This window comes from Lutjanus erythropterus, chromosome 14, assembly GCF_056507025.1.
Source record: "Lutjanus erythropterus isolate fLutEry1 chromosome 14, fLutEry1.hap2, whole genome shotgun sequence".
In the NCBI taxonomy this organism is placed as follows: Eukaryota; Metazoa; Chordata; class Actinopteri; order Lutjaniformes; family Lutjanidae; genus Lutjanus; species Lutjanus erythropterus.
The window spans coordinates 28,159,018-28,231,106 of NC_139330.1; the positions used below are offsets into that span (position 1 = coordinate 28,159,018).

General features: G+C 39.0%; 1 protein-coding gene across 1 annotated transcript; it reads right to left on the reverse strand.

Annotated features, from left to right (window-relative positions):
* Positions 1–4,207: 4,207 nt before the first annotated feature.
* Positions 4,208–45,119, reverse strand: cdh5 (cadherin 5). Its single transcript, XM_084735642.1, has 15 exons — positions 44,269–45,119; positions 32,780–33,013; positions 31,753–32,032; positions 30,160–30,276; positions 29,806–29,973; positions 29,517–29,698; positions 27,200–27,313; positions 25,863–26,005; positions 25,635–25,768; positions 24,158–24,267; positions 22,183–22,285; positions 14,925–15,055; positions 14,608–14,722; positions 7,677–7,809; positions 4,208–6,218 (listed from the first exon to the last, which is right to left on the reverse strand). The coding sequence occupies exons 2-15, from the start codon at positions 33,011–33,013 to the stop codon at positions 5,834–5,836; spliced, it is 2,349 nt and encodes a 782-aa protein (XP_084591768.1). The 5' UTR covers positions 44,269–45,119; the 3' UTR covers positions 4,208–5,833.
* Between the last annotated feature and the right edge of the window lie 26,970 nt (positions 45,120–72,089).

A 72,089-nucleotide genomic window follows, 5' to 3' on the forward strand; every position in this document is an offset into this window, starting at 1 on the left:
AGAAATGGCTTGAAATTAAAAGGTTTTATATGTTGGGTTGTTTCACTGCAAAACAAAATATCCAAGTCATTATGTTGCCAGCACATACAGAAAAAAGAAAAGTATTCACATGCATCTAAACCCATACTTCAAGTTTCGGAAGTGTGTAATGATGAATGTATTCTATTCTATTTCTTTTAGAAATGTATATATGTTGCCTATGTTTTGTTTTTTTTACATACAGTTTTGGAACAGAACAAAACAAGCTGAAAATACTGCTAAAATTATTGGAAAACCATCTGTCTGTTCCAGATTTTCTTACCATAAGTACACACACACTTATTGCTGTTATGAAAGTAGATAATGGAGCAGCTCTATCTGCTACAGGCTGCTGATTTCGACAACACAAGTTTTTTGTTCACATACCCATAAGCTGTAATCAATGATGATGGAAATAATACACAAAGAAATTCCTTGAGAGTCACAGGTCTGAAATGACAGGTCAAAAACATATTTCCTTCAGTCTACAGTGAATTTTAGCTCATTTTACAAGCTGAATCTCTATTCTTTGACCCAAACAAATATGTAGATGTGCCCAGTTAACACAAAATGGTTGCAGGAATGTAGTTGCAACATTCTGTGACATCTGACATTCCTGCAACATTGTTGCAAACTACCAAGTGAAATTCCAGAAGGTCATGGCTGGCATATTATTTTAAACGTTTCTGGTATGTTGTCCCGATGTTCCCGATGTTTGGATATGTTACGACAAAGTTTATATCACCAGTACATCACATGCACTGTCCCTATTAAGACACTGTTAAGTGTAATGTTGGAGTAATGTCGCTGCCACGTAACGTTAAAAGTGTAATAATGCAGGAACGTCACTGCGATGTAACATTTTAAATGTAATGTTTCAGTAATGTTGCTGCAATGTGACATCACTGTAACATAATGTTTTGCCACATAAGGTTTTCAGTTGGCAGCTTAAAGTTTTTAGTGTAATGTTGCTGTAATGTCACTGCAACGTAACACCACTGCAATGTAACATTTAAAGTGTAATGTTGCAGTACAGTTGCAACGTAACGTTTTGCAACATTAGCGCAATGTTGCAGTAATGCTGCTGCTCATAAGATTTTAAGTGTAATACTGCAGGAATGTTGCTACAATGTAATGTTTTAGTCGCTGCAACATAACGTTTTAAGTATAACATTGCTGTAATGTCACTACAACGTAACATTTTAAGTCTAATGGTGCAGTACCTTCACTGCAAAGTAACATTTTAAGTGTAATGTTGCAGTAACATCAGTGCAACACAATATTTTAAGTGTAAAGTTTAATGTAAAGTTTTAATGTTGCAGAAATGTTTATCATAACTGAATGAACGTCACTATCACAACATTGCAACGTTATTTTGTAGGGTGGTTTATAAAGCCTGTTATGATCAGATTTTGGAAACTTCAATAAATTAAGAATAATGATAACATAACAGGCTAAAACTCGTTGATATTTTAAAATATAAATATTCTTTTTCTGTCACTTAAAGCCAACAAATTGAGGACTTTTATGTTAAATGGTGGGTTAGCCGTATTGATTTCTGAATGTTGTGTCCATTGTTGCTCCATAAAGGATGTTAACACCACTTGCATGCATGATGTGTCTCAGCATGACTTCTCACACATCTTTGCTCTCAAGTGTTTCTTCTCAGCTGGAAAACTCATCACTGTCTCCACATTGTTCTCTTCATCTTTCTTTCTTGTTAACCTCCAACCTCATCCCATGTTTCTCCTTGCCTCATTCCCTTTTCCTCTCCGAGATTGTTTCCCAGGCCGGGCTAACAGGAAGTGAGCACAATGTGTCGGCTTACGAGAGAGATAACACAGACAGGAAGAGGCGGGTGCACCCAAATCACCCAGATGGACAGGAAGTCAGCTGCACTGTTTGGTTTACTTGATTAGAGGACGGAGGGACAGTCGGTGTGGTTCGGGATATGGGGAGATGATGGAGGAGAATGAGAGAAAGACTGAGAGTGAGTTGGAGGAACCCGACTTCTCTAAGTATATATATGAGCCCAACAGGAAAGCATTGAGAGGGCTTCCAGCTATTGTATCCACCGTTTATCAAATGACATTCCACGCAAGCCAGAGCTTTAAAGAAACGAGTTCAAGTCCAAACAAAGCAGAATAAACAGGGGAGTAAATAAACTTTGTTCTCTAAACTAGAATGAATTACATTTAAAGAAAAAAGCAACTGTCCTAAAGACACGTGACTCTCTCTTTCACTGGGTGGAAAGGGGCACAATGTCTTTAAATAATTCATTGACAGCTCAACTATTTTTAAAAAAAGGGCGCTACTTTCCAATTAATCAAACTGCTAAACTTTTAAGTTATCAGTCCTGACAATGAGTGACCTTTCTGCTGATATGAACCTTTATAAACAAGATTTTCTAAAGGCTTTCAGAAGCCTTGATTTATCTCCAAAACCTTAATTCATACAATGAGCCAAAATGCCTGTAGTTATTGTTTAAATGCTACTAAGTCATTGAAATATAGTGCTTGGCCAGAGAGCCAGCGGTCAAACAATCCACGGGTGCAGCTGTTCCTGATTACTTAGACCCTAGCATTCAAAAATGAATACTGAAGTCCAAATAGTGAATTGTAGCAATAGACGGTATATTCAATAGGTCAAATTGAAGCAAGTTGTTTCCCTCCTCCTCGCCAGCCTCGAAGCTCAGGTTGCAAGACGAGTGCAACATTATATTTTGACAATAACTGTCTCCACTGTAATATTACTCAATTTAACTGTTGTAAACATCTACGGCTTCTACAATTTCTTGCGACTCATAAACAGACTTAACATTCAGCATTAATTTGAACTCTACACATGAAATGGGCAAACAAAGACAGACTTTCTGGACCAGCAAGTAAAGTGCAAAAAGATAGCATGTCTTCTAAAGGGAGGATGCGCTGTACACCAACCAAGACAGTCTTTCATTTAAATGGGCACTAGTGACCTGGCAACCCGAATCAATTACGGAATATGAGGGAAAACCCACAACAGAACTAAAAAGGTAAGTCAGTTAATCCATAAATTTATAAGTCAGTTTCTAAAAGCTCATTAAAGACTGAGGACAATCTTGTTTTGCTGCTAAAACTGCATTTTAGAGAGTTTAAATAAATCTTTCATTGTTGAACCAATCCAAAGGACGCCCCGTTATATAGGGGTGATGACATTATGTGCTTACAACTGAGGAGAATGGGAGGAGAGCATTGTTTCTTGAAAAATATAAGGTGCTTAGGTTTGTTAGCCCCCATTCTCAAGTTCAACTCATCTCAAATTACTTAAATGTGAGTTTGGCTACTTTCTTCAGTTATCATTGTAAAATGAAAATCTCTGGGTTTTGCGTTTTTGGTCACACAAATCAAGCAGCACTTTGTAAATTGTCATGGGGCCTTTCACATTTACTGACATTTCCTAGATTAAATGATTAATAACAAGTAGTATTCATATATTAATAAAAAGTGTAACGACTAACAAATCAATAAACTAGTCTTTGTAAGTTTGCCTCATTGTCAGATGGAAACTACAATGAAACATCAGTGCAGTGCTTTTTGTTTCCTTTAATAGTCTAAAAGTAAAAATTTTGGACCAGAGAGTTTTTTTGACCTGACAGTAGCCAAAAAGGATGAGAGGTTAAAGTTATTCAAGCCACCTCAGAGCCATCACAACAAGCCAACAAGCTGCTTGTGCCACTCCGCGTTTCCTGAGTTGTCTGGATGACTTTTGTTCTAGTAGGCCTCTGAGAGTTGGGCTTTCATCTCAACAATAAGTGTGATGATGGGTCCTGTCAAATAAACCCTGGGAACACACTGTAATTCTGTCTGAGCAGCAGCGGTGCCATTTCCTCTCTGTCTGCCTGTCTATTGTCTTTCCTCTCCTCAGAGCAGAAGATAACTGAAAATGGACAAAATGACTCCTCACTAATTTTAGATGATTGGTTTCAGAAAAAAGATTTTTTAAGGTTTCTATCTTGAAAAACCTGCAACAGTGCTAACTAAATGTTAGGAACTTTTGATGCACCTTATCTGAACTTTTACTTAACTCTGTTTATGTTATATCAGGAATTGCTGCAAGATTACATGCAGGGAAATGCACTAAATCTGTTACTATATGCAATAAGAAGCAAGTATAAAAACACAAAATAACCCACTGGACATCACAGACTGACTGTTTTCCATAATTTATCTTTCCTTAAAGATAGTCATCTTTAGCATTTCAGATAAAGCAAACATAATTAGCATCTTGCTGTGATCAAACGATTCAGCTGAAGTATTAATCTTGAAGACTTTAATTTAAATAAATGTCGGTTAAGTCACCATGAATCACCAAATGAGGTAACACAATGGTGATTGATGAAAGCCCTTGCATATGCAGTATTCTGAACTGGGTGTCCTGGAAAAAGCGTACGCAGCACACAGCTGGTGTGCATACAGAGTTTTCTATCCCCCAGCAGTACTAGTTGGTCCACCAGCAAAGGTAGGCGGAGCCAACACAACAGACTCGCTCTCTAACTGACATGTGTTTGAAGCAGTGTACTGTTTCTGCGGGTCCCTGCTAGCCTTGTAATTAAATAGTGGCTATAACCAAACAAAAAAAAAGAAAAGATCCAAAAACACACCTGCATGTGCAATTACCATTTGTCGCCATAGGTGTCGCCAAAGAAAGCGAAATGGAGATTGTTAGTTTAAAACTCTTGTGGCTGCTCAAGGATTTTCATCTCAAACAAGAAACCGTTCAAGTGATCATGTTTACAAATCAAATCGCCAACTTTTGATCAAAAATAAAATCACCTTGTCTTTGCCATGTTTCTGGCCCTTTCACCAAAAAAAAATATCAAAGTTAGAAGAGATTACAGGCCACCAACAGAACGAAAGACAGAAAAAGTATGTCAAAAATCATAAATCAATGATGAGCTGCTTTGACATGCACCATTTTTCATCTCCATGGAGACAGAATTCCAACATTAGTTAAATAAGCTCATATCCAGGTGATGAGTTGATGTAAGACTATGTGTGTTTTCTAAATATTGTTTTTCTGGTAAATTTAGTCTTTTTGTCCATGTTTAGTTGTACACTGAAAGGACTAATGAGACAGGACACATTTACCTGAAACAGAGTCAGTGGGATGCAAAATGGTGCTGCAAAAAAGAAGATGAGACATGAATACATAAAGAATTGACTGACTGAGTAACACATCTGGCCAGCAGTGAGCTGATTAATCCATCAATTATCCAAGATAAACTCTGACTGGCTACAACCCGAAGTGGAGTTTCATCTGATTGACTTCCAGATCTTCTCATGGTGTGAATCTCACGCTGTCACCAACAATCAATCTTCTTGCAAATCTGTGAAGCAGTTACTTTCTACTTTCTCCTGTGGCGACGTGTCCTGATGTTACTTTAAAAATCTTTCCAACATAAATGAAGAGATCCAAAAGCAAAAACTCCTTGATTCAACTTGACAGCACATCCTGGAGTTTGATGAAGCTCTTATTTACTGATAGTGGTAGTGAACAGACTGGGGAGGCTTGACAGACTAATGGATTTACTGAATTACACTTGGTAACAAAAGTTTGTTGTAACACTGGAAACAAGAGTGCCCTGATTCTGTTTTCAGAAGCTAGAGAAGTCTTTGGAGAACACGGTTGTCTGCTAGATTGAAGATTCTGGCCAGCATCAAAGCCTGCTTCTATGTGTGTGTGAATGTGTGTATCTACTGCACACATATGGCTGTTTTCAAAGTGTGTCTGTGTGTGTTTTGGCATCATATATGCTAACTAATGCAGACGGTCTCCATCAGTATTGATGGTAGTACTCAGGTCCATCCACTCCGTACAGCTCGGCCAGGGTCCTGAACCTCGGCCCCCAGTCGCTGAGGAAGTCGTAATCCAAGTTCGAACCGGTGGAGGAGCTCTCCAGAGAGCTGAGGCTCCCGGCCAAAGACTCGGGTCCCTCGTAGCCGTAGATGTGGAGAGTGTCGTACGGGAAGCCGTCCCTGTCGTGATCGGCCTCTTCTTTCTTCACCTCGATCATCACGGCCATGTCGCCCTTACACGCGGTGGGTTGGGAGTGGTGAGGGGCTTTCTGGACCATGGCGTAGAGAGAGGGGTGGGGGTGGTGGTCCGGGTGACGGAGCAGGGAGCCGTCATGGCAAGCGGAAGAGAGGATTGAGACATCGTAGCTATAAAAGAGAGGAATACTGTATGTTAGCAGCTTACTAACAGCTTGTTAAAGGGACATTTCACAATGATTTTGGTTGGAGAGATTTGGAGATATCGGCCACAGAGATGTGTGCTTTCTCCCCAGAATAGTGGGTGTAAACAGCACTCAGCTTGTAGGGCTCAAAGCACCAAAAACAAACAAACAAAAAAAAAACAAAACAGTATCTCTTTACAAAAATCATGACCCAGTTGACAGACCTTGTTGTGAGCAGAGCAAAATAGTTCCGGTAGGTTCTACTGCAGAAAGAAAGTAGTTCCTCTGTTTGTCTAAACATCTCTACAGCCGATATCTCTAAAGCTCTGCAGCTCACAACAAAACCATTTAGATGGATAAATAGCAGGTCAGAGGAAAATGATGCAGTAAGATTATATGTTTTTAAAACATAAAAGTCATCCAAAACCCCCTGAATCTAACATATAATTAATTGTATGAGAACGGAAATGTCAATAATAATTTCTGCTGCTTGTCTCATCAGTTTCTGCCTCTACCTCCTACAATTTCCATATGTCCACTACTTTACCCAAACCATCATGTCTTTTTATAGCATATAGTGTAGTGCAGTCAATATGGAGAGGATTATGTCTGGTTTTAATGCTATTTAAATATGGATAAGATTAGATTCAGATTAGATTAAACTTTAATGATTTCTTTTGGTTAAACTGGGTCAGTAAATTGACGGATACAGCAAAGAAAATAAATATTGCAAATAGAAGAAGTTGATGGACTATGATTTTTTATTAAGTATTAAAAGTGCATATATAAAGTAATATAAGTAGAACATCAATTCAAATATTTCATTGAAAGATATAGCAGAGTAATAGTGCCCTGAACAGGGAAAAAAGTCCCACTCCCTCTATGTGTGCATTTTAGCACATGCATCCTCCACGCTGCCCGCTGCCCTTCTTTTTTAACATGGTGGCCTGGTGAGCAATTTTCTAATTTAAACAGAACACTAAAGTATGTTTCTGAAAACATTTTAGGTAAAAAAAAAAGGCAATATTGACCTTTTATGTTCCATCACTGGAAATTAAGTTAGAAATTATAGTTGATTGTTTTGTTTCAACTGATATTAGACCTATAGGGCAGATGTCAATACCAATACCAGGGAGTAAAAAAAATCTGATATCGATATTTTGCCAATATTCTTTAAGTTTTCATGTAGGTGTATATCAGACAGCATACGTATATGTCGACGCTGATATAGACCAATATAGTTGTAATATCAGGCTGATAATATCGGTCAGTGGATATATCAGTCAGGCTATAGTTTCAATAGTTAAAAATCTTCTGAATCTTCTGAATTTCTCAGTATTTTCTGAGTTGCAAACAAAAAAATAGAATGGCAAATGTACCATGTCAGCACATTTCATTATATTCCACTTTTCTGAATAAAAGTGTGTTTTTTTCATCGACATACCCATTAGTGTCCATCTCTCCTCCTCCCTCCTCATCATAAGTGACCAGCTGCTCGTGAATCTCCCCGCTGTTCTTCATACTGGCCAGAGAATCCTTCTGGTAGCGTTTCCTCATCACAAACAGGATCACAATGACTGAAAAGCACAGCAGAGGAAAATTTGTGTCATTTTGTGCAGGTGTTTTGCTGCACATGAATCCTTTTTGATGGCAGCGTATTAACACAAGTTAAGACAATGTTGAAATGATTTGATGATTTTAAACAAAAGGGGTAGAGGTTAATAAAAGTCCACAGAGAGCCAGTTCCAATGAATAGAAATTCACTTCACATTTGCACCACTGTGATTTGACCTTGTAAGATTAAAGCCATCAAAAAGCATTCTAAGAAATCACCATCTGAGAAGCAGAAGTAGAAAATAAATATATGCATTCAGGCTATATATACCCATCTGCTGAATGCCTCATCTGTCAAAGAAATTACATAGTTGTTAGTAAAAATTGAAGACATCCACAGACACACATAAACCAACAGATTGCCCTGCCATCTTTCCTGCTGGACCAACACTTCCATGAATTTAAAAACATGAGAGAAAAATTAGGCCAGAAAAAAACACAACAGAATAAAAACGGGGACAGGAAACAAGTGAGGAAAAGTGGAACGCTAATGAGGGATTGAGACTAGCAAACAAAGCAAGGATGAGTGGAGAAAATGAGGAGTGCTTAGTTTGAGGTGTCTGAGGCGTTTGCCTTGAGCATGAAAACCTCAAATGAATCTACTCAGCCAGAAACAAACAGATAGAAACAAAGAGAGGGGAGAACAAGAAACAGGAAGAAAGACTCAGTAAATACTGAGCAGGAAGTGGAAATGAGTATGAGAAAACAACATGAGAAAGAAAGGAAGGAAAGTTGGACCTGGCACATGACGAAGAAATAAACAATTAAGAAAGAGGGAGAAGGGGGTGAGGAGGGGAGGGGAATCAGAGGACAGGAAGTAAAAGAGTTAAGACAAGAATGTACGGATGAGGGTCTTAAAAAATACAACCACCACAAAATGCTCAAAACCGACATCTATGTGAATGTGTCAAACTCTAGCAGCTGTAGAAGTTATGACTTGTCCATAAGGACTCAGGAACAAAGATGGAGGTGGCATGCCACAGAGGAAGAAGGTTGTGGTAGTTGAATGGGTCAACAGAGACCTTTGTTTGCTTCCTACACAGTCAACACTCGTTTCTACCCAAAACAAGGTCATTCTCTAACCCTAATCAAGTTAGTTTGTGCCTAAACCTAGATAAACCATGGCGCTGTTTGATCAGAAAACAGTCATTTGTAATATTCTTGGAAGGACCTGATAATTGAGGTCATCCTAATATGTATATCAAGAAACACTTGTGTACAAATATTGTATTTTGTCGTTCAATGTGGAAGACAGGAGCAAGTCATCAAATATTAACCCAAAGCGATGGTTTTTATCAACATTACCAACCACCAAGTGACAGTAATTGATGACTTGGGCAATCCAAAGCATTGTTTTTTGTCAAGCTGACTGACCCGAAGTGTCAGTTTTTGTTGAGTTGGCCAACCCAAAGTGATGTTTTTTGTCGGCCTGACCAACCCAAAATGCCAGTGTTTGACAGCTTGGGTAACTCAAAGCATCAGTATTTGACAGCTTGATCAACCCTAAGTGACTATCTTTGTTGACCTGGCCAATCTGTAGTAGTATTTGCAGACTCAGCCAGCTTTAAGTGTTGATGTTTGACAACCTGACCAACCCAAAGTGCCAGTATTTGACAACTTGACTTGGCAAACCCAAACCATTGGTATTTGACATATCCAACCCAAATTGTCTTCTTTTGTCTACCTGACTAACCCAAAGCGTCTCTTTTTTATTCACCTGACCGACCCAAAGTGTCGGCATTTGATGACTTGGGCAACCCGAAGCACTGATGTTTGACAACCTGGCCAACCCAAAGCATTTCTATTTGACAAAATGATCGAACCAAAGTGTTGGTATTTGACACCCGAGGAATGAGACTCAACAATCATTTATCAATCAGTTTGAGCACCTTTAATATAATCTTAATGTGAATGACAGGCAGCAACCCTGGAATAACAGACTGCAATTTTATCTCTTGCTTGGTAACACCAGTGGGCAATGGATTTCAGTCTACCTTGGTCTGATCAATCGTAACGCCCAGATCCTGGCTATAACAAGAGAACAAGGAGTGTAAGAGATGACACTAACAGAGATAGACTTTTACAGGTTATATAAAGATAGTTAGCCTGGTTTAAACAGGAATTCTGCAAGGCCTTCTTTTGTCTAAACTCCAAGTTGATAAGACGGAAAGAATCAAAGAAACGGAGTAAGGGTTTTCTTTTTCTTGCTTACACCTTGGATTTAAGTAGGCACACAGATGAGGAACAAGGACAAGGAGGAAGAGAAAGAATTAAAAAAGAGGAGAAACAAACAAGAGAGGGGACGAATGTTTGAGGGAAGGAGGAAGAGAAAGAAATGGGTGAAGTCGGGGCTAAGGAGATCAGGAGAGGAGACAGATGAGGAGAAGAAGGATACATTTGACATTAGATTAGGCCCCGAGCCTCAGTCCCGATATGAACCTCTTTCTCTCTCAGCGGACGGGCAGCATTAGCCATGCCTTTTAGTCGAGGGCGAGCGGGACTAATTTAAGTTTGCCTGGGAAACCAACAGATTAATCTTTTACAACACATGCTCTGCAGTTTAATAAGCTCTGGAGATATCAGACTTAGAGGGGACGAGAAAAGAGGAGGAAAAAAGAGGAAGAAGAAGCCCTTTCTTTGTACAAAAAACGACTGGGAAAAATTTCTTTTCGTGTGTCAAACCCGACTTCTTGTGAGAAAATGTGTCGGTGAATGGGGAGCGCGGTAAATTGCTTTGGGCCCTGGCAGATAATGACAAGTGCATTAAATAGTTAATCTGGCCTGCGTTGGGGGGTGTTTGATAAAGAGAAAGAGAAACAGAAAAAGGGGAAGAGAGGGCGGCAGAGGGAGAGACGGAGAGACCCAGAGGGAAAGAGAAAAAGGAAGAGAGAGATGAAGGAAAAAACGGAGGGGAAAAGGCGCGATAGTGAAGGAGTGTATTAATAGTTAATAGGTTGAGTGTTTGGTGGTGTTTGATAAGCAGACAGCACCTAAAGAGCTGATAAACTCTCCTCATTACCACTCCTATTCTTCTGCTGCTTTTCCCACAATTCTCCTCTTCTTTAACCTCTTTCTGTCTCGCTCTGTCACTCAGTCGGTCTCATTCCACCTCAGCTCTCCGTCTGCCTGTTTCACCCCTTGCCACCTCCCATATCTAAGTCTAGATATAAGTTCTTTTTTTTTCCATCTGTCACTCCACCTCCATCCCTCTTAATCTCGAAGTTCCTCTTCTCTTTGCTTTTTCTTCCTCAGCACTTCTCATCCCAGATCCCTCTTGTTTGGCCAACTATCTCCGGCGTGTCTCTCATCCAACATGACAAGTGTCTCTTTTTCCCCCAGAAAAAAAGGAGCAGGGGGCGAAGGTATCAAAGAGAATATTGAGCTCACACAACCGCAGGCATTATTTCCACATCCGCCGCTGCATTATTCATAAAACCAACAACAAAGGGAGGGGAACTGTTCCCCACAAAACACAAACCTTATTTATCGCAAAAGCAAGGGCAAGTGAATCTGTGCACATGCCCCGATCACTCAGCACCGGCTTTTTGCATCATTGATGCTGTCTTCAAGAATTCCTCTCAGAATAAAAAACACTGTGGGTTTAAGAAAACCTTTTGCACCTGTTTGTTGACAGACTGTAAAACAACCAAGACTTTAAGTAAAAATCAGTTCAGTACTTTCTAATAAATACCTGATTTTCTGCTCTCTATCCCTGACACACTGTAAAAATTGTATTTTATAAGTAGTAGTCGTAGTAAGTAATATAATGTTGTGAATAAGCCTCATTCAGCTCTTATAAGTGATTATAACAACTTGAAATTACACCCTGTTCACTTAACCTGCTATACTTGTTTCATTAAAGGTGCATTAGTAAGGTTTCTTTCAGCACTGTGTATCCGACATCATGACACCTATTTTGTCTCTGTGACTTGGACAGACTTTAAGTCTGATGCAAGAAAAAAAACAATTGTGACAATTCACTGAACCAAATTAGCTATCATTAAGTCGAGCTAACGCTGAGTCAGGCTAATGTTAGCAAGTATATCCATTATATTTAACAAACTAAAATAACACACCTAAGGTCACTGTAAAAATTACTTTACCTGGACCAATAAACCATATTTTTAAGGAGGATTATTTTACCTCTAGGTACAGCAAATAATTGAGTAAAATTGAAAACTTAAAAATTGACTTGCCTCAAATATAATTTGAATGAATTTAATGCAAACTGTGAATCAGATTATCTAGAACATCAGACTTAAAGCAATTGTGTCCATCTAACTTATTAACTTGATTTGAAAAAACTTATTTCATTTATGTGTTACCCATTGAAGTATTATTTTTAAGTTGGTCCAACAATTCTCTTTTTTCAGTGTACACGCTTAGAAATGAAGGTGCTAATTACAACCATATAGGGTTCTCTGGCTTGTTCCCATAGGAGAACCCTTTTTGGTTCCTGGTAACTTTTTATAAAGGTTCCACCTAAAACCCTGACAGAAGGTTCTACCTAGAATCCAATATTAGAACCCTCTGTGAAAGGTTCCACCCAGGTTCTACATATAATCCTTCTATAGGGCAACTGTTCCACCCAAAACTCTTTTTTGGGATTCTCTTCAGAACCTTTCCACCTTCTAAGGGTGCGAACAAGAACTCACCAAAGGTGTTCTACCACAAACTCTTGTGTATCCAGAGAGTTTCATCTGGGACCCATCCATTTCTACCAAGAACCCTTTTGTATTCCAAGGGTTTCACGTGAAACCAGTTTGTGTTCTGAGGGTTCTATGAAGAACAATTTTGTATTCTACAGATGAGCCCTTTACGATCACCATCGTTTAAACTGACCCATTGGAAACATGGGTAAACATTTAAATATTTGAAGATCTTTTAATACCAATGCTTTCAACAAACCTTGTTTAGACTAAAAGGGTTCTTCAGAAGCAAATAGTTCTGGGTAGCCCCTCACCAAGAACCCCTTTGGAACCCTTATTTCCAAGAGTGTGTAAACTACAAACATTTCACAAATGTTCGTATGCTAATGTTTGATAAACCTTAAACAAGCCCAGGGCGTCAGAGGAAGTGCTGCATTTTATTTTTTCCTCTTGCTTGAAATAAACTCGAGTTTGATTGTGATTCTGATTTGTTTACTTCCAACAGATTTCCTACTTCCAGCCACAAAAATAAATAAAAAACTAAATTAAGTCAGAGAAAGTTTTCACAAAGTGGGCAAATTCAGCACTTTTCATGTGAATATTCAATCAGCGTTGATGGTAAATGAAGTCACTTAATGCAATAAATCTCTCAGTTTGTGCTATATTGACTGAGAAAACTGAGATCTTCTGGTTGCAGAGCTGTGCAACAATGTCTTCATGTACCAGGATGCACTGTGGGTGAGCTTCTGATGCCCACGCCCACATCACCATCTTATCACCACCCTAGCCTACAGTTATTACTTTGCCTGAACATAGCATTAGGTGACAAAAACACTCAATTAGCACATCCCCTGGTTACCCAGAGATGGACACTATAATCCAAACTGAAATAGTCTGTAGTTCTTCCACCAACAACATCACTGTGACTGGACATCCACATAAACAGTGCCCAATTTTCCTTTTAAAACAAAACTGAAGAGCAGCGTTTGCCTCTGTGATTTAAAGTTTAAATCATCACCTCTTTCACCTCTGAGTATTAGTGATCTCACCTTCCCGCTGAAGGTGAGAAATTCAGCAGAAATAAGATTTTAAGCTGGTGTAAAGATTAATTTTCAGCTCCTAAAACAGTCTAAAACAGACTGTTGCAACTCACACGTCCAACAGTGTTGCGGTTGTATAATATCTGTGCATAGCAACAGCAGGTTTGGTTACGTTTACAGCAAACACAATTGTTTGGTGTATGGTTAAATCTTGAAGAAAAACACGGATTATCACTTCTATATGATGTGGATGTGAAGTTTCCTCTGTGCTATGCGATCATCACACTATTTCATGCACTAACATGGCATTTCATGTAAATCCAGTATTCTGCAAAATCATCCATTATGAATGCACTTTTTCAGAGGCAGGGCAGGATCTATTCTTGCTAGTTGTTTAAACTTGAACAATTACATTTTTGCTGCTTAAAAACATGCAAAATTTACTATAGATGTCTCTGATTTTATTAGTTGGTAGCATGAATATACAGAAGCTGGGAACAATGTGCTTCACTTTCTCACTTCCAAACATAAACAAGCACAGTGCAAGTATGAAAAGACTCAGCTATGTAGTATGCAAATAAATGAAGAGGCCAATTTAGACAATAGCCCTAACTCTTTGAACTGCCATCCTGTCATTTTTTTTAATGCATTCTTATTCCTTGTCAAAATCAGGGGTCCTACATTACCCACAATGCAACTCGACCACTGACAATTCTGTTGGAGATTCAAGAGCATTATGCTAGTGCCAGCTAATGTAGCCTCGAGCTGCTAAACCTAAGGAGAGATGAGAAGCAGGCTACTCCACAACATTTTGTAGTCTTTCAACTTGTAGTCTTTAGCCCCAACTGATGCTGACTCAAATGACATCACATGAGGCAATATATTAGATTTAATACTACTTTAAAGTGCTATTGAAGATAAAGATGGAGCAAAAAGGTCAGTGATCTCTGAGAAGGGCTGTGCAGAAAACCTCAGTAATAAGCATTTCCATCAAAGATGGAGACTTTAAGGATTGAAAGACAGAATGAAAGCAAGGAAGGGATGAAAATACTAGACAGCAACTTAAACTCACCCAGAATGGTCAGTATGCAGAGCAGGATGGCTATGAGGGCGTGAACACTCACTCCCATCCTCCGGGCACCAGCTTTGCACTGTGTAGGAATCCGCCTGGCATCACACCGACATGACTACAACAGAACAAATACCAAGTCAGTAAGTACATTAATGAAATATATTAGTGAAATAAGTTGAGCTGAGTTTTAGTGTATTAAAACTGGTTATTTGGTCTAAATAAAATAATATTAAAAATAATGTTTTGTGATTCTTCTGTGTGCTGAAATAACCTCGAGCAGTTACAGTACATCACAGTCTACACACACACACACACACCTTGATTGCCAGTGTGGTGACGCTGGTCTGGATGGGTCGTCCTCCATCACTGATAAGCACATCCACGCTGTAATCCTTGGGGTCATCCATGCTGAACGGCCCCATTTTCACGATGACGTCTGCTGTGCTGTCTTTAGAGGGGAGCATATAAATACACACAGTGAGTGTACAGAATGTGACAAGCACCTTCACAACACAAATTTACCTTTCCTTTCTGAAAAATCCATGTCTAATTTGTCTGACTCATCACTTCATCTCACTAAAGCGGATCTAATGTTCACCTGCCTGGTATATAGAGTCTTTAAAGTCTATTTATACAGCAAGGCGTCTGTTTCACAGATAAAACAAGATATGAGACCAAGAAGAGAGTCATTATATAAAGGCAGACAGATCATTTTGTGATTATCTGTCAGTTTGGTGTGTTTAGGATTTTAGTCATTTAGGATCATAGATAATGGCAGCACCTTGAAAGAACTGAAACTGTGGCATCCAAGACAAGGCTACGAATATGTAAATGCTTAAATAAATGTGTCAACATGTTTTTCTTTCCTTTGTGACTGGAAATGCCTGCCAAAAGACAATAAATCCCCTGACTATTTGAATGTAATGTTGTCACTGATGGTCAGACAGGTTTTGAAAGTCAAGAGTCAAAGTCCACAATAAGTTAAAAATCCAAGGGCACCAAAAGGGAATAGAACAAATCAAAAAAGAATAGAAATAAAAAGAGAACCGAAACATGTTGTACAGAACAGCTCTACGTCTGCTCAGCAGACCAGACCAACAATACAGTCATTAGTCAAATTCCCGGCAGGCAGAAGTTTCCTGCTGAGACGATGGGGAGAGCCTTTTTCCACAATATCCCACCGTTGAAGGAATTTCAGCGAACACAATGGCAGGAAAGACCCTTGTGAACACTCAAACATACCTAGAGACCCTCTGTTAAACTCTAAGACAAAGAAACATACAGGAGTGCTCTGGTTTAAGGGCAAGTTTGAATAAAAACAACTTGGGTGTTGCTGACATTTGCACTTTGAATACAAATTATATCAGCCTTTGCAAAATGAGGTACACTAAATCTCTTGGCTCAACAATTTCATCCCTCCTGAGACTTGTTGCACATTAAAATGAACTCCGCTTCCACCCACAGGCCACACACTATCATAGTGATTATTGGTAAGACTGAAGCAACTGATCATTAGTATATTCAAAAGGCCTTCTTTTAAAAGGACAAGCTTTTATGTAAAACATTGCACAATTTCTCACAAAAAAAGGTGAAAACAGAATGTTTTCTGTGGACTGAAAAGGTGTTATTATCAAATTTCCTGAATGTAATTCTTATGTGTTTTGAGCACACCAATTCAATCCTTTTCACCTACACTGTATAAAGGCCAAACATCACCAGAAAGCAGTGCGTCATCTCCAAAACTAGACGCTTTTGGGTGCCCACACATTCGCCATTGTTTTCCAACTAGGCGGAAGCACTACTCTTGCCGTGACCTCACATAGCCGGTCTGGCTCCATGCATGATCATTCTGCTATAGAGAAAAAAAAAATCCTAAGGCTTGTGTGCAATTCTCTAAACCAATCATAATTGTTTCGGGTGCTGCCAAGGCCAAGATGCAGCAATAGTGGCAATGCAAAATAGTGTCGGGACGAACTTGTTTTGGTAGAACAGTTGCATGTATAGGGAGTCGAGCCCTCTCATTGAAATGGCTAAGTCACTGAAGAGAAAGAAAAGATAAGAGCTCTTAGCTTCTTTATGTTCATACCATTAGCTACTCAGGTGCTAATTTGCCATTTGGTTGGTTTCAAGCTCATTTCCTGTTTCGTGTAATGAAACACAGATAACGGACATGGCATGCGGCAACTGAAGCAGCCACCCAATGGCAGGCTCATACCCAAAGTCCACATCCGGTGAGTCAGACTACGCTTAGCATGGCTCACCCCTTGAAACTGCCACAAGCACTGCGATAAAAGTTCAAAGTGTTTCGACACTGATCTTGGTTGCCGTTGAGCTTTCAAAGTGCAAAAAATGAGATAACAGATGTATGTGACGAGATAGTTAAGAAGCGACACATGCAAGCCAGGTGTGTAGAGGGTGATGGAAGAAAAGAAAAACTCTCTAACACAACATTAACAACATACCAAAATCTCACCACAAAGTACTGCATGACAAATCAATTTCATAGGCCTAATTGTCTTCTGGTGACGATAACAAAATAATAAGTACCAATTTCATTTTTATTGCAAACAGATGCCTGCAGAAGACTTTTAAATTACATTTATTAGCTGGAAAAGACAATGGGACCACAGTATTTAGCCTTATTTAGTGGTCCAATTTCAAATTTGATTACAATAACAGAAAACTGATATTTTACGAAGGCTTTTCTAAGCTCTTAGAAGAAATGTACCCTTCCTCTATCCTTCAGAAATATGGGAGAATTGTGACCCAGGGAGGAAACCAGGAGAGGGCAATTAAAAATGGGAATTCATGAGGTTTGGTGTATGATTTAGTTGACAAGCTTAGCTAAATCCAATGCTGAAGTTAAGTCTCTGTGCCCTACCTTGAAGTGAGCCAAAACTAAAATTCATAGCATCTACTTATCATCTGAAGGCAGCATAGCTGGTGAGCTAACAGCTAACATGCTAGCACGAGTCAGTCAAAATCATGACCATAATAGCCATTCAAGAAAACTGCTGGGTCACTTACAGCAGAAAAAGTTCACGTCACGGGTGAATATCTCAAATCCTGCTGTCAAACTAACGGCAAGAAAACATGTGTGAGTGAGATGCGGCGTAGTGAAAGTTCAAAATGTCTGACAGCTGAATCAAGTTTATACAACCACCCCACTGGGATCAGATTTCCACTGTTCCACTACAAGACAACATGTAGTCACTGAAGGTGTGTGTGTGGGAGGACATGGGTACAGATGAAGCCTTAACTAACTGAATAAAAGATGAAAACAGCTTCTGTCCTCCCTTCATCTCAGCCCTCATCTCCGTCTCGTCTCCCGCTCCATCTTTGTTTGAATTCATCTTCTTCCTGTCTCTCTGGATTTCTGTAGATTTCTCACTGTCCTCTCTCTATTTCTTTTGTTCTCTCCATCTCTCTCTCCTCCCGCATCTCATTAGTCTTCTTCTGTCTTCATCTCTTTGTTTTTCCTCCTCCTCCTCTTCTCTCTCTCTCTCTCTCTCTCTCGTCTGTCTGATATTAATGCAGTGAGTTTCGTGTAGCCGCCTGGTCTGAACACCAAGTCCTGTCACTTCACTGTGCAGCTACACTCACTGTTGGAGTGTGTGTGTGTGCGTGTGTGTGCGCGTGTGTGCATGTGTGTGTCAGTTTCTGGATCCCGTAATGAAAGCGTGGTTGTTGTTTTTTTGCAAGTTTTAAAGAGCTGGTAGTCGATAAATATTTTAAAAGCCCTCACTTTGCAGCTCTTGTTGCATGTGTGTGTGTGTTTAAGCAGTGTTTGAGTTTGTGTGTTAAGTGGTGTGAGGTGCTGTCAGAGGATTTTTGGGGGACCACAGTCCGGAGCCACAGGGGAGAACAGAGGTTTACACTGACAAGCAGCACTTATCAAACAACTATCCACCTCCTCTCCTCTGTTCCTACCTTCCCTTCTCCTCTGTTTTACTTTTTCACTTTCCACTTCTCGTCTCACAGAGTTTCTTTTTAAGATTTAATTTAAATATTAATGTTTCTGTTGCCATCTTTCCTTCTCTTATCATGTCATCATCTCATCTCCTCTTATCCTTATTTCTTCTTTCATTCCTTGTCTCTTTGTCCTCGCTTCTCTCCACCTCATGTTTAGCCTCCTCTTTCCACCACTTTGCTCAAGTTTTGCTCAACTGTCATTGGAACGCAGAACAAAAAGGAGCGGGACTAAGTAAGGGTCCATTCATATGTTCACCACAGACGTCAGTTTGTCTCTTATCAGGGCAGTGAGTCAGATTTTATGATCATGGAAAATGGTCTTCCTCATGGTTCAACTTTTGGGCCATTTCTGTTTTATTAATGAGTTTTTCCGCAAATCTGTTCTAACTTATATGCTGATGATACTGTCATCTCACAAGTCTGACTTTGATGTTGTTCAAAAATTGATTTCTTTTAACAAATTTCTGCTGAATATGAAAAAAATCTGATCTTGATAAGTTATCCAGTAAATGTTTGATTAATTTCTTAGATGGGACACAACTCAAGATTCTCAGCTTTCTTTTAAGCCCCATATTAATTCAGTGATAAAAACAATAAATCATAGCATAAGAATATTATATTATTCTATCAATTGTTTCACCCTACAGATCAGGAAAATAATTGTTTCAGAGTTGTTATTACCAATATTAGATTATAAATAGATTGTTAAGAGGTTTATCTTTCTAATAAGGTTAAATTATTTCTCTTTTCCTCCAGTCTTCCTTTTTCTTTATATTTTCACCTTTCTTCCTTTATACAAAACATTATTCATTCTGCTCCACTCGTTCATATTTTCTTGTTTCTTTTCTCCTACCTTTTCCCTTTATTCACTTGTTTATCTCTCTTTATCATTCTCTCTCCTTTATATTTGCCCCCTCTCCACATTTTAACACGGTCTCACTTCAATATTACCCGTCTCCCTTAATCCTGATCTCTTCCTCTCGTCTCCTTTCATCTTCTCTTCCACCTCTGCCTCATCTGTCTTTCCTTTTGCTCTCCTCCATCTTCCTCTTCCTTTCCCCCATCAGTTCAACATGTCAACCCCTCCAGGCACGAACCGAGCGGAAATGGATGAGGCAAGTTCGTCTCTTTTTTTCCCCTCTGTTTATCTTCCTTTCAGTATGTTTCAAGTTTCACTTAAATTAAATAGTAACACTTCACCTAAATCTTTCATCTGACTACCTAAGGCTTTCATCTATTCAGACTTTTAATATTTGACTAGAACAGTTGGTAACACTTTTCCTCTGGCTTTCATGTATTATAAGGGCGTGTGATGATCAAAAATGATGAAAACTGTTTTACTTGTGCCATTTTGTGTCCAGAGTCGAATAACCCAAATAAGCTTTGGAGATCTGATGTAACAGAGCACCAACCTTTGCCTAAATATCAATGTCTGGATCAAAGAAAATGTCTCTGTAGAGTTGCGCACCATCATCTGTGTCACACTCTGTTTATTCAAGCTGACATTTTCTAACTCGCACATTTATATCTACATATTTTTACTCCCAGATGACACCAGATCTACTGACTGCAGATGCTCCTTTGAATTTAGACTTATCTTTTAATAATAATAACAATCTCTCTTTTTGTGTTGATGATGGAGCTTGCAGCAGCCAGCTACTGTGACAAACAAGTGTGTCAACTGAATCTATATTAAGTGGTGTAATAGCAGCTTCTTAAGAATCCTTTTAAAACCAAACCATAGTATATTAAATTCTAAAAAACAATGTAGAAAACTGTTTTTATCTTATCAGTCTGTCTGTCAGCCTGATGCTTTAGTCCATAATTAAATATTTATACTTTTCAGATGGATTGCCGTGAAATTTGGCACAGATATCCACGGTGCCCAGAGGATGAATCTTAATGATGATTTGCTGATCCTTGGTGACTTTTCATCTACTGCCCAGAGCAGGTCAAAATCAATTATTTAATTCAATTATTCAGTGAGATATTTCAACACCTACCAGATGGAGTAGCACAAAATCCTGTGTAGACTTTCATGGTTCCCAGATGATAAATCATCCTGTATGGGTTTCCAAACCTTTTCATGTCAAGGAACCTCACAATAGATGCACATTGTACCATGGACCCCCTAAGTAATTAGCAGTCCAAGCAGTGAACCCTATTGTTTTTGTTCATATAATTCCTTTGCTTCTTCGTCCTCTTCTTGTGCTCTAAAAGTATATGGATCTCAAAAACTATAACAGCTACAGTTCCCAAAGTCGGCAGACAGTATGGAAATCTCACCCAAAAATCACTATGATGCACTGATAACCAGCAAATTATTTCATCATGATTAAGTGTTACAGATCATTACATTCACTCTGACCTCAATACAGTACTTTACTAAAATATAAAACTAGCTCTACTGTCCTCATGGCTTAGTGGTCTAAACACATGTCCTATAAATATAAGGTCTAGGATCTGAACCCCCATGTTGCCAAGTTCTACCTGCTAATAATGTTGCAATTCATGCATGTGCTTCTAGTTAGTTAAATTAGAAACAAGAATCTCATTGCTTACAATCTGCTTGGATTGTCACTGCCACTTGCAGCTATTTTTTTGGAAGTGGTTGTAAAATAAAGTAGTCAATCACTGATCAAACTAGACATTTCAATCAATCAAAATGACCGACTCTATCATTCTTCCTCTTGGTCAAACTTGCATAAAATGTGATAGAAGTTAAAATGTTATGTTCCTCCTTTTGACCCCTTAATCCCATTAAAAGACCCCTGTTTGTCCCCAAACCACAGTTTGAAAACCACTGTCCTTTTCCTCTGATGCCCCCATGGTAAAATTGTAAACATAATATCTTCTGAACTTCATCGGGTCAGCTCTGTTATTGAGGGCATGTTAGCATTTAGATCAAAACACAGCAGTGGGTGACTACAGCCTCACAGAGCCGTCTCGAGTGCATATGTGAGCAAATATAGAATGATCATATACAGAATTAATGTCATCTTTATTTAGTACATTATGCTATTTTTATGTTGAACTGAATTATGCCAAAGTCTATTTCCTGTTTAATTAACTTTTCTGATTGAAGTTCTGTTATGTCTTACGTTTGTAAAACTATATACACGTAATGAAAATGTGTGTCCTCATGCGTAGCCCCAGTGAATAGATGACCTCTTGGTGCAGTTTTCCATGTGCAATTTTTTACATAATTTTACTGTAATAAAGCACCGCAGCAGCACTGTGTGTGACATGTTCCTTTAACATCCTGAGCCGGGATGAGTTTAGAATACATAGAGAGTCATCTGCAAGTCCACCGAGCCACTTGCTCTCATTATTTTCAATATTTGCTGTTGTGCATTCTAGACAGCACTTATGGTCCCAGACAGGCTCTCTAAATCCCCCGTCTGGCTGAGAGAACCAAAGCGCACTTTGAGAAGTTAAAATAATTTCAACTTTCAGCAACAAGGCACTGTGCCTCAGATGGAGTTTCAGTTGTTGCATAGCAACAAGTGCCGAGGTCAGTGCCTCCTCTGAGCACCGTTTAGAGCAACAAGCATTAAAAAAAAGAGGTAAATATATGCTCAGTGAGTGCACACAAAGACTTACTGCCATAGTCTCTGATGGAGAAATTGGAGCTTTCACTGGCCAGGCTGAAAGTGAAGGTGGCTGGCTGGTCATCTTTATCTACAGCTCTCAAGGTTCCTATCACCTGAGGAAAGACAACAAAATAAAATGAATCCATCCCAGATACACACTTTTTTGTATCCAGTACAGTCTAAATGTATACATAGATTGTATTTGTCTGAGCACCATAACTAATAAAATGCAGTTTGAAGGACATATTTGACATATATACTGTAAATATGTAACATCCCTCAATCTTTCAAAGACTGAGTGTAGTAGCATATTTTACTGATGGCATTTTGAGACATTTATCCGGTGCCAACAGCTAACATTTAAGTATTGACAAGTAAAAAAAATTATAGTGGTTTGGACTGGGTTTAGACTTTCAGACTAGGTTTTACCCTTCTGCTCATAATTAAACACTTATTTGTGTACATCTAAAATGTAACCTGGCTTCATATAACGATCTTGTCCACACCTCTAACTTCCACTTATTCTAGCTACATCTGTTTAGTGCTGTAAATATAAGACACATGTGTTGTAGCATTTTGACACAGTGAACCTAGAACTGTCCTCAAACTGAGGAGGCTAGCGCTTTGACCTTGCATGACATAACATACGTAAGTTACCTTACATTACTTATGTATGTAAGTAATATGCCTATTTTAATCTAACTCAAATGGTCTTTTTGTCACGGCCCAGGCCGGTTCACAGGTTTGTTTTTTCCTTGTCCTGTTTTCCCCCCTCCCCCTGTCTGTGTCTGTGCTGCGGGCGTGGCAACTCCCTCACCCTCCTGGTTCCCTGATGGCATTCATTCGTCTCACCTGCTCCCTGCTGCTCACCTGTCTTCCACCCAGCAATCAACCCTGCAATACTTAACACCGGCTCTCCTCTCCAGTCCTCGCCAGATCGTTGTGTCTCTGTAACGGTAGTCACACTCCAGGCCTATCTCCTGAATTGAGATTCACCTTGTGTTTGCTAGTAGTTTTTGTGTATACTTACCCTGTTTCTCTGCTGCTTCAGGATCACTCACTGCCTGCCTGCCAAGTTTTCTGCTGGACTAACCCCTCCAACTCTGTCAGCCCCCAATTCGCCAGCCCCCTCAGCCTCCTACCCCCGGATTCCTCCCCCCCTTGCTGCCTCACGCACCTTTAATAAATCCCTTTTTCACTCAGTTTTTGAGTCTGTGGTTGCATTTGGGTTCCTCCTGTGGATTGTAACACTTTTCCTGAACCCGAGTAGTTATTATGGCTTTATTTTTAAAGTCTATCTGGAAGTTGCATATTTATTATTGCTAATTTGATCAGAGCCCTGTGCTGATGCTAGAAAAGTACAGACTAAAGGTCTGTATTTCTATCTGTTTGTTGAATAATCATCTGTCTCTGTATTTGTGTTCAGATATAAAACAAGAAGTCTGTAATATTTTAAATTGGAAATCTCATTAAAAAGGGCAAATGCCTATAATTAAGTTGGAAATATATTTCCACACCTTCTTTGTCTCCCTAGTTCCTGCACATGATGCCTCCTGATTGGTCCAGTAGTAGGCAATATCAGGTCACTTACACTCACACTCACTCATGCATGCAGACAGATGATCCTGTTCAGGCTCACAAATACTATTATGAAGTCTTGCAGAAAGGATGGCCTTTGCATGTTTGAATGTTGTAATGTTTTCACAAAGAAATGACAAGACCAGGCTCAATAATTCATACTCTGTTAATTTTCTTAGCGGCCACCCTGGTCTCCAGGTTGTGGCACTGATATTAGTGCAGGTCCTGGTTTTGAAAAACCAAACCGAAACAATAAGACATTCAAAAAGTCTAAATCCAATGTAGGATCTGTAAATATCTATTAAGATGGCAGGGCTGATACAGAGTCTGAAACGTCATTCTAGTTGAATACAAACATATCCAACTCAAATGATGATAATCTAGTGTAATTACCAGGATTTTCTTACCGTATTAGCGATGTCGTTCTCACATAGGAAGATCTCATCCACAGCCAGCTCAGGCTTATTATCATTGATGTCCTTAACTGTAATGTTAACTTTCACAAACGACTCCAAACCTACAGAGAGACAACAGCGCACAATTAACGATGGGTGTTTGTTGCAGGGGCTTATTTTGTAATTTGGCACTGCAGCACTGATTTATCTTGTCTTAACTATCTCACAGTGTGTTGACAATTGATATAGTCAACAGGGATGATGAAGACATTTCAGTGAGCTGCCTGCAGGGATTCGTCAGAGCAAACGCATGCTGGCAGATCAAAAACAATCCTTACATTGAACTCTCATGATGCAATGAAATCTTATTTAATGCATATTGCCTACTCAATATGGAGGGAAAACAAATCATTCTGTTAAAACATGCAAGTGGGCCAACTGGAGAAAAAAATTACACTCTAAATAATCAATTATTTGTTGTTGTTTTCTTTTGCTAGTCACTCTTATTTCTTTTTGTTCTTGAAAATATGTTAAAAATCCAACTGCCTCTCAAAATGGCTGTTTAAACCTGAAATGACCATATTTCAACTCTTGATTGGTTCATTTTGATCAAGTTTTAGCCAATTTCAGTGTTTTAGTGTGACCCTAACCTTAACTATTGATCAATTGGACTGAACAGATAACTCATGTTTTTGAAATAATTGAAACATTTAACCAAGTTTTCTTGGTTTTCTTTATTCTTGTTTGGCTCACTTCACACAGCTTGCTTGTCATTTAGTTTAATGGGCAGATCTGACTGCTATGCCATGATACTCATATGTATCTGTGCCTTTGATGGAACTGATTAAGGTCAAGTGACTGAAAGGATTTCTATTTGTGAAGATATTTGTTTGGCAGTTTTTGTTGTCACTTTAAAGCAGCTTTTACGTTTATTCCACATCACTGACGTTCTTTTAGAATATGCATCTTCTGATAAACGTGCGGGTCTCTTGCCTGTCTCTTGTAGTGAGATTTTGAAACTATCTTTAGTACAGTACATGTACTGTATATCGAGGACCTTGTCAAGCTCAGGGGACCATTGTGTTCCTTAAACATCGTGACAAGCCACTAAAATAGATCTTCGGATTTCATTCATTGCCGGTCTAAAAATATATAGTTTGGTTTGGAAGCTGCGAGCGAACAAAGAGAGCCACTAATGTGATTTTCCTGCTTACTCTCTGCTTCCCGTGTGGGTCGACCAGGTGTTGTTGCAGTATGTTCAATCTATAAAAATCCCTGTTAATGTGTTACACTCCCATCCCTCAATAAATCCAGATGAACAACGAGAGCATGCTCTGCCTTTTCTGGCCTTTCTAACTCCCTCCCTGAATGCACATTACCATTGTTAGAGGAAACACATGGTTCTAATTTTTTATCTGAGGTTCTTTTGTTTAAAGAAAACAGGATTAATAAATGAGTGTGTGTGTGTGTGTGAGTGAGTGTGACGCACCACTTGGCTCCTCCTGTGCCTTAACTTGAAACACGTGTGTGGCCTCCAGCTCTCTGTCCAGCACCCTCAGGGTGGACAGCTGGCCTGTGACTGCGTTGATGGTGATGGGACAGTCTTTGTCCAAGATGGAGTACCTAAACAGAAAGTAGCAGAGATCAGTGGAACAGCCTCTATGCAGGATTGGTAAGATTATTTGTTCTTTTCTCAGAAGTTTGCACAGCATCGTACCGAATGTTCTTGTTGGCTCTGTCAGGATCTCTGGCTGTGATTGTTCCAAAGTTGCTCACCATACTTTCCTCCACCACACTGAAAGAGTACACGGGCTTGGAGAAGACCGGGGGCTCGTCCACATCTAATACCTTGATGTTTACCTGTCAATGTAAATTCATTCATAACGGTTGAGAGACAGCTTTGACCTGTGCTGTGCACACATTTGGTCAACATTAAAAGATTTCAATGCACTAGCACTGTTTCACTGAAATTATTTGTTCTTTTTTTCCCCCTACAACATCATATTTGAGCCTCTTTGTGTCACTGATTGTAACTGAGACCTGCCTAATAAAAGCTGCCTGGTAGAGCTGATGATTGAACGGCTGCACAGTTGGGAGCTGAGACTCCACAGGTTGTTTCCCAACCTTTTTTCCTTACAGCACCCCCTACTTCAGTCTAAGAAAAGCTGAGACCCCACAGCCCGCACACATACCAGAAATTAACATCTGTTATAATTGTTTGCATTCTTAGGGCCTTTTCTTTTGGTAAATGTCTTTTTTCTAGTGTAAACTTTTGTATTTTAAATTTTATATTTTAATAACCCAACAGAGCAGCTTACACACACTCCTCCTCACTATGTGAATAATAAAGATTCACTAGATTTCTAATTTCTGGAGAAACTACGGGTGTGAATACTGGCTGTTGAAAAGCTGACGCTAAATTGCAATGCTGCCTTGTATAAAATAAAGTTCGAATGATGTGGAATATTTGTTGAAAGGCTCAAGCTAAATTGAATTCCTGCCTGTATAATATAATAATGTCTGAATGATGTGGAATATTTGAAGAGTTCTTGAAAGGCTGGTGCTACACTGAATGGCTGTTAAAGAATAACAGGAATGTAAGAAAGATGTCAAATATTTGAAGGTTGTTGAAAGCCTGACACTAAACTGAACTGCTGCCTTCATAATATAATAATATTTGAATGATGTGGAATATTTTAATAATGTACGGAATTGCTGTTTGAATGACACCAATAATGTGGGAATCATTTAGAATATTTTATAATTTGTAGAGACGCTAATGGCAAACTGCATTTCTGTGTAATAATACTTATAATGTAGTAATGATGTGAAATGTTGTAAAGTTTGTTTAAAGACTTATGCTAACCGGAATATCTTTTGAATAATACTACTAATAATAATAATAGTGATGAAGGAACAAGTTGCATTTACATTGATTTTGCATATGGCTGTGGTACGGTGATTTTCCTTCTGTTCTGTTTTAATAGAAAATATAATGATAATGACAAGCAGGGATATGACTGAAAGGCTGCAGATGTCCTGTTTGATATTTACCTGAGCTGCGGTGACGGCACTGTTCACGTTGTCAGCAGGAAAATGCAGGGTTCTCTGGTTTTCTCGCACCTGGACAGTTAAAGTGTACTTGTCCGTTGTCTCAAAGTCCAGAGCCTGTGGATGACAGAAAGAGGTGAATGGGAATTTAGTCAACAACAAATCAAAACTAATAACGAGCGTAGGTGACTTATTATGAGTTCTTCTCATCTATGTAATAGCTTTCTTTATGAGCCCAAGTAATTGACTTCCTGTGGTGACAAATATGATGCCTGGAATGTGCTCATAAGGGCCAAGAGGGCTGAGAACCACAAAGACAGAAAACCACAGGGCTCCTCCTAAATGCAAACTGAGCATTAATTTATTAGCCCATTAGCATGAATAACAGATCAGTGTGTTCAGTTGTAGGTTACAATATTTAAAACTGAATTTCTGAGCAATTTAGTTGTTTCCCAAACAGCTATAAAATTAAAATTATTTAATAACAACTAACCTTCTAGGCTTGTTTCTACCTTTTAATAAAGCTGATGCAGGCAGCCTATTTTTGGAGTCACTGGGCAAAAGTTCCATAATAACCTTTAAAAGCACGATTCTGCCACTTGGGATCTCTCTCACATTAAAACATTAACAAAAGACATAGTTTAATGACATCATGAAGTGGCGTGGGATCATGGGAGTTGTTATCCTCACATTTAAACAACAACCATAGCTGGTGAAAATCTATCTGACATGACTCCAACTCAATGCCACTTTCCCTTACTGACATAATGTTTACTAGAGTCTAACTATGTTGATGAATGTATAGATTGATGGTGTTCCATACTTGGATTCATCCTCAGAAGTGTGTATTTCCACCATTTTTTTTGTTTTTAGGCTGGAGACACACTGCATTTGCACTTCGTTTTTTATGTGCTGAAATGCATCTTCTATCTCCATCCTCGGTGCATTTACACCTGCGTCTGTTCACCAAGGACATCTGTCGATGCCAGGTGTAAAAAGGCTCTAAACGTCACAACTCAGCTGAGACAACCTGGTTAAGCTCATACTCTGGATTTAAGAAACACATTAAAATGCCAACTTTTCCCTCCATGGTAAACATGTTACCGTGCATGAAAATACCTCATTCCTTTTACATTTTCACCATCTGCACAAGCTGAGACTTGCACGGATACGCTTTCATGTCAACAAATATATAGCAGCAAGCACTGCTTACTGTCACATTTGCGCTTATCATTTCTTTTCCCTGTATTAGAAATAGCCTACTGTTCAGTTAAATGTTTTTTTTATGGCGGGCTGTTTTATCTGCGGATGGGACACCACAGGTAGACATATTCTGTTAACTGGATTATTCATGGTAACAGGGATACTCAGTCGCAGGGTATCAAAGGCATGTGTAAACAGCTTAACAAGAATAAGACCTTAACCGCAGCGTGGCTGATAGCGGCCTTACACTGTGCGTGTAAACACAGCCGGTGAGAAAGATGAGAGGGGCTACAGAGCTGAAGGGCGAGCTGAGCAGAGAGAAGATTGTGCTACGATTGGATTCCAGGCCGGCGTGGGTACAAGCTATTACAGGGCTCATTTCATTAGAATACATTTTCAGCACTATGGTGTCCTAAATACTTTATCTGAAGAGCACAATCCAGAGAAGTAAACCTGCTAGACTCCCTGCAAGCAGAAATAGCTCTCCTCACCAGAGGGAGGACAAGACTTCTGAGTGTGAATTCCATGTTTTTCATCACTGTCCTACACTTAAATACCTAAAATATGAAAGCAAATGAATGCTTACTGTACTATTTGGGCACAACGTTCAAATTGCTTTTGGGGCTGGGACCAGTATGAGTATGATGCACTTTAATTTCCCAAATGTTGTTTTCTGGGGAATTTTTACCTCTAGTTGGTAGTTGTGATCGAGAGCATGTGAAAACAAGTTAGCCAGCAAAAAGCAATAAATAAATTAATAGCTGAAATGCCACTTCAAGAGGTAGTTCAAACGTATGAATACAAACAAGACCAACTACTAAAAAAAGGACACTAAGCTTGAAAATCAACAATGTCAAGATTAAAACAGCTGCGAAATACTTTCAAATAATGAAGCCATCACATGTCTTGAGGTACTTGAGCCCGTCAGATAGGACTGTGAGAGTTTATGATACAAAAAAGATTGGAAACCACTGGTCAGTTAAACATCCAATCAGTATTTCCACTAAAATATCAACTTGACACACCAAAAGTGAGGAATACTGGGGCAGATTTACAACTACAGAAGTGTCCGTCTTGAGATATTGTCTATTCATTCATTGTCGCACACGCTGCCTACCTTTTTGAGCATGAGGTTGCCGTCCTTGTTGGGGCTGAGTTCAATATTAAACACCTGGTTGATGTCATTTAGGATGGAGAAGATGGGCTCTTTGTTCTGAATCTGATCTCTGTCCTCCAGCTCCAGAGTGCCGATCTTCTCGTTCACCTTGTGGTTCTCTGGAACCTGCAGGTTGTATGTCCCTGCAGACAGAAAACAGATGTTAAGTGTGATGCTGTGTATATAAGAAAGTTACATTAAATATGTATTATCACGGATTTCCATATCACTCCAGCACTCTGGTCCTTACTTCGGGTGAAAGAAGCGATGTTGTCGTTAATGTCAGTGATGGTGATGGTGACGGAGGTGGTGGCTGTGCTGCCGGAGGCCATTCCTCTCATGTCCTGAGCTTTGACCACCACCACATACTGACTTCTGGTCTCCCGGTCCAGCTTGCTTATCTTGCAGCTGATCACACCTGCGGAGAGACAGTGAGCGAGACAGACAGACAGAGAGGGTGTTATCTCTGAGGTCAGCGTTGACTCATATTCAAGTAAAAATAGCCTGTACATCCACAACTCCCCTTGATTAACCTGTTAAGGGGGAAAAAGACAATGTTGCTGCACCATAACAATCATGTTGGACGTCAGTGCAGCGAGCTTACCTGTGACGGGGTCGATATCGAAGGCAGAATGGTCTTGGATCAAAGAGTACCTGAGCTCTCCATTAGCAGTGGTGGGGTCATCAGCATCGGTTGCCCTCACCTCAACTACTTTAGTTCCTAGATGTGCATAAAAGGAAAAGAAATTGCATCATCAATAAGAAATCACGGTGCAATATATGGTGCTTTGCAAAAGCCTCCAACTGAAATTGTCTTGTATTGAACATGATGGCTGTTTGACTGATTAATGCATCCTGATTATGTGCTAAGATTGTGTTATTTAAGTCAGCAATGTGCCTTTTTTCACAGAAGGATGTGCTAATGATTGTGACAGGTGTTGACATTATGTTTCATTTTTCCCAGACTTTTCACAGCCCAGTCTATTTTTAATCTAAATTATCACTTGGTTGTAAATGTCAAACACATGCTTGCAGTGATGGAAACTTTGTCCTGCAAGAATTTGCTACATTTATGGTCTTGGCAACACATTTTGAGTTCCTTTTTTGTCTGGTTTCTCATAGAGTGTGGGCTGATTGGTACATATTGAAGTCGTGAAGCTATAAAGAGCCATTTAAGAGGTGGGGGAATCGAGTCATGACTTGACTTTAAGTCTTGAGACTTGCTTGACTAACACTGATGTTTTGTTTTTGGGTTTGGGTGATTTCTAGTGCAATGAGCACCAACATGACAACCTAATAGGTCTCAGCAGAGATGAGGCAGCTATCATGGAGGGGGCAAATACAAAAATAATACCATTTGGATTCATTGTCAATGACAGTAGTAACATGAAAACGGAGATATGAAAAGTCTGCAGTTCAAAAATCAGCAACACAACCACCACAACATCAACTTCATCCATCACTACAAAACCCACAAAGAAAGTTATATGAATGTAGCTTTTTAGCTAACTTATTGGCAGGTCAGACATTAGCTGGAAAGTTACTTTGTGTGCCTACTGTGTTAAAATCACTTTGGTGCTAGTGTAATTACAGCTGTGCAAAAAAACATCAATCATATCAAGACCTAGCATATACTTATGTCATATTCTGCCTGTTCTCAATCCCAATTCATTAGGTACTGACGATTTGTCACATGCACACTGTACCTGTTAGCGAGAGAGTTGGTAGCGAGAGGTAGTGTAGATGGATGGGTTGAACAAACACAGAAAGCCAGGAAACCAAAGTTTGTGTCCCATATGAAAACCAAAATGTTATTAATGTGTTTTTAAGGTAAATATGGCTTGCGTCATGTGACTTTCAGGTTGCAAGTAGCTTCACTGAACGCACCTTGTGATGTACGTAATATAGTTGTTGTAACTTCAAACGTGGCTCTATCCTACATTTATCCAAGTATTTTTTATGCTTAAATCTACCCAAAGTAAGACCGTGTCACCATATTAACCATGTGTTAAATGATACAGCCGCTAAATGGTACTTTGTGTGCCTATATGAGATGATGAGGTACAGTGACAAAGTGTCAGTATCTGAGGACTTGGAATGAGAACGGGTTGTCATATTAGAATGGGTGTTTGCTTGACATGCTATTGACTGCTGATGATCTTTTTCAAATAATTCTTTTGACAGTAACCTGACTCACCTTCCCTGGACCTCTCCATGATGGATCCATTGTATGTTCTGGGGAAAACGGGGCTGTTGTCATTGATATCGGTCACCTGCACGACAAAGTCTCCAGCATCCTCTATCAACTTGCCGTTCCCGTCATACATCCTGGCAGTCAGATGGTATGCGCTCTTCTCCTCTCTGTCTAGAGACCTTGTGACAAACAGGTCTCCCTTGCGATCCACAGTGAAGATGCTGTTTGCTCCTTCGCCTTCTATTTTAAAACTCTTCACCTCCAGTCTCTGGCTCGACTTCAGCTGTGAAAATTAAAAAGAAAGAAGATTACGGTTGACTGTCTCCTCATTTTTAGGATTCAGTTTTTTCCCAGCTGGAGTGAGGACTCAAATCAAAACACAGCGCCCGGCATATTTCCACAAATAAACTGACTATTCTAGCAAAAATGCTCACATATTCATCAAAGAGATGGTTAGCCACAAGTTAGTGCCCCAGATTCTTGGCACGCAACAGGATCAAACTGAATGAAAATTACAAAAATACACACTTGCCTTCCCTTCAGGCAGCCATGGCAAATAGATTGTTGTACATTTAAAGTTCCCATTAAGTCGAGATTAAGTGTTTTTATCACTGAAACAATGGCCCCAAAATGGCATAAATGTCATTTTGTAGGTATTCTCAGGTATTCTTAATGATATTTTTGTCATTTCCTGGAAACCAGTTCAAAAACATTGATGATTCATCCTACACTTGGGGGCATATATTAAATTTGTGTCCAATAAAATGCTTTCTCACTTAAAGGAGAAGTGATTTAAAGAAGAATACATCCACATAAGTGTGTCACTCTACAACAGCACAACTTTAAAACTTTATTCACTGATTTGGGTTTTGTTCTCCAGCCCTGGAGAACAAATGAACACATGCACTTGACTAGTCATTTCATGGGGAAAAAAAAAAAAAAGATTAAATTGTAGAAGCTGGACCCAAGAGGTAGACCAGGAACAACAGGAGGATTCTTGTTTGATTGTGAAACACTAATGTAAACCTACCTGTCCTATCTTGTAGGGGTTGGGCGCAGGTTTCTCCTCCTCCACGTAGAGAGAGTTCCAGATCCAATCTCTCTTCTGCCTGAATAGGACAGGATGAGACTCCTTCTTCACAATCTCAACAGGCTTCTCTGCTCCCACTGCAGGAAGGCCCGAATCTTCAGCATCAGCAAGTGCGACGGACAAGGCTACAGTGGCCATAAGCCCCATAGTCCACAGCTGGAGCCAAGCCATCATCTAGGGCAGAAAGGATGCAGGAATGAGGGGGAGGAGGGGGTACAAGGATGAATAAGGGTAAGAGAAGGAAGAGGCAAGAGCGGAATAAGTGGCGTGAGGAAGCGTAGATGAATATGGGGGCAGAGGAATGAGAGAGGAGAGAGGGAGCAAAAAAAGAGGAGGGAGAAGATCACATTAAAACCACTTATCAGCCGTGGACAGACCCCTTCACTGTGCCAGGGTGAGACTCAGAGTGAAGGCCAAGGACTCGTCGTCCCCTTACAGTCCGCCGCTGAGCTCGAGGTCTAGCTATCATTTAGGACCAGGGCTCTTAAACCTTTTCAGCCGGGGACCCAAATGAAACATTTAGCCTCTCATCATGGGACCTGGGCTGAGGCATATCACTACTGTGGCCTTATGGGGATCTATTAAACATAGGCCTGTGACCCATTTTAGGTCCTGACCCACTGGTGTAGCATGACAGAGAAACAGAAACAGAAAGAGACAGACAGACAGACAGAAACAGAGAGGAGAGCTGACATTAAAACCACTTAGGATGTCTGTCTTCATCAGCCATTAGAAAAGCCATTTTCCATAAAGGGACTGTTTGACATTTTGAATTTTTGATTGGTATTTCTTTTTTTCCCCTTTAATACAGCTCATCAAACTGTGAGGAAAAAGAAAGGGTTTGGGTATAACACAGCAAGGGCTTTCTCGCAGATACCAGTTCTTGAAATCTAGGATTATTGAGTCAGTTTTGCACATTAATTTTAAAGTCAAATGCAATTATGTTCTGACAGACATAAGTAATACATCAAAGAAAATGCAGCCCCCTCATGTGTTTCAATAAGACCCAACACAGACGGATTGAGCAAATCAAATGCAACAAAAAAAGGTTGAGTCTGCCTCAGCTTTTGCTGTGACATAATGCAACGTCATCTGGCAACAGACTGTATTGCATCAGCCAAATCAACTACATTCCTGGTGGATTGCTTCAGTTTACCTTGAGATCATTGAGATAGAGGATAAAACTATTTGTAATAAATCTGTTGCAGATCTTGTCATATTGCCCAATGTTTTGGCTTGAGAGACACCTTCAAACGTGCATATTTTTAATTCAAAGTGTATTTTGTCCTCTCACCTGTACCTATAGCAACAAGTGCACACAAACAAAAAAAATTTTTTGAGGCAGCTCTATATTTGGACTGACGAATAAAGAGACAAGACTCCAGCAGCTCTTTGAGGCTATAATGGTCATTGTAAAACCAAACCAAATTGTTACAAAGATAAACCACAGTAATGGACAAATTGAATTTTGACTTGATGATGGCATTGCAGGGGATCACCAGAGAGAAAAAAAAAGAATGCATTATAATTCAATGACAAACCATCCAATAGTTGTCAAGACAAAACCACAAATGTCAGCTTGCCGGTGGAAGAGTTGGGGGATCATTGCATCAAATCATTAAGATTCATCATATGGAGAACATGAACATCTAAATTTTCATGGCAGTCCATATGGTTTTGCTTAGATATTTCAGTTTGGACCTAAGTGTAGAGCAGTGCAGTACTCCATCTATTGATCATCTATCAGATAGGTTGAAGTACTGTTTAATATCCTATATGAAGATGAGTGGACATAACACTTTGATAATGACAAACCAGTGTAAGCAAGTCCTCCGCTGTAAGTTCATCACCTTTTTAGAACTCTGTCAATTGTCTGTTGATTATCCCCAAAAACAAAAGTCCTTTGCTTTGAAATGACACATTCTGGAGTTGGACTTGCAATGACTGCCAGCCAAACTCCATTCACATATTATTCAATTTAACCATTATAAACATCTACCCCTTCTAAAAGATTATTGTTGATTTTTTTTACAACTCATAAACAAACACTAACTCATTCGGGGAACATTTTGTATTAATTTTAACACTGTGTAAAGTGAATGAACATGAAATGGGCAAACAAAAACACATGTTTTGTACTTGAATGGAAATTTCAAAGGAAAACATGCCGGATGTAGCATTGCTGTTGGAGAAGCTGGTATTTCTTAATCTCCAATGACATGATATCATGTTCCTTTTATGATTTAGTTAATAAATCTATAACACAAGCCAAAAATATGTTTCAAATCAACCATTTATTTAGACCCAGTTGACTGTAAAGTCTCTGCCAAACTAATCAAAGGATAGTTTCTCACAACATCAGTGGTGTTTATTACATCATAAGCTTCACAGACATGGTGTGCGATGTAACACAAAAGATTCATCATTCATTTTCTTGATTGAAACCATCTATATGTCCTCAACCAAGGGTATAACTAATATCACAGTAAAAATTTGATGGAATCACCTTTAAAAATTGAAACCAAACTGACACCTCGTCTGATTTATGGCTTTTGACTGATTACGAGTTGGAAAACGTTTCACTGTCTTGCATCATTTGCCCCTGCCTGCAAGTCATTTTAGCACTATTTAACCAAAATAAAACGTATACGGCGCACAAACACCAGCAGAGTAGTAAACATACTTTCTTACTGTCTCACCCTCTCTGTTTGTCTCTTTGTCTCCCCCATGGTGCCTGTCTCCCCCCACTGGGCTCTATCTAATAAAGCAGAAATGCCAGGGAAATAATCTTCAAAACATTTTCGTCTATATGTGCTCTGCACTTCAGTAGATATCTCAGCGCAGCCCCGTGCCATCCCAGTAGACAGATTAGTGCATTTTATTGTCTTCCAGCCATTAGCAGCAGGGAGGGAGAAAGAGAGATTACGATGAGGGGATTATACTGGCACAAAGTCTTCTCCCTCTAATGGCCTAATCTCGTATTCTGCTGACCTCCCCTGACCTCTTCACACGGCTCCCCACAAATCAGCTCAAACAAAGACTCAACAGTGGGTTTTGGCCTTTAGTTCACATACTTTTGTTTGGGTTTTATTTTCCCTCTTGTGTTTTTCTTTGTTTGGTTTCTTTTCAGGACTAAATTAATTAGACAGAAGTGCATCATCTTTTATTGCGATTTAATATGGACTTCTGAATGGAACAGTGAGTGGTTACAGACAGTACAGTCCCAGGAAATATCTGCTTATTTTTTCTAATTGTTGACCCCATATATGTGGTAATAATCAGAAGGCGATGACAGTATTTGGCCTTCCTATACCTTAAAGGGATAGTTCAGATAATTTGAAGTTTTGTACCTTGCCATCAGGCAGCCTTTTCCAAAAGGAACCCACCATTACACAAGCCAAGTATTATTCTCTCTCACTCAACCAGACTCCGTTATCAAAAATAGTCATTCTACCTTGCAGAACACAGAAGTCTCTGGTCTACTGCTGCCTTGATTGGCTAGTTTATTTATGGTATTGTATGATTTCGGTGTTTTAAAAGGTTAGTTTGGATTTGCTGAAGTTACACAATAATTCAAACAAACTAAACAATCGAGGCAACAGTAGACCAGCTGATTCTGTGTTCTGGAAGGTAAAATTACTGGATTTTCCAATGGATATTTGGTGATATTTGGCTTATATAACACTGATTTAACATCACGTCAAGGTAATGTGGTGAAAATATTCTAAATACTGTGTACACTTAAACTGACATTTCTGTTTTTTAGGTGGACCTGTACGTTTGGCTGCTTCCATGCTGGTACTCCTCTCTGCTTCTCCATACTGGGGGCATGTCAACCGCCATCTACTGTTGGTAATACACTGACTATGCATAAGTACCTCATAAAATCACACTTTAAATAATCAAAACTATTCCTTCCTCCTTGGCATCCATTTGCATCCTCCTGTTTTTCCATCTTACATGCAGTTATAATTTAAAGTTTCAGAGCAACACATCTGTTAAACACTAAATTAGCTTCGTGAATTGATGTCAATTCTCAATTCAAACCAAGCCCCTAATTTGTTGCCATCACATCCATTTCTTCTATAATTTTTAACACAAATCTGAACCCAACATGCTGATTAAAACAGTGGCAACTTGGTGCCTTAGGCCAACTCTCATTCAGCCACTCCCCACCCCTCCAAACAAGAGTGTCAGTGTTCCAGGGGTGCACAGTAAAAAGCCAGGTTGATGGGATATTCTGAGCCTTAGCAGTGTATTAAAAGGTGATTTATTTCTCTGTGCCTCCCAATGCACTGACACCCTCGGCAGTTGCCTGTGACACCAAAAACCAAAAGGAGTCTAAACCATTAGGAAAACTAAGATGTAAGGAAGGACTTTAACTTTGATTAAACTTGCATCATGTGTCTAAAATATTAAATTTCACATAAATTAAACTGATAAATCATATTCTGTTCATTTACTGTCTTTGGTCTACCCTAATACTCTCACTTCCCAAAAATTCAATATCCATAATGGTAATTTCTTTCTATCTTTCTACCAACTTTTGTTCATTCCTGCTCACTTCATCAGTTTTTTTTTTTTTTAAACACGGCTACTGTTTGAGACTAAGCATTTTCCTGACAGTGTCCTGCTGTGTCCCCCTCCTCACCCGGCTTGGTTTTAACTGCGTCAACTCGTATCCTTCCTCTCAACGTGTTCTGCACAAACAAAACCATTACAACCTGTGCTGTAAATCTATGTTCTCACGGAGTGTCTTCCAAAAACATTGGCCCGCAGAGAGGAGACCATTACATCACTTTCAAGGAAAACAAAATCAGATGAGCAGAGTCTGAAATCTACAGTATATAGTTACAGCAACAATCTCATTTTAAATTAGACTCGTGTTATCTTTGAGAAGACTGACATTTAAGTAAACTGTGGAAACCAAAAAATAACATGTAAGAATGCAAACAATGTGGATAAATATGTAACTTGAAAATTCACCAAACTCATGAAAACAACTTCAAGTAACTTATAATCATATTTTAATAAATTATAGAATGAGTAACCAGCTATTATGTGGTATTGTTGTACTTGAACTGATAAGTCAAAATGCTTCATGTTTTCTGATTATTGTTATATAGAATTATGAATGAGTGCTTACAATATAAGTATAATTATACAGTGATATAGGCAGATTATAATACTTTATGAGTATGTTTATAAGGGATTATTTATATGGGCATCATTGAAAGTAACATTTCCAAACCAGAACTTCACCAAACATTTGCTATGGCAATGTTATTTTTATTGCATAAATAATAGATCATGTTTTGACAAACTGGGGCTTTAGCTGTCCTGGGATATTATGTAGAAGAATATTTTTGTACGATGCAAAGGACACTGAAACACTTGAGACATAGGTTGACTCAGAAGTTAGCTGTACTTTTCCTCACCATCATATACAACATCTTACTCACTATACAACATGTACCAACACACGTAACATTATTCCTGTGATGACAAATCCGTTGGGTCATTTTCCCTAAAAGGGCATTTTTTAAAACTGCATTTGCGTCTTCGGGGAACAGCCTCCTACTTGTTCCCTTTTATCAGGAACAGGAAGTGTAAACACAATGCCTTCTGGGAACTGCTGTCGGGTCTGTTAATGAAGGGTCATGATTAGTGAGTGGACACGCCCTTCCTGACGCCTTTCCTTCAGCTGCTGACCAACTGCACGTCTGTCTCAGTTTCTGTCTTTCTGTCTGCTGTCTCACTTTGTCTGTGTCACGCTTTGTCCTTTTCTTGCTCGTCCTTTCAGTCATTTCTTTCCTCTTAAAATGTCTCCACTTCTCTCAAGTTGAAGCTCTCAAGGTGAAAACTGCATCCCGTTTTTCACGCAGTCTGTCTGTCTCCTGTCTGTCATTGCTCCTTTTTTTCCTTTTCTCACCTTTTCCTCTTCACTTTTTCATCCCTGTCACTCTCTCAACCTCACCTTAAGAGCAGATTTAGCACCTTATAGTTTGCGGAGGATACACACGCCAGTACAAGCAGACTTTTTAGTCCAGGTTATTGTTGAATTTGGTCGTACTTTACTCTCCAGTGCACTAACAAGATGTTACAAGCAGCATGTTGTATCAAATTAGACTAAAACTAGAAGTAATAGTTTCTTCATTAGACTGTATTAGGTCCTTTATTAGAACATTATTAGACTTAAGAGGATAATTATGGACACATTTCACTTTGTACAATTTTGTTGTAATGTGTTTCAAATTACAGGCTAATAAGGTCTAAGATTAGGTTGCAACAACAAAGATTGATTTAATCAAAGACTAGTTCTAAAAAAGAGTTTACCTAAACTAGGTTTAATGAGTTAAAACATTATTATTATTATTATTATTATTATTATTATTATTATTATTAAGAAGAAGAAGATTAACAATGACATTAACATTGTTAACAATTAAAAACCAGCCCAAGTTTAGTAAATCCAAGTTTACTCATCTTGACCAAAATTAAATTTAATAATCAACACAGAGGTGCTTGCTTACTTAAATTAGAATAAGAAGTTTGCATGCTGTCAGGAGAGAGGTCTATAAAACAAGAAGGATAGACACTAACTCACAGCTGCTTTGTATCTCTTAACAAAATGTTAGGCTACAACAATATTTGCTAACTAGCCAAAAGGTAAACAAAATTACTTTTTAGTTTGCTAACCAGCTAAAAAATTACAATTAAAAACATTGCAGTCTGCTAGATAGCTAAAAAAGGGTAACAGAATGTTTCATTGTTTGCTAGCTAGCCTACTAACGATGGTTCAGCAAAGCTCTAATATCTCCTCCTTTGAGAAAAACTTGTTGGCCAGATCAACAGAGCAACAGCACCATGAGGGAAATAAATAAATTTGTAAAAACTAAACTGAGGTTTAAAAGTTTCAATTTAATCTTGCTTAATTTTAAGCCAGTGTAAAAATTTGGTGTATGATAATTTAAAGTTATGACATGATTTAATCAGGTTTGAAAATTAGTCCGTGTTGGTGCAACTCAGCCTGAAAGTGGGCAATAATACACTTTGACTTTGACTTTACAGTCAAGTTATGTTATGATGTGTTCCAAATTACCTTTAGTCCAAAAAAGGTTCTAATATGGTCTAATAAAGAACATATTATTTCTAGGTTTTGTCTAATTGCATGCAAAGTATGGCCTGTTACGTCATATTGGTTTACGGTAAAATAAATCATTCACCATTACTTTTAAATCAAGAGACTGATGTATTGAAAGCGACAGCAGTACTGAGCATGATCAAGAAGACGCAGATAAAGTTCACATTTTTGTTTTTTACCTCTTTTCATACCTGTCATTTTTATTTATGCCAGTAGGTGTTTGTCTTATGATGATCACCTTTTAATTTCCCTCTCAACTGCAAGCGCTATGCATACAAATATCACTTCAGGATTATACAAAGTTATTTATGGCATCATTTATCAAAGGCATCTTTCAGAGGTATGAAGAATAAATAACATCCAGGAATATCTGTAATTACATCTGTACATTGTCCGCAGGCAAGGGAGTGTGTGTGAGTGTGACGGAGGAGCAGAGATACAGTTGTCATTCTCCGGGATGTTTTGTGACTGGCAGACAGGTCTGACCTAGTTTCACTCAACCAAAGGCTAAAGCATAGAAACGAGTCAACAAGACTTCATAATCCTAGCGGTTGCTGAAGGGTCCTGGAAGTTTATGCTCAAGTCTGCTTGTGAAATTTCTTTGTTCAAAAGACAGAAATAAAATTCAGCCCAGTCCTCCATGATCAATTCTGAGGACGGACAAGGGATGTCTTTTGACCATCTATAATTATCTGGATGTCATTCATCAATATCTTGGACACTTTCTCATCTTAACAGAAACTAGCAAGGAGTGACATGTGATGCTCCAGTACAAATTCACGTCATTAACAAAATGTGTACTATCAAATTTATTTTGTCACTTTTTTAAAGGTCCAGTGTGTTAGAATTATAGGGATTTATAGGCAGAATATCTGTCTCTGTATCTGTATTTGGACAGAAGACCAGAAGTGGGCATGATTTACACTGGAAGTCACATTAAATCAAGCAAATATTGTATTTTCGAACTTAATATTCATGGGCAATGCAGTTGTTGCCACGATAAAGCATCAAGATGATTTAATATTGGCATATAATTAATTATAAACTGTATTTCCATGTCCTCATACTGTTTCACCATCCCCGCTTTGCATCCACCTTTCCAACTGTGCATAAGAATTATCTATGACGGTGATATAATCATATAATATACTGAGCTCCTTTGTGATCCCCAGAGGATGATTCTTAAAGATCCTGATGATGCCCTGAACTTAAGGGCCACAATAATCAGCTGTACACATGAAATATCAACATATATGCAGACGATCCTCTAATATATTTAGCTCATTCATGATCCCAAGAGGTTCAAGGCCATTTTTCTTTAAGTGCTACTTTCCAAAATATCAACATTTCAAAGAAAATAACTACTGGTTGGAGTGTCTTGAAGTCTGTAGATATCCATAGTCCTCAGAGGATGAGGACATGACCTTTTCTGTAGCACCGTCCTTACATGAACACTTGTCCTTGCACACAAGAAAAGCCTGCTGCTGATGAAACATGCTGACTGCCACAACATTTTCTCGTACTCCCTAGAGGAAGAACTTGTTTAAATTTGGTGACTGTATAGAGCCATCCAGAGGTCAGATTTGCTACTAGTAACAAAGTCATGACTATGTTGTTTGTCCTATCCAGCACTTACGTATAAACACATCAAGCCTTGTAAGCACCAGAGGAGCTTCAGCCTAGAAGTCTTTACTAGTTACATAAAAATCTGTCTCAAAATTATGTCTTGGCCCAGTTTAGCCCACTTTAGTCCATTTATACTACCCTACAACCAGGAGGTTGTTGTTTTTTCTGTGTATGTGGCACAGGAAGTGATTTCAGAGTCTCAAATCTTTGGTGTTGGACTGCTGAGCACTGTTGTGTGTGTCTGTTGTTGAGATTAAAACAGGTTTAATCACAGAGCAGCTTCTAACAATCTGTCTGCCAGCAAGTCACACCAGGAACTGCTACTACTCACACACGCAGAAACACACACACACACACACACACACACACACATACACTGTGTCCTCACTGACACTGTCATGTCACAGAGTGTATTCATGCTCTGATCTGTGCACATTCTAGTTAACTCTATTTTCTTTAACAATCAGACAAATCAGATTTTATTAAAGTGAACTGTTATGAATGATGTCGGCCAGCTTTAAAACCGACAGTAATGACCAACACTCATCTGAAAGTAATTTAAAGCCTGGCGTGTTACCCACATTGGTTTTGGCTCAGCTGTCAGCCCCCGTCTCTGCTCAAGGCAAAGTTTCCAACTACAGCACCCCAAGACACCGAACGTGTTCAAAGAGCACAAATATGAAAGATGAAGATTTCCTGTCCGTGCAGAACACACTGAATGTCCTGAATGTTAAAGCTGTTGCAATTAATGCTGATTCTTTTCATAGCCTCACATTCTCCATATTGAACTGTGGTGGAGCTAGATATGAAGAAATCAAGGTAGCTTTCAAGTGCATTCAACACATTCCTGATAAATTTGAGTATTACTTCCAATTTATTTTCCTGTTAACTTCAATCGAATGTGAATTATATATTTTGCATGTTGTTAGGCCTTTTCCACCAACATGAAACCAGAAGTTTTCTAGTTCAAGCACCTAATTTTGACACTTTCTGAGCATTTCTGTGAAAAATAAATTGGTCTGAAATTTTGAATAAAAGCAGCAGTGTCATACTCTACAGGCTGTTGTGCATAGTTCAACCGGTTCAAGAACCAGAGCTAATCTGGTGGAAAAGGGCTTTAAATGTCCCCAGTAATCTGTTTTGGGGGTAGGACATAAAACCTGATTTTAAAATATTGACTGATTAATAAAACTGAAACATGTTCAAATAAAAGTGTGGTATATTGTGTAAAAGGCTGAATACAGGTCAGTCACTGAAAATAAAACCCTAACTGGGTCTTTCAGTTGTAATCAGCGACTTCGGCTGAGCTAACATCACCACAGCTGGACAGCTTGTCAACCACTCTGACATATATCTGAATGAATGAATGGCTCTAATCATGAATCTTGTGTGTGCATGAGGGTGTGTGTGTGTGAGTGTGTGTGTGTGTGTGTGTGTGTGTGTGTGTGTGTGTGTGTGAGGGTGAAGTCTCCCAGATGGCACCCAAAGGATTTTCCCTGATAGTTCCCTCTCCAGGAATTAGACCACTGGGTTTTAGTTGCATCAACGGCTTTCCGTGTAACAACCAAATCAAATCACCTCTGTCACTCTGGGCCATGGATCCAGATCCTCTGAGAAAATCCACCACTACTGGGTAACTATTCTCACAAGCACTGACAAAATAACAGAAACGCTTCACTGTGTAATGGAATCCAGGACAACAAAGACGCACTACAGCATCGAAAAGGATCTGAATAACCTCTCAAGCAGCATGTCATCAAAAACTGTCTAACAAGAATAGGTTGTTTTATTGAGATTTTACTGTAAGGTGGTATTTTTTTCCATCACTTCATGTGTTGTTTGGCCTAAACAGATGAGGAATGACATATTAAATAAATTGCATAGCAGGGAAGTCCTCAGCTGATAAAATGACACCACTCAACTGACAAGATCTCGCCTACTTTGGAAATAATAAATGGTGTCATCAATACTTTATGGCCACACCAACTTGACATGAAGTTGACAGTTAAAGAAAAAGACATTTTGTTTTCTATGTAGAAGTCATCAAAATGAGCAGCCGAAGACCTCCTGGTGGATTTAGCTTGCTTTTAATTCTGTTTTTTCCTCCTCTGTCCACAGATCATCCTGTATCGTCTTAATGGTCACAGTCGTCTGTCTCCAGGAATGACAGTCCAGCCTCTGGGGTAGGGAGGGGGGTCAGGGGGGCAGCGCTCAATTACAGCATTCAAATCCACACCAAGCTGTCCGAGATCATCGGCATAACATATGTGAACAGTGACGGTGGTCGACAGCCCTGTCCTTAAAGGGGTTATAACCATCATTTCGAGTTATTTCTGTGCCTTCTTTGAGACAGTTTTGACCGGTATTCATGAGCGTCTCACCCTGGAGTGACTGGGAAAGTAGCCTGGAGCGTTTTCAAAAGGATCTGGGTTACATTTTCTGGCTTGTGCTGCTGTACAGGGCTTTTCAATTGGGAGGAAATGTAAATTTGGGATCCCATTAGCTGAACGGGAAAGGTTGGTATGTATCTATCCCTACATTCATACAGTGGCACTCACTTGTTATCTGGGTACATGCACACACATTCAGTAACACACCTGTGCAGTCGGTTTCCCTTTCAATTTTCAAGATAGAAAAATAACAAAAAAACAAAACTTACCACACAGACAGAAAGTCCAAGCCAGGTAGAATACTGACTGTTGATCAGACCGTTGTTTTGGTACGAAATGACGCCCAAATCCTTCAAGGGGTTATACTTTATTAATGTGGCAGGTTGTGGTAGAAATTAATGGTTGGTAGGTGGTCGAATGCTCAACGGGGAGTGAAAACCACCTCCTGATTCCACTGTCTCTTCCTCGCTCTTGCTTCTTTTTGTCTGCTGTTTTTTTTTTCTGATGTTGAAAGAGAGCAGCAGGTGTTGTTGTACAAGCAGGGATTTCTTTCTCAGCTTGATTTTTGTACAAATCCTTCTCTGGACTGTAGCAGATAGACTGTGAAAGTCCACAATGATGAAGCGCGGGTCGATTCCTCTTGAATGACAATGAATCCCAGAGTTGGACCTGTTCTCAAACAGGTAAAAAGTCTCTCCACCTCTAAAGTTTTTACCCAGAAATGTCTTTATTGCCCTGTTTTCCCTCCTCAGGTTGTCCGAAGATTTTCCTCAGGAGTACAACAGGTTTTCAGTCTCTCTTGTTCTTTTTCTTTCCGCCGCCTCTGATGTGGTTTTCTCATCCAGCGGCCGAAAAAGTGTTGAACCGCAGCTGTCCGACCACAGTCCTCTCTCACACACAGGTCACTGCCCACTTCCTCTTCCTGTTATTGTGGTCAGTCTTCTTCGCTGGTGGTGCTCCCTGATACCGCTCCTTTTCCTGCGCTGGAGGGGAAAACAGAGCGATGTGGAGGTATGGAGAGAGGTATGATGGGATTGGTGGAGATAAAAGAAAGAGGCAGAGAAAGCAGAGAGGGAGCACATATGTCAGAACGGCTCAAAGATGCTCGGAGAGGCAGAGCAAGCAGCCGGCTCATGTTCATGAAGCAGATGGAGTGAGTGTGTGAGAGGGAAGGAGGGAGGGAGGGTGATGGGGAGTAAGGTGAGAGAGGCGTTACTTCTCAGTCCTCAGTCTCAGAGAGGGAGAGACGGGAGGGAGGGAGAGGGAGACGGAGAGTAGGGGAGAGATTTATTATTCATGTGTGTGAGATAAGGATTAAGTTAAACAGGTTATTGGGGATAATCCTCAGAGATTTCCCCACATGAGGCTAGTAAATATTTCAGACTTCGGCGGGTGAGTGTGTGTGTGTGAGTGTATCTGACAGAGAGATCTTGTCTAAGCCAGTAAATGAGATGAGTCGGACGCCCCGCCACACACACACACACTCTTTCTCACCCCCCTCCTCTTCTCTTCAGGGGGAGAGTCGGTCGTCAGTAATTTGGCGAATTGGACAGGAAAGCCGGCTGTGTGTTTTTACATGAAACCTCTCCTGTGGCAACAGCAGTCCTGTCCTTCTTTTCCACTTCCATCCCTCCCTCCCTGTCTTTCTTCTCACTCTGTCTGTTTGCCGACTGGCTCTCTTGTTATTTGCAGTTTCAGTTCCACTCTACATACAATATTTTCATTACAGCTGGGAGCAGTACTGCCTAAGATCAACATGACAAAAATCAACATTTACGCTGAATCCTCCTCTTTTATTGCAGTGGCTGTGTATGTACAGTATCTCACTCTGAGTGGTGTGATTTGTCATAGCCATGGTGTTATACAAAATATACTTTTATAAGAAGTTGTACGAACTGAGGGCCCAAACGCACTAAAAGCAATAACTGATGCGCCTCATTTGAAGCGCATCAGCTGATGCTCCTATGGCGCACTGCAGGCAAATTTGAAATGTCAATATCACAGAACCAGAAGTATTTAGTGAAAAGGTCACTGTTTATGTGTATCTGTTTAATTGTCAGTCTACATAATTTTTGTATTAGACAGTCAGGATAACTTAATTATTAAGAATAATTAACAACAGACTGACATTTTGCATTGCAACAGACAGAAACTTGATGATGAAGAGTGAGAGACAGCGCCTGGATCATTTATTATAGTTTCTAAAAATGCAGTAAACAGTCAGAGGAGGCAGGCGTATAGACTCTTACAGTTTGTTAATAATGATCAAACTGCATGTGCAATTTGGCAACGGAAGTATGGCGGCCCACAACAGTTTGTCAGTGGCCCACCGTAAACATGCGTGTGCGCAATGGCCACACATTTTGGTGATTCTGGTGCTGGTAAAATGTTTAATTCAACGTTTGCAGTTTGATAACTCGTCTGGATGACTGGGGTTGACCGCTACTTCTGTTGCCGAAATGTTTGCGCAACTTTTCGATGACGTCTGCTGTAAAAGGGCGTGTAATGCAGATCTGTCTGTCTGCTACTGTTAACTAAGACTCCAGTCTGCAGTGTAGTTCAGACTTCACTGATAAACCAGAGACCCACACAGATCAAAAGATCGGCTTTGCAAATGTCTTAGAGGGAAGAAACTCAACATGTTTGTGAGACCTTAAAGGTATACGGTTTGAGTTATGGTGACAGACGTACATCCTAGATTGTTGTGCAACATGAAGAGTGCATTTCTACAGTTTATCTTGCAATAATTTAGGTAACGGTCAACAATCAAAGGCATGGTATTTTTTCAGAGTTGTTATGTCCCATCTCATATACACTGTGTTGGCATTTTCAATCTCATGGCTCTACTAGTGTCATGGTGCCTGACGAAAAACACCGCCATTAACACAGTTCAGTTTGAATCCATCATCTGAACGCCTGCCAAGCGGTCTCACAGTGTTATAACAACATACTTTTGCCCTCACATTTGAGACTCTATCACTTGTCTTCACAGTCGCTCTCCCTGTTAGCTCGTATGCATGCTTTGCTTTCTTTTCATCTTTCCTCGGATATTTTTTTATTCCGCCCCCTTTTTTTTTTTTTTTTTCTTTTTGTTTCCCCGGTGAGCTCCACTTTTTTAAGTGTCATCTTGTTTTTGACAGAACTAACATCTAACTTCAGGGAAAATCTTTCACTCTCTTCACTCTTTATCTGTCTCAAAGTGTGTGTGCCTATATGTGTGTGTGTATGGGTAAAACTGTCATTTTAGACAGATAAGGGACAGACTAGTGACTTTGATGACAATTGAACACCACAGAGAAAGAAAAAAGCCTGAAGGACACTGACTGAAAATGTATTTTTTAAAACTATCACCCAATATTATTCTAAACAGTACTGACTACACTATAATTTATACTTTGTGGTTTTGTGTGCAATATGCAATGTATATGTTACTTAATGTAAACCACTTTGTATCATTCTTTTTTAAAGAACTATGCCTATAAATCACCTTTAAAGGAGTATTCTGCCATGTATTTAGTGTAATAAAACATAAAATGACCATGATACAACATCAGAGGTTAAGGAAACATGTTAAGTTGAAATACTCACATTACAGCCCTGCTGTCCACCTTTGAAGTTTTTAATCCAGGCCAGAATAACTTTTTTTGTATGCTTATTTCACGTTAATTAGAGTTCAAAATAGTGCCGTATGTTTGCCAACTGAGTTAGTGTCTGTTTATGAGGCATAAGAAATCAGTACTTATTTTGTAGAAGGTATAGATGTTTATAACTGTTAAACTGAGCAATATGTTAATGGAGTCTGGCAGACGGTGAGTCCAGTTGCATGCGTCCTGCCAGGCCAAGCTTCCCTGAGTCTGGGGAGGAGGGGGCAGGGGGAAACAACCCAAATCAACCATAGACTGTGTACTAAAAAGGATTTTAACCTATTTAATATACAGTCTATGACTCCAACTCATAATTTGTACTGCATTACTGCTCCTTTCACATCGCTACATATTGCTCCTTTAAACTGCGTTACACTTTGTCAAGTTGACTTGGGCAGAGGCAGAGATGTATGTGCGTATGTAGAAAAAAGGAACAAAAGAGGAAATAACAAAGAGTGAGAATTTGTCCTCATGTCGGCTGTCTGTTTTCTTTCTGAAGACGAGGAGACATGTGCGGGAGTGATGGTTGTCCCGCAAACAAACAAAACAAAACGTCACAAAAATGATGGAAACTCTCTTGTTTACACATCTTATTTCCTCTCCCCCTCTGTGTCTCCCTGTCATTCTGTCTTTTCAAAAAATCCTCATGCTCTTGGCCTACTTTCTTAAAAAAAAAAAAAAAAAAAAACACTTTGGCACTAAAAATTGCATCCTCGCTCCACTCATGACATGTAAGGAAACGGGTGATATTCCCCCACTGGTGGTTTGACTGGAAGAATACCACTGGGAGCCGAACATCAAGGAGTGGAGAACTGAGAGAGAGACAGGGAGAGAAGAAGAAGGAGGAGGGAGAGAGGCGCATGTCTAACATGACAGATCTTTCTTAACAGTGCTATATCTGCCTGAAGGGGACGCTTTCATCATTAACACCTACAATGCTTTTGCCATAAGCATATTCAAAGAGTAGACAAAATAACATGGAGTGCCCAAATCACCATTACAAACACTGCTGCAGTGGTGGTCAAACTGGGGTCAAGAGCTGTTATAAAGGTAATAAATGTTGTTAATTGAGTTATTTTGAAGGCCCAGTTAAAAACTGAAAAACATCATTTTCTCAGTTATCATGATAGTGGTCATGAATTTTATTTGTGGTGCACTAAAAACTAAACAGCAATGTGTCTTTTCATTCTCCATCGTGAGCGATGTTTTTGGTAGGAAGAAATTTCCCAATAGAAAGTGTTTTCAAATGTCAGTTTATAATGCTTTGAGTGCCACTGACCTTTGAGTGAACTTACCTTTCAAAGCTACTTTTGATTACTTATTTATAGACTGGTAAATTATTTTAGGTTTTACAAGTATTGCAATTGACATCTGCAGGGTGTAACAAAGCATTTACCTCAACAAATGAAAAACCTTCAGAACTGATTATTCAGCCTATCCAGAAAACTGTAGAGCAGCACGCAGTGACGAAATGTAGCTACGACGGCCCCACCCTACACGATTACAATGAGCCCTGGTGCCTGATAGTGACTACCTTTGAAGTACGAACACACAAGCACACCCTGTTAGGCGTAGATATGTAAATTTGACCAACAATGTGTTGCATTTTACAGTCGAAAGGGTTATTTATATTGGGAAAGTATAGACAAGTCAAAGAGAAAGCTATCAGAATCATGATTGATACTATTTTATTTATTTATATATATATTTATATATATTATATATTTATTTTTTCTTATATTACATGCCAATGGTGTTATTTATTCATTTATTTAATATTGATATTATCAATATTATTATTAGTAGTATTTTCAATTACTCCTTTGTGGATAGTATGAACTGCCATGCAAGGAAGGGCGGGATGGTGTGGAGGATGGGATAATAAAGGACACAATTGATTGTAATGCCTTTTTTTTTTTTGGTTGGTGTCATTGTGTTACCCCTGTACTTCTAAATATAATAAAGTAAATTAATTAATTTAAAAAATGAAAAAAAATTGATAATGGACACCATTACATACATCAGTGTTTCCCAAACCTGCTCCTCAGGGCCCACTGTCCTGCATGTTTTAGATGTTTCTCTGCTTCAACACACCTGATTCAAATGATCAGGTTGTTGTCAGGTTTCTGCAGAGGCTTGATGACGAGCTGATCATGTGAATCAGGTGTGTTGGAGCAGAGAAACATCTAAAACATGCAGGACAGTGGGCCCTGAGGACCAGGATTGGGAAACACTGACATACATATTACCCAGCAATCATAATAGCATATTTTCATTTAGGTTAATATAAGTTTATATTGTTTATATATTGTTTATTTGTTTAGTTTTTATAGTTTATTTAGACAGTGGTTCTCAAACTGTGGCATGTGCCCCACTCTTGGGGCACAGATAGAGCTGCAGGTGGGGTCGGGATGACTAGCTGGAACTATGGGATGATCTATGTGCTGATGCTATGCTAACCTTTATTTTTACTAAAATTGGAACCTTCCCCAGTTATTGTTAATCCTTGATTAAAAAAAAAAAGTGGAAAAAAGTAAAAAAAAAAAAAAAAAAACTGCTCTTCTTTGAATACAGATGTATTTCTGAGGTAGCAATCTGAATCACTTGCAAGGAGCAAGTCTTACTGAAGACCTAACCTGGTCACAAGCTTGATTTACATGAAGGGTTAAGTATGTTTTCGGAAATTGAAATGGGAGCAGAACCAACAAAGTGTTGAACCGACTTTCATTTGGTGACTTTTGTTGCAACAATTATCATTCCACACATTGTTATCTGCAAGCACCAGGCAGCGCACACACGTGTAATCAAAAGAGCAACAGACTGCACTGTGAAATCTGACCTGTCCATTTGGTGCTTTGGCATTGTGCCTAATTATCACATAAAATTTCCCATAGACTATTCAAGCATTATACACTCTTACATTTAGCAACTATTCTAAAATAATTCTTCCTTTCCACGATCCTTTATCTGATGAGGCAGTCATGGAACAAGAATAGCAAGAAAAGCTGCAGTTTTCCTGGTTAAAAAATCTTTATTTTAGCTCCCTTTTTTCAAAATCTCTCAGTCTTAACTGGTAAAGAGAATGATTACAGGTCTTGGGGCTGAAATGAGTCTTTCTTGCTGCCGTTTGGCCGGTGCTTGCATCATCAGGTGTAGGATTTTGGGTGGTGAACAGAGCCTGCCTACGAGATACAGAGAGTATTGACAAGTGCAGCGGAGTATAAAGGCATGTCATAATATGACAAAAGCATAGAGATAAGGTTGAAAAACTGTGAAGTGGTTCCTTAAATGATGAGAAGAGGCGTAAGAATCCTCCGTGTGTCCTTGGTAAATCATTTGATCCAAAGCGTAGCCTACAATTAGCACACTATTTCATGTACAAAAGAGAGCTGAATGAAAACCCAATGAAGTTATCAAAAAGAAATGTAAAAAAAAATGTAATTACACGAATCAAAAGGATGGTAGAAAATATTTTTCTCATTGAAAAAGATAGATAAAGATGACTAGATTGAAAATTTAAACTTGTTAAGACCAAGACAACAGTGCAGTGGTTCTTACTGAATCACAGACAACTCCAGTTTTATGGGAAAAGCTAGATCAGATAAGAAAGAAAGCTTAGTTTCCATTTTATTAAATACTTTTTCCCAAGAAGATGTCTTAGAGAAATTTTGCTTCTTCTAAAAATGTTATTCTTCAGGTGAACTCCTCTTGTCAAGCTGTATATTTAAGCATGTATGGTGTTGCTAAATTGCAGTCTGCATTAATTTTGACTGCGCAGTTATTATTATTATTATTATGTTTGCAGACCCCAGGACAGCAGGACTAAAGAGCTGTGTTGTACTCTAGTTAACTCTGGACTGACTGTGCTTGTAACAGATAATAAACATATAATCTGGACTCAATTATCTCCAAGGGTCTTAACATTTCTAAGGCTGTGGTGACTGATGTTGCCCTTTCTGAACACCCCTGTGTTTCCTTTGAGATGACTATCTCAGTGCACACAAATGTTTAAAGTTATAATTCATTCAGACTCTCTCTTGGGTCTCAGTCAGTGATCTAGTGGGTAATTTCAGCTCTAAAATTACGATATTGTCCCAACTGAGGTGACGATTGTCTCAGGTTAGAAAGGAGCATCGTAATGGTAAATACCGAAAAGCAAGAGTGGCGAAAAAGCTGAATGCAGCTTTTGAAAAACAGATCTCCATGCTGATTATCACATTTATAAAGACAGACTTTGCACTTTTTTAATTTAGAACTGAAAAATTCAAGGCAGCTGTCTTCTCTGACATCATTACCAACAGTTAATGCATGTGTCTTATTTGTTGTTTACATGCTGACCAATGCTCCTCAATTCACTAAGTACTGCAATTAATATGCCTTGTTCTCCTCTGACAACATTCAGGAACCTCACAGTATTGTGTTCAGAACCCATATCGGCTATGGTTCTGTCTTGCGTCCACTGAAAAGCATGACACAGTCTCATCTTATCAGCTATAAAACCTTGGAAGAAATTGAGCAATTCAGCATCTGAAATCCGCCTCCTGTAGCCTTGATGTTCTGTCTGCAGATTGAGTGTTTTCAAAAGCATGGCGTCAGACCTTCTGCAAAAGGTCAGTCCTTCTCCACTATAATAACCTGAGGTTACTACCCACAAGCCCTGAGATCTGCTGCTGTTATTAAGACACTCTTAAAAAGACCAGTCTAGACACCTCGCTAATGAACAATTACAGGCCCATTTAAACCTCCCATTGGTAAGTACAGTAAAAATCACTGAAAAGGCCATTTTTCAGCAGATGGACATCTTTCTGGCTTCCTGGTTTTCTAGTCAGGACTTTGACCACATCACAGCACAGAGACTGCTTTTGTTAAAGTTTTGAGTGGTATCCACTTAAACAGAGACATGAGAAGGTTTCAAATTAGTATTATTGGATCTTAGTGCATCATTCAACACAACAAACAGTATGACTGACTGTATCCTGAATCCTACTTGAATTATTACAAATGGAGTCAGCTAAGCATCAATTATCAGGCCTTGTCTGTTCAAGATCTACATGCTGCCAGTAACACTGATTATAGAAAACAACCAAATATCTTCTGTTCTTCTTCTCTTTACCATAATTATGCAGATGACACAGATTTATATTACTATATCAGCAAGTGACATATATTCAGCCAGATATCTTGGTGTAATTATGGACTAAGACAGGTTTTAGGCTTTCTACCTACTGCAGCTTTAGGAACCTTTCAAGAATGAAAAGTTTCAGCAGGATTTTAAAAAAAAATTGTCCTTGTGTATATCTTTGGTTGGCAGAACCACTGCAATGCTGTCTTCAAAAAAGAAAAAAAACTTTTATCTTTCTAAAAAGTCAGTCATATATTTGTGCTGGCTTTCAATGCACCATATAATTGACTTCAAATTATTACTGAATGGTTTAGGGCCAAAATGTTTTTCATGCACCACATATCTGGAACAGAAAACAACTGAGGTCGGCTGTATTTGGGCTTACTTATTTTTGATTGCACTGTAATTTTTATCTGTTATATTCTATTCATCTTATTTTTCATCTAACATTTAAATGTCTTTTTTTTACATTATATTGTACTTATTTTCTTAATGGCTTTTATGTATTTGAATTACCTTGCTGTTGAATGTGCGATACAAATAAACTTACCTTGGCCTGCCTCACTTAAATTCTACTCCATGAGCCAAAAAGTTATTATTGCAAGGAATTGGTTGGACAAATTGGTTTGTAAGTGTTCTCACCTTGTAACCATTTGTATTTAACATGCATCTCATCCTAATTAAAAAATATTTTCTACATGCAAGACTGCTAAAATCTTACACAAACAGGGAGAAGCAGTTTTACTTCAGAATACTCTACACCCACATTAATCTGCCTAAGAACAATGTTTCCATGCTTATTACTGCACAAGCCAATCACTAAATAAATTCAGCATGTATTTTCAGTCATGATTCATTAGTCGCGCTGCAACACATTCGTTAATCGCCTCACCATCACATAAAAGGCTGTTAGAAAAGCTTTATGTAAATGTCAGTCTGTAAATTTCAGCACAGTGATCAAAATGGGTTAATGGTTTCACAGACTACCTCACTATGCTGTTGCATCAGAAGCATCATTCATTTCCTGTGAAAACCTGCATTTCCTTAGTTTTACCTCATCCTTAGCAGTTGTTGTGGGTATAAGGGGTGTTGTAGGTATGTTGGGTCAAACACACTGGGATTATATAGCAAAAATACATATCTGAGCGTATGTATTCACGCTGTTATATTTCTGTTCCACTTAGGAAATGAAAGATAGAAAGTTAAGATAATTAGCTTCCACTTTTTATGTTGGTAACATTAGCACTGAACCCCACACAGCGTTTTGTCCCACATTATACTCAGGAGGGGGGTCTAGCTAGTGTTAGCTGGAAAATGATCAGACTGTCAAAACTCAAGACTGTTTTCCCGAGAGAAATAAAATAATCAGTTTGTTCAGCTAGTGCCCAGAAACTACATAATATGTTTATGTATGGGGATTGTTTTGTGCCTCTACAAAAATCCTCATTTAGACAAGCAGCTTTTTCTGTCCGAGGAATCAACATGTGGAATTCCTTACCTACAGAACTCAAACTCCTGATTTGGATCACTTCAAAATGAAACAATTTCTGAAGAGTGGATCAGCCATGTAGTCATGAATAATCTGGTGCTTCTTGTTTTATTGTGTTATAGTTTGTGTCTTGTATTATCATTCTCTCTGCCAGGGGATCATGCGATCACTGTGTGTATGAGCGTGTGCGTGATCGAGTGTGTGCATGCGTGATGAGCAGACCCACATCTTGTCTGGACCTGATCTCAAACACTAAAACAGGAATGATCAGTCTAATGTTTTTCATGCACATTCATTACTCAATGCTGAAGGACCTATGTGATTAACAATTTTTGAAAAACCTTGAAGACCAAAATCAGTTTGAAATCTTGTTTCAGCTCAGGAACAATGTGTGTGGGGGTCATGGTAATATTTTGCCTCGCAAGGCAGCTGGATTTGCGAGAACTCAAGATCATGCAAGAACCCATTTTGCCAGGCTTCAGGATATCCAAAGGTGGTGTGAGCCATCCTCAAACAGACAATGGCAGCTTGTGATGAGATTAGCATAGATACTGTGATAGCATCATTTATTTCAGAACTGAAGAGTCTTTCTTCACTGAAGAAAGAGCAAAGAGCAGCACTGACAGCTTTAATCCATGGAAAAAATGTTCTTCTGGCTGGCTTCAGTTAGGGTGAGTTTGTTTTGTGTTTTTGAAAGCACCTGCCCTTTTCCAAATTATTTCTATGGACAGCTTCCCAGACGCTTCTGCATAACAAGCCATCTGGCATGTCAGTTTAGATAATATGGCAGAGCTTTGCAAATCTCTGTTGGTTATATCAGGCATTGCAGTAGGTGCTTCACCATCAGTTCTGTATGTATTTATTGTGAATTGGATTTTTGTACCATCTTTTGTGTAGTGTGTTGTTGATTCTTATGTACTTTAAAGGCCCGTCTAGGGACAGGCATTACAAACTAGCTTAGGCCATAAATACTGTGGTGTGTGGCATTGGTTATGTTATACAGTACTTGTCCCTGTACAAATAAACATTACGCAAGATAAATAAACATTCAAGTGACAAAGCCCTCTAGAGACCGTAGTAATAGTGATGGAAGTCATTACAGTCCACAGAAGGAGGAGGTCATGGGGTAGATGGATGTGTCAACAAAACACTGGATGATAACACAGGAGACTGCTGTTCGTTTCCTTTTCCGTCCATGTTGGTTGCTTTTAAATCATGAAGACAACTGTTCCCAAACCTTAATCATAGCATTGCCACATCATAGAACATTTATAATTTATTTTACAACAGTGACCGTTTTTGAAGGCTCAGAAAAATAATGTCATCCTGTCACTTTATTAAAAAAAAAGTTTGCCCATGCCCTGCATAGAAGTTCCCGCAAACGTCTATGCAGGGCATGGGCAAACTTTTTTTTTAATAAAGTTCCATGTCACACTACAGTGAAGAACTTAAAAAGTCATTATTCATGATGAATTTCTAAAAACACAGACAATACTTGTACACATTAAAATAGTGCTTGGATACAACCAACATGTAGCAGCATAAACAGCCTTATTTTGTTGTTTAATTTGGGAGACTTGTTCCAAAACTCAGAGCAACAGGTAGTCTTCCATATGTAACACTGCAGAAGCTACACCATGACTTGAGCAACAACATATAGAAATATAAAGAGTAACACACCACGAGGAATGTCCAAACAGATGGGACTGAGCAACAGCTAATAACACTTGCTCATGATCTCAATAGACATCAGTAAAGAATTTTCTTGGTACAACTCTTTTTTTCCTCAGCTAAAATTACACAGAACACAATAGAGCGACAGAAACCAGCTCACAATAACCCCCAAGCCAGAATGTTCTCCTCTCACTGAGGTTCTGTAATGACTTGTAAGATCAACAAAATGCCTTTAAGATGTTATGGCCCAGGATGCACCATCCACAGGAGGAAAACAGAGACTAACAAAAGACTTAGGCTGTTCTGCCTGGCTGCCTCAGGCAAACTGTGGGTGCCCTTCATCACAACAAACAATTTAGAACAGATCAGATGGAGCTGCATATGTATGGTTTGGTGTTTGTGTCTAAAAAAAAGGCAGAACTTTCCAGCTTTGCCTTGGTCTGTCAGTCAGCTCTATGTAGAAGTTCACTGTGTAAGTTATGTATCTATAAAGCTCTCCGCCTGCCTTTGGCTGTTTGTGTTTCTGACGAACTGTAATTGAGGATAATGGAGTGTAAATTTTAAGTACACTGCCTAGATTTACTTAAGGTGTGTGTGTCATAGCCTATAAAATGAAAGGATTTCAAGTTGAACTAAGAACTAACACTGGTCTGCAGCTAAATACTGTACTGTTGCTATTCACCTGTTTACCTGTATTTGTACTTAGTTTTCTGTTATCCAAAATTTCCAATCCAATTTGGGTCACTAATTATAAATGTTGATTTGCAAATGACCTGTGTTCAGTTGCATAAACCATCTTAAGTTTCAAACTTAAGTTTGTCCCTCAAGCAAAATAATTCCCTGAGTTGTTCACTTGCATAAAGTCTACCTGTCCATATGCTTAGTCCAGTTAATTTTTACTTCATTTTATTTTAATCATTTTAGTTAATGGGCCAGTCTAATTCTGTCTCAAGAGACAAAACCATTGATTGCATAATAACATATTAATAACACCTCCAAATATTTCCAGTTTTTAAGTGATAAGAAGAAAATTGTAAAAACAAATTTGAAAATGTTCACAGTTAATGAGCCATCCATTTCCAAACAGACAATGAACAATGTCTCCGTTTTTTCCACATTCAGTCAGTCTATTGTTATTACATGTGCATTACATAATACAGATCACAGTGGATCTACAAATGCACAAAGCATTTATGTATTTTGGGAGTGAACAGCAAATTCTAGCTTGTTGAGCTCTTGAGATTCTATTTATTTGCCAGACATTTCCACTCCTGTGGCTTCACCACCCAACTGAAGTGGAGGCTAATGAGGATGAGGGTTAAGTTATCCCCCGCCTTACAAACAATTTACAGATCTAACATTTTGGCACACAGGGTTCCACCAAAAATGTTTTAAGATAGAATTTGGATATGGTTTTTTTTTTTTCCTAGAGTTGCTGACTGATGATATTTTTCACAATATTCAATACCTTTAAATATGAGAGAGGTTTTATTTTGGTGGAGATTAGATTCTTTCGGTCCTATGTTTGATACTCCTGCTTTTGACTAGAGCCAGAGATATACTGTGCTGGCCGCTTGACCACGTATTTACACAACACACAATTAGCATTCCAAACCGATGCAGGGCTCCAAACTGACGCTGGCCATGAAAAGACAGCCACGGTATGTATGCAAATGCACAGTAAAAAGCAAGTACATCTGCACCCTAAGGCTCAGCAGTCACTTTCATAATGTGCACTTAGTTACCATGATTCCACAAAAAAAGAAAGACAAACCGGACAGGAGATGATAATTGTTCTCTTCAAACAATATGGAAAGATCTATGAAAATGTTACTGTGACAGCAAGGGAGGAACTGACCAAACATCAGTGAAAACTGGCAAGTTTCAAAAAAATAATACAGCTAATGTGAATGTATGAGACAGAATTAGCTTGATGTTTGGCTAGCTACAAAAGTGCAACCGCAAACATCAAACCTATACTCTCTAACAAGTTGCACATGATTCATGGTATGGAGTGGATTTTCCCTGTCCCTTAAAATGCGTCTTGTGTCTGGAAAGACCTTCTAGCAATGCATTAAGGAATATTTAAGTATCTATGGGCAAACATTTAGAGATTAAAGGATTTTCCCTTACAACATACTAAGGAAATCCTTATGATAGTTTTATGCAACTCATTTCTTTCATAAGGCATCCTTAGTTGAAAATTTAAAGTGGTTTTATGCAACCAGGCAGTGGAGATTTACTGTAATAAAGTAAGAGCATATGACTGCTCTGTCCAGTGGGTGTTTTTATTTATTCCATCACAGTCTATAAATAAAAGCAGAAATAAATCTGTAATAAAATGTGAAGCACTTTGCACTTTTGTTGTGAAAATGGAGTCATGGCAAACAAAGGAAAACGCCTCACACTCCCATGACCTCAGTTAAAAAAAAACGTCATTTCAGTTTTTACCAGCTTGAATTGTTATGACACACAGATCCGGAGAGATGGGACATTAACCCCTACTGTGTGCGTGTGTGTGAATGATTTTGTGTGACTGTACAATGCTTGCTTATGTGTGTGTGTGTGCATGTGTAAATAGACAAAGATCCCTGAGGACAAATGATGAGGAGATGATATCTTGTGAAGTGTGCCCTTTAAAAATAGCAGGGTCGCTGTCAACATTACTCGGCTCTGGATGAGCTCTCTGTTTCTGCGTGTGTGTGTTTGTGTGTACGCGCCTGCATGCTACCATGATCTGTGTGCACTATTGTGTGTGTGTTTGCGAGCGCATGCATTCCTCCACTGTATTTGCCCGACTTTTCTGCGTGTGTGTAGGCAAGTAACAGCTATTAGGATCTGTCATCATGCATGACTGAGCTCTACATGACCTATGTGTGTGTTTGTGTGTGTGTGTGCGTGCTAATAAACGTGTGTGTCTGCAGAGAGGTATGAGGTGCATTTAACCAGAGCTTCTGTGACTGATGTACATGGTAATGTGAAATACTGCCTCGGGGTGACACAGACAGAGAGAAAGACTGAAAAAGATAGAGGGTTATGGGTAATAAAAGAGAAAGATGATGAAACAGAGGAGCAGATAAAACAAATAGTACAAGCTTTTTTTCATTTATAGTATATAAAATGTAATTCAATGCACCTCCTCTAATCTGAACTCCTTACCTTTTCTTTCACATCGTGTCTGTTACTAAACTTTTTGATTTATAATAATAAATGCATTAAAAATGTTGGATGTATTACCATTCCACTATTGTCAAATCAAAATATTCTCTCTCCTGGAACTAAAAAAAACTTGTTTTGCTAATCTTTTTATTCATATACTGTTCTTGTTTGCAGCATTTTATGTCTTGCCCTTACAGGTCACTACTGACTGATGTATTCTCTGCTCTTTTACAGTTTTCAGTCAACATTAAGTGCTTTTTGGCACATTTTTTTTATGACTAGCTATACTGAGGAAGTTAAGCTAAGAAAACAATGACACAAATAACAACAGCAAATTGAAAGAAACTCACTAATTGCATCCCTCACAAAAGAAACACCACTGTTACCATCGTAACAGCATCTTGGGTTTGCTGAATTGACCCTTCATTAAGGACCACCCACCTTAGTTACTGTTGCTACACCCGCCAAACTTTTCTATTTTCGCACAGCATTTACGCAGTTTATGGGGATAACGGTGGCAGACTTCACATCAAAAGCAGGAGTAGTTGTTGAAACACAAGGTCTTTGGTTCTGTAGAGGTGTAAATAAAAGTAGCTTCTTATTTCTAGGTGATGATAAATTAGCTGGCTGATGTAAGCTACTGCTAACTCCTTGAGTCAGCTGAGAAATCTCCAGCTGATGTTTTAATGTTTCCACCTGACACATTTTAAAACAAGAACCCTGTAAAAGTGAAAATGTAAACTTACCTAACAGCTACATACATGATATAACATTAATGCTAACAGACTGAGGCTAAAGCTAGTTTACATCTCCGCAAACACTAGTCAGCTGGTGAAATACAGCAGGTATATCTACATGATAGATGACAGAAATACACTCATTAACATAGGGAAAGGACTTGATTAGTGCAGCGGACCTTGAGATGGTGATCCAGCCAGAATAAGAGCTAAACTAACCCAGCTTAGACCTGAGACAGCATGCCAGAGTGAGATGCATCATCGTCGACCCACTTTATTTGTGCATCAGCCCACATCCTCCTCCTCAAATCCCCAGCATAACACATGGAGATGCAAGAAGTTTGGCTGGAGGTAAAGTTACTGCAGCTTGTAAGCTAGAATTAATTAGCCAGACATGCTAGACTACGAAAAGACGCAACCATTCAGATTCATAGAACACCAAAAGCTTGCCCGCCCTAGTTATGATTGCTAACCTATGATTGGACAGTTGCTGTATTGAGGCAGGACTTAGCAAAGGGTCAATCGAGCAGGTTTAATAAGACAAGAATAAACGGGACATGGTGACGCAGGGCAATAATCAGCAGCAGCAGTTTCTTTTTATTTTCTCTTCCTCGTGTCAAAACCAGAATTTTGCCAACAACTTCGTCCTTACAGCAACTCTGAGGGGAAATGCTACCTCAAAGACAGACAAATCACAATGTTACAATGTTAGATGGTTCACTGGTCAACAACTGTCAGCCATCATGATGGACAACGGTCCAACTCAATTGTCCAGCTGTGCAAAGATGGGAAAGTATGGTTGCATTCAGACTCTTTAATCTTTTAAATGATGCCATGGTACTGAGTTTTGCTTTCTTTCAGTCCTTACACCAAACAACATTTCAAGTGGTTTTACTGTCACAGACAAATTTCCAATGTCAGAATAAAACCATGAGAGTTGGTACACCACCTAAGTCATTAGAAGGGTTAGGGTTAACAACTGCAGCGAGACTGTGGGGATAACTGACTGTTAAAAAAAATGGGCTTTCAGTCCAGTGGGACATTTTACGGACTATTGGTGTTTTGGAATTTGTTTTGGAATGATGGGATCTCAGAGCAATGGGCATTTGTTTTCAGGACAATAGGCTGCCAGACAAATCACCTTTCAGTTCAATTGGACCTTTTTTTTTTTTTTTTTTGTAGCACTGAAGTTTTGGAATAATGGGCCAATAAAAAAAAGTTGAATCTGGCTCAAGTATTGCTACAAAAAAATGCAACGTCATCCAGAAAGGAAATGTGGTGGCCAATTAAACACTTGTTAGAAGCACACATTCCTGTTAGATTATTTTGTCATGTGAATGCCATATTTTCTCGGTTTGCATGCTTGCAAATGACTTCTGTGCTTTACATGTTAGGCTTATCACATTAAAATGTCTGCAATAAAACTGACAAATGGGAATAGAGTCACAGGCCTGGAGACAAGCTATTTGACGCTGACTATTTTATATATGTAATGCAAAGGGCTGTGAAAATTGTATTAGAGTTTTGACCTGGTAGTGGCACTAGATGAAATGTAAAAGCTACTACAAGGAACTTTTCTACTTTGCTGGCCCATGTAGACAAAAACAGTTGTTTCCACTGCCACAACCACCAAATACAATGTCAAAAATAATCCAACCTGGTGGCAGACAGTAAGAGTAATTATATAAAAATGGACAATCTTCATTCGGATGCTCTTGTTTGCTTATGTTGGTCATATAGAGGCATCAGTAACAAATTGTAGCTGTTTCATGACCTCCTTGTAGTGGCTTTAAGTTAAAGGATCAGAAAATGATTACAACTGAGGAAGTTAATGCGTGTGTGAAATTTCAGGTCAATCCATTCAATACTGGCATTTTTCATTAAAAAAGACAACTGTCAACCTCATGGTGGAACTAGAGATCAGCAAAGTCAGTAGGGACCATAAATGTCTGTACAAAATTTCATGGCAATCCATCAAATAGTTATTGAGATATATAAGTCTGGACTGTAATGGTATAGACTGAGAGACTGACGTTTACCATACCACTAACATGGTTAAAAATCTGGTTTTTATTTCACCGAGGCAGTTAAATGCAGTTTAAATGGCAGTTTTAAGATCTGATTAGAAAGGAGCACAGGAGGTGTGGAACACTCAAGAGAAATATGGAGGTAAAGGAGCGAGGAGGGGAGGTGAGAGGAGGAGGAGGGAGGGGCTGAAGGACAGAGGAATCTGTCTCTGTTACACACACGCACACACAACAGATAATTCATATGCAACACCCCCATTAAAATCTAGAGATAACGACCTACAAATTTCTCCCAAACGGACTCTCCACCCTGCTGCCGCGTCTTGTTTCACTCCCCCATCTCTCCTTTTCTCTCCCACCTGTCTGTCTCATATTGCTCCTGTCTTTCATCACTCCCTCTGCTCCGTGGCCGAAACCTATCAGAGGTTGAATCAATGACGAGATGTCTGAGGGTATCTCTGTGTGTCTTTGGGTGCGTGTGTGTATCTTAGATCTGAGTGAGTGAAAATGTGTGTATGCCTGCAAAGAAATCTGTGCATATGTGTATTTCTCCCTCATTATGGCGAGATTTTGTGATTGTGCGGTTTAATGTGCTCTGCCTAGCTCTCATCTCCGTATTTCATGTATCGAAAAATGTGAAAAAACACATTTACAAGTGTGTGTGTGCATGTGTTTTTGTGTGTGTGTGTGTGAGAGAGAGTTTCCTTGAGGATGCTAACTAGTGGATGCTAAATAATGCAGCATTCTGCCGAATGCCTCTCCTCCCCAACAACATCCCCATTAGTGATTCGGGGTTTGAAAATGTTAATGCTTTTAACACAGTCACTCCTCATTCACATCAAACTGGAGAAAATAGCAGGAGTGGAGAGGCTCGCACATACAGTAGACACAAACATGGACGGAGGCTTAACCACGTAGACAGACTCGTACCAGACCACAGAACATATACAGAGAGACACAGACATGCAAAGATACTCAGAGAAACATAGAAACTGACACGTACATGCTAACATGTGAGCCAGACACACAGCTGGCTGAGAGAGGAGAGGGTTAGAAGAACAGGCCCTTTGATCATCTTCTTTGTTATTATTCAATAGTCCATACTGTCTAATCAAATCTCTTTGCTGTTTTCTGCTGAATGTTTCTATAGACCTTTTTCACAGCAGCCATTTTCAAATGAAATAGTGGGATAATCACAGGGATTACCAGTGACATGATAATTACGTCAAACAGAGTCAGGGAGCTGCTATTGTGCATTTTGGCTCACTGGAAAGGCTCTGGTACACGAAATGGAACTGGACCTTAATTGGTATTAAAACAATGACAAAAGAAGTAGTTTGATGACATCATGAAGCAGTGTGGGATCATGGGAGTTGTCATCTCCTCTTTTATGATGTGGCTTTGTTAAATGTGTGTCAAATTCATATTATTCATATTTGGCTGATTTTGGAGGCCCTTGTGGACAGAAATGGTAGTGTTTCCTCCACCATAACCACAAAATGTAACGTCAAGTTGTCTTCTTTTTGGTAATGTACAACTCACTGTAACTTTGCCTGAGAAAATATAAACACTAAAAACTATACAGAAATGAACTTCTTCTCTTGTATAGTCTCATTTGCTTATGTGTGTCAAATAGCAGCATCAATATTAAATTGAGACTGTTTCATAATCATTTAAAAACTCATTGTTGCTTGTTATTATTCTAGAAAAAAATAATTTCCAAAATTCCAAAATGTAACGCAGCAAGAACAACTTTTTATTTATCTCTGCAAGTACATTTATACACTATACTTAATTTTAATATCATAATATTCTTATATATACTTGTTATTGCTATTCAAGATGATTCCCTTCTGTTTTTCAGTTTCTTATTGCTCAGTGCCGCCCAGTTAAAGGGAGGTGGTTCAGTTCAAAAATATTTAGTTTAGTTCAACATAAATGGAGAAAGATGCAGAGTACAGTATGAGGATGTGGAAATATATTTCAAGGTATAATGGGCAATATTTTCCTAAAAAAACAATGCATAGAGTCTAAGAGAATAATTTCTCATTATTTTGCAGTGATCAGGACATTTTACCAACCTAAAATTTTATTACTGGTGCATTTACAAACAGCTTGGACAAGTCATACTGATTCTACCTTTAATTATATGCCAATATAAAATCAATTTGGTGCTTTGAAGACACAATAATTTCATTGCCAAAGAATATTATGGTTCTCTATCTGAATACAGATCATGTTGTCAGTTGAACAGAAATAGATAATGTAGTGTTTACCCTATGCTATTTCATATCAATATGGCTGCCATGAAAAAAGGTCTACTGTGCCATTTTTAATTATCTGTAATTTATGCCACCATTTTTACCGGGCGTCTACCAGTATCTCAAAAGAGAGAATTTCCTGGTGAAGTAAATGAAAATGAAGCTGTAAAATAATAGAAAATAAACAACTGCTGGCTTAAAAGAGTTGCACATGTGACCTGGAAGGTCTTCAAGTTGAAGCTAAAGAAGCAGATTGTCCTATTCCCTGGACAGTCACTTCTCTGCTGGCAGAGAGAGGAAATAGACATGCGTGTGCTTCCTCTGATACACACAATGTCATCAGCCACTTCTCCTGCTACTGTGGAGGTTTCCCAAGAGATCATCATGTGCGTGGCAGGCCAAGATCCTGCTGACCCGCTGTAGGAAGTAGAGTAGTAACAAGGATGTGATCCCTTCACTGACCTCCTACCTGCAAACACTGCCAACAATTCAGGTTTAACAGTGTGTCTGCTGGATAACCTTATGACACCAAAACAAAAAGAGACACTGGGTTCTGTTCTAGTGCAGAATCATCAATGATGCCGATTGAAGGTCGGGTTTAGTTGTTTAGTCCACAAAACAACACTGCTGGAGTTTCACAGGAAAACAGTGTTAAAGAATCTCCCAAGCAGTTTAAGTGAATGGTGACCAGTTTTCAAATGTAAAAGAAAACAACTGGAAAAAAAAACATATAATGCTTCCATGCAGCTTGTCTGGTGTAATTCAAGTCTCCTAAAGCCCCAACATGCCGTTCAGTTGCACATGTACAACGTCACACCACACACGCAGTTTAGATGGTGTGTATGTGCACGTGAACGTGGCACCAAGCTAAAGATCAACAGTGAAGATTAAGGCCAAAAACAGATGTAAATGATGTCGTTTGAATCACTTTGCTATGTTGGGACTTTAGGAGACATCAGATGAGCAGTATGGATGCATTTTATGTGTTTGTTTTTTTTTACATAAAAGCAAAACACGACCTTCAATCAGCAGGGTGAGTAGATAATGACTGAATTTTCAGTTTTTGGGGGAACTATCCCTTTAACATATGACTCAATTTAACCATTAACCAGAAACATCTGCTCCTTTAAAAGATATTAAAGATTTCTTAAAACTCATAAACACTTATTCAATTTAGCATGTTTCCTGTCCTTTATGATTTAGTATAGCAAATATATTACATATTTGTCATATTTTTTTTGACACCTAGTATGATTTTTTACACAATAAAGGGTTAAATTTTGTCTATAAAAGATATTTTTATATGCGTGTTTTCACATCATAAAGTCCATGGGCCAGAGACACTAATGCACATGTAAATGGCTTAATTTGGCTTCATTTCCAGCGAGCCACACAATTCTGAAGCAAACCAATGAGCTTTTTTGGCATGTATGATTCATTTTTATTGGAATGAATGGCTGCTTTCTTGGTATCAGCTCCCATAATGCAGCAAGAGTATTTCCTAATGAAAACAGTGTCTGCACAACAGAAAATCATGGCGTTTATAGGAAATATGGTTAAATCACAAGTACTAAGAACTGTGCGAGATGCCAATCCACACTATCCACCATGGTGCCATTTGTTTACAATAATTCTATCAATGTGTTGTTTTAATCGAATTTAGAGACGTTTAAAAATTCTTTACATGGCACTTGCAACATCTTACAGCAGCAGCACCAGTGAGCAGCGCAGCTCAACACTTTGTTTACAGGCAAAGGGAGTGATGCTCGACTTCTGAAATGAGGCAATAGAAAACCAACTCACATTGCAGCACAGCGCATTAAAATGCAGAACCGTGAAACTGGCATTCGTTTTATTCTCCCTTGTTTGAATTTTGGGCAGCGCTCAGCAAACAAGGTGAAAAAGAATGAGCTCCCCCGATTTTAAATTTATAAAAAAAAAAAAAAAAAAAAGTGACAGAGAAAGACTTTATCTTTTCAAATGACTGAATTCAAATGAACTCACAGTGCAACAGAAAATGGTTCAGTTTAAACTGCCTGAGGCAGAAAGGGAGAAATAAACATGCTCTGCACGCTTCCTTTTGTTATTCCCCCTTCTCTTTGGGTTTGAAAATGGAACATCTTTAGAGGAATTCTACATCTGTGTGACATTTCAGATTTATAGACAAAAAGAGTATATTAAAGGTGTGGTTTTATTGTTTAAAATATGGTATTTTATTATTAACATCCACACTATAATCTGAAGCATAAAGATTCTTATTCTCTTCAGCTGCAGGAATATTGTAGCTTCAGCTGTCTAGGAAACACATTGTGCTGTTTGGATGAATGTAAATGTGTTACAAGGTATGAAAATGTAAATGATTTAATTTTCAAGTTCACCATACAGCGAGATTTTCTTTAACACAGTCATGCAGCTGTGATACGGAGAGCATCAAGGTTAAACTGTTTTGATGTTTTCAGTAGGTGATCTCCCTCTCTGCCGCTCTCTGATGATGCAACCTCTCCTCACTCCTTGCCAAATGGTGCTAACTAGTGCCCAGACTCCAGGACCGTCTCCCGCGTGCCTTCTCTTGTTTTTTTTTTTTTTTCCTTCTTCCTTCTTTATTGGTGTGTGTTTTTTTTTTCTCCTCTCCCTCCCCTGCACGCGATTCAAATGCCCTCCCTAGAAGCACACGGAGCGCTGAGCGGGCCAAACAAATCTGACTGAGTTGTTTATCACAAGCGCTTGAATGTCAACTTGGCAAAACCTGCAGCTATAGCTGTTGTGTGGAGAGGAATGAGAGTAATTACACAGACTGACAGACATAAACACACACAAAGAGCTTGCAAGAGATGCAACAGTGCAATCGCACACGCACAGAGGTTTTTTTTTTATGATAAATAGACTGAGGCGATGCTTTCATGTCGTCTCTTAGTTTACTGTATGATGAAGCCATTAATTGTCTTCCTCTCCCTACCTTTCTCTCTCTTTTACCTCATTTCCTCTCACCCTTCTTCCCTCTCTGTCTCCCTCGTCTCACCTATTTCTCTCCTTTTCCCCCATTTTCCATCTTTTTCTCACTCTCTGGTTCAATGATTGGAGACTTCAAATTGCCACTGAATTTCATCATAAAACCCCACTCCTGCTCCTACTGCCCTTGTTGCCTCCTGCCAAACACACATAGATATGCGGGCGCACACGCGAGCTCGCTGCTAACATGCCACCAGAAACCTATTATTCAGGGTAACTATCAACAAATCCATGTCAAAAACAATTAGGGAGAAAAAGCGTCTCGGAAAGAAAAAGCAACAGAAAGAAAATTGGAAAGTTCCTTGTTTGCAAAGAGCGAAAGAATATTTATTGAAGCGTCTGATGCACACAAATCAACAAAAGCACACAGAGCAGAGGAGGGGAGATAAGAATGGCTGGAACACAACATGCAAATAGGCAGGCAGGCAATGTGTTTCGAGCTCAGTGCTCCCCCTCTGGCTGCAACTAACCACTTTTCACACAAACATGCATATACACAAGCAAATTGACATGCAGGTACAATCACTAAATACTTAGAATATCACAGCCGTGCATTCTAATTTCACCAGCCTAATTCAAGTGAAAAGAATCCATCCAAATTTGCTTCAACTAATTCTAACACAACTTTGATTCATGTGTTTGCCAAATCTGATCGACTGGCAGGTCTTTCTAGTGAGAAATCCTCCGGGACGCGGCGAGTGATGAGTGTTATGCCTCCAAAAGTGGGTTATTTAAACACAAGAGGATCTGAGTTACGTTATGAACATTAATATCTGCTGTGGCTAAATGAGTCACATTCAGAGTTTGTGTTTTTGTGCAGACGCCACTCTGGATCTCTCGGTCAAATCAATTCTCGGGGCTTCACGGGGGACGATATTCACCTTGCTGCATGAATATTTGATAACTCGGTGGATGCAGAATGCAAAAATGTGTACTCTTAATTCTCATTTTTAATTTCATAAGCTTTTTAGGCAATTAAAATAGTATCTGTACCACCCATTGCTCCACAGGCACACATCATAGTGACAGTTACTTAACTATTAGCACAAATATTTTTGGAATGAAGCAGTAGTAAATTGCAAATTTGCCAATAATATAGTATCAGTCCAATTGTATTATTTTCAGGAGTAATTGGGCAATTAGAGAATTCATGGTTCTGCAGTCAAATTTTTAGAATAGATACAGTTTAATGACAGTTATTCATTTTAACAAACAATGAAATATAATTAATAATATTTACTAATTATTAGTAATGCTATAATTGATCTTGTTTGAGATGTTTTGTTATGTGTGCCACAATAACAAATAAGACTAATTAAATCAGAATGTAATTGTTATTGTCTTCTATCAGTTACAATGAACTATATTTTTTTATTTCATATTATTCAAACAAGTGATGAAATAGTTTTAGCATTACTAATACTTATCAGTCATTCTTTATTGTAATTTCTTTGTTTGTAAACATAACTATTAATAAAGATTAATTAACTATCAAATTATTTTTTATTAATGATGGGTATTGTTAAGTGTCAGCCATGTGCAGTGTTGGGTGGTTTATCAAGGACACCAGCAAAGCAACACAGTATGTACAATAAGCAAGGCAGAAACATCAGACAGGTCAGACCGCTGTGTTTAACTGCATATCCTTAAAAGTTACCGTTACACCTCAAAATGAAAACAGCAATAAAAAACTCTGGCAGTTTCCCCTGGAATGTGTTTAGCAAGTTATCTCACACACAAATGTAATGTTTTGACTCAGTATTTGTACTCTCAAGATGCTCAAATACTCTACTGAAAGGGTTCATCCTATAGGGAGCATAAATATTATTTATTATATATATAATACATTAATTTTCATGTCAATCTGCCCTTTACCTTTTGACATTTGTTGTTTACATGATACCCAACATGTCATCCCTGCCACTAACTGACAAAAAGCAACTTGAAAACACGGCTGGAAGCTTTGGTGTTTCAAATTGTGCTTTCATTTTGCAAGTGAGGTCACTTCATTGTTGAGTTGTGTACACACGGAAATTGGTCACAGCGCTGATGCAGACCTGAGTGAATTGTGTGAATTCCATGTTGCGGCATTTACGGTCAGCTGGCCGTCTGCTATCTTTAACACATGACGCCAGATTTCCACTGAGGGAACATCAAACGTCACCTCCATAAAAGGATTTCCTCACATCTGGAAAACCACTGTGATAGTGCCTGCGTGTGTGTGTGTGTGTGTGTGTGTGTGTGTGTGTGTGTGTGTGTGTGTGTGTGTGTGTGTGTGTGTGTGTGTGTGTGTGTGCCAAAAGAGAAGAGTAAAAGACTTAATCTCATCTAGCCAATCCTTAATCAGGTCTCTCCAGTCCTTCCACTCGTTTCCCTAGCAACAGCCCATCACTTCTTCCAAGTATCCCCTAATCTGGGGTGTGTGTGTGTGTGTGTGTGTGTGTGTGTGTGTGTGTGTGTGTGTGTGTGTGTGTGTGTGTGTGTGTATGCTAGCATGTTTGCAGACATGGATATGTGCTTGTCTGCATGTCAATGTGTTTGCATTGCCATTGTCTCTCTCCATGTTTACCACTGGTGGTTGGTTTAACCAATCATAAATTTGACCAGCTAACAACTAGAACATCACAGCTGTTTTTACAACCAACGACGACAACAAACAACGACCAGAGACCAGTGAAGTAGTTGCATTGTTGTGTGGTTTTTACAGTGAGGTTTAAATGACTGCTGTCCAGCTGTGGACTGGTCAGAAGTTTCCATTGGCTCAACAGGAAGACAGAGGTTACAGGGTTTCACAGTGTTGTGTGTATGTGTGTGTGTGTGATACATGCTGCTACTGTTTCAATAGGAGGAAGTCGGTGTGACCCTGCACGGTAGAAGAATTCCTCGTCTCACAGCTGCAAAAAAAAAAAAAAAAAAAAAAAAAAAAAAAAAAAACCCTGATAGTCACTGGTGCTCATTTTTTGCATGTCATCCTGTTCATGTCACTTTGTTGTACTCACACTCACTGTCCTGTCGGTCACTGTGGATGATTCATGAGAGAAGAATGAGCGCGTGATTCATTTCACTGGATTCTAGGTGGGAAGAATGAAGCTGCCTTCGATCACAAAACAGCTTACTCAGCAACTTACTCAGACCGCAGAATCAACAAAAATACAACAACCAGTTTTGTCCCAAAACTCAATATTCATAGAGGTTGTGAAGAAATCAAACAATATACAAGAAGGGAGCACAGCCCAAACAATGGAAATACGGTGCAACGGTAGAGGCATAGAGGAGAAAACATATATAAGACTTTCACCCAGACAACAGCACAATTACTAACATACACACAATAATATACACATAATAGCCAAGACATACTGTACATTCATCTGCACGTCAGCAGGATTTAAATTACAGGAAAAATCAGAGCCAACAGCACAACAAACTAACCTGTATCTCAACAACACAGGACCTAAATGCAGGTATACTCAGTTAAAGCCAACAGCTCATTAACAAAATACACCGCTCTTAACCGCAAATAAGAGTAAAGTTTAATTCACTGCAAACACAAAGCTCAAAAAATACTCGACAGCAAGTTATGGTATCACAGATAGCAAACAGTTCAGCCATGAGAAAAAGTGCTTTGAGGTGTCTTTGTGTCATCTTAGTCTCCATTTTTAATCCTGGATGAGTGTTGTGCCAAGAAGTGACTGGACTGATTGTATTGCCCAATTTCTATGTTGCTGTATATCTAAAGCCTTTTTTTTTTTTATCTGGATCAAACAGTCATTCTGTGCAAATACGTGGTCATAGCAAAGGTAAGTCTTTGTGAAATGTTTCTCGTTTCCCACCTGACGCTCTGACATGAGCGGACGGATTCACTTGAAGGGGTGGAAGGGACAGTACCACTTCTTGCACTTGCCTTAGTGTGTGAGGAGCCTGATTTTGGGACCATGTAACCCCAAAGCAGATGGGCTGTTACAACATCAAGAGAACAGCCGCAGTTTGGTGCAGTAAAGGGAAGCTACTTCCAACATCTATGCTTCTATCCATGCACATCCGTATCGTTGTTTTTTCATTTTTATGCCTCCACACCAGTGACAGTTGTGGTCTGAGATATTGTGTTTTCAGATTGTTCATCTCATTTTTGTGATCTCATGATGGCCTTGAGAGAATTTCTTCAGTCTTGGTACGAATTACCAACTAGACTGATTAGATTTTGATGGTCAAAGATTCACTGTGATCATGTGCTGATCATCTTGTTGATCACACTTGTTCTAGTTGACAGTACACAATGTGCTGATTGGACATACTGGATGGACAGGACATGCTTCACCTGTCTCTGTATTTTTGTGCTCTTTTGATTATAAATGTGGACATTCCTGTTATTGTTTTTTACTTAACTTTGGAAACCGCAATAACAGTCTTCCAGGGCTGCTTTTAGTTCGCATCAGTGTGAAAGAGTCGGGATTGTGCATATTAAAATTCAAATTAAATAAAGTTTGAATTAAGTATATTAGTATAAATTTAGAATTGAATTACCAAGATGTGATCTAGTCGCATAATTATTTGATTATTAAATAAAATTACCATGAACGTGATAAAAAAAATTGCCCCTAAAACATAAATTGAGTCAGAAAAAGCTGTCTGAATGAAAATATAATTTCTTATCTCACTTACTTTCTATCTCTGTCTCTCCCTTGTCCTTCAGTGCCCTTGTGACATGCTTTACCCCTCTTATTAGTCTCTGTCTCTACATGGCGGTTTCTCATCGCTTTCAGTTCCTCTTCTTTCTCCAGTGAACTTGATGAGTATAACCAGAAATGCTGAGTTTTCCCTTTCACTCGCTGTATTCCCACACCCACAAATCACCAGATAGAACAGAATAAAACAGACCTGAATTCAACAGAGTATGAGGGGACACAATAGGGGACTAGACTTAAATGGATAATACCAAAATCCATTAAGTGGATGGCAGTTTTTCTA

What these genes read in the sequence shown, in the direction of transcription:
- cdh5 (XM_084735642.1), bottom strand. Translation starts at nt 33,013, where the DNA reads ATGATGGCTTGGCTCCAGCTGTGGACTATGGGGCTTATGGCCACTGTA. An exon ending in CATCGCTTCTTTCACCCGAA is followed by an intron (nt 29,699 to 29,805) that starts GTAAGGACCAGA and finishes TTCTGTCTGCAG; the next exon opens with GGACATACAACCTGCAGGTT. An exon ending in CTCCATCAGAGACTATGGCA is followed by an intron (nt 15,056 to 22,182) that starts GTAAGTCTTTGT and finishes TCCCCTCTAAAG; the next exon opens with ACAGCACAGCAGACGTCATC.